The sequence below is a fragment of the Ceratotherium simum genome, chromosome 18 (genome assembly GCF_057802395.1).
Source record: "Ceratotherium simum simum isolate JZ-2026a chromosome 18, ASM5780239v1, whole genome shotgun sequence".
Classification (NCBI taxonomy): Eukaryota; Metazoa; Chordata; class Mammalia; order Perissodactyla; family Rhinocerotidae; genus Ceratotherium; species Ceratotherium simum.
The window spans coordinates 17,492,131-17,564,219 of record NC_141917.1 but is presented as its reverse complement, the minus strand read 5'-3'; positions in this window follow the sequence as shown (position 1 = coordinate 17,564,219).

The following is a 72,089-nucleotide window of genomic DNA, read 5'->3' as shown; positions in this document are numbered from 1 at the left end:
CTCCTGGAACGCTTTTGGACCCTGTTGAAAATCCGAATGCTGAACCATGGAACATTAAGAGACCACATAGCCAAAATTTCCCATCATGGGGTAATTATTATCAAACCACCAAAATTGGAAAGTGACTGTATTAATGACAACTAAATAGTGCCCCATCAGTGATGAGGAGAAATCCTTCTAGTACTCACAACTTAGTAATGTTTACTTGTTCATTCACAGTATGTGGAAAGGGAAGTTGTATGACTTAAAAATATATGTGAGTTCATGAGTGGCAAAGGGCATGGCTAGTTGGTTAGGTGCTTGAAAGTAGCAAGTCTGGAAATGTGATGAAAAGGAGTTCTGGAGGAGAGGCATGTGGGTGGTGTAATGGGAGAAGATACAAAATGTGAGAATTTTTGCATCATATATTAATGTCCATCAGTAATCATCATCTGTAGAAGAGGTAATAAACAACCCAGTGGGCAGGATGACTCAGCCAGGAGGTATCAGTCAGCCTCTATCTTCAGACACACCATTGCTTTCACAATGCACCATGCAGTAGTTAGAGATGGAGGCTATAGATGGACCAATGGCATGAATTACCTCTCAACAAGGATTGTCTAGCTACTGCTACTGCTGGATATCTGACCTATCTAGAAGAGAATAATATAGAATCCTTTAAAGAGTTCTGTAAGTCACTTAGCCACCACAAACCAAACCATCCAGAGGCTACTAGCTGGACAGAGTGTTAAGTACCTGACTTCGTAAATTAAAACTTTGTTCATTACTATGCATCCCAGAGAGCTGGATTGAAGAGGCAGGAAACCAAACATGGGGACAAGTCACAGAAAAATAAATCTCAAGCAAAATGAGCAGTAAGACAAATATTGCAAACAGCATTAGAAAATTCCATTGCATGAGAGACTAGTTAATTCAGTAACTATTCATCATTCATAATTCATATATACATAAAATAATCAGAGATAAAAGAAAGATTGTCATCTTTACAATAAGAGTAAAAATTCATTTACAAGAGGAGATGGCTATATAAAGGGGCAATTAAAGGGTTTGTTGTGAAAAATACATGTTTTCTGAGCCTAAGTCGACAAAAGAGAAAATCTACTGAAGAGGGAATTAGAAAAATTTTGGCTCAGAATTGAGATGATAATCTAGAATGGAATTCAAAGAAATAAAGAGGGAAAAACTAAAAAAGAGAAGTTAAGAACATACAAAATAACTTGAAAAAAGCCAATGTATTGTTTATAAGGAGTTCCAGAAGGCAGAAATAAATAAAATGAGAAATGCAAAATATTTTATAGGAAGAAAAATGAACCCAGAGGAAAGTAGCCAAAAAGCTATGGTAAGGGGAAAAAAAAGAAAAATTTAAATATGCTAAGTCTAAATGAATACTGATATAAAAATGAAACCATATAGTCTGTTTGAAAATAAAGAGGTGAAGAAAGATGCATATGAAATATTATAATAAAAATCAGATATAACATATCAAAATAAGGAACTTAATGTAGTAGAGATATTGATTAAAGGATAAAATGAACAAGAGCATGATAAGCTTGTAGACACCTAAAAATATAGGCCTCAGAATTATAAAGTAAAAAAATGATAAAATTACAAAGAAATCCACAATCAAATTGGAAGATTTTAACACACCTGAGTAACTTATAAATCAAGCGGTCAAAAAATTAAAATATTGATTTAACTATCATAAATAACAGTATAAATACAAAGTTTAAAAATTGACTAGGTGCTCTGCTACAAGAGAATTATCAAAATATCACAAGAAATATATGAAATACAGGCTAAATTGTCGAAATTCATTTAATAAAATTAGAAATTAACAATAAAAATGCACATACACAAACAGAAACGCATAAAACTTACCATTGGACATGAAACAACTTCTAATCAATGATGCAAATAAGAAATAATGAAAATCATGAATGAAGTAGATAATATCATGCAGAATTTCAAATAGTTATAATGACATTTGAAGTTATAAACTCGAAATTTAAACATTACATAAAAGTGACATGCACTGAATATATGGCAAGAAAAGAAACTGAGACACCAGAAAAAGAGATAGAAGAATGATCAAAGTCAGAGGAGACGAAAAAAGCATCAGGTGTCAAAAAAGTGTATAAAGGAGAGAATGATCAGCTAATGAAATGCTATTCATAGGATAAATGAATTGAGATCTTATGCTTAAATTTAATAAAGTAGAAGTCATTGATGATCTTGAAAAGAGAGATATGGGATTGGAGAGGAAGATTAACTGGAATGGATTTGAGAGGATGAGACAAGAATCAAGGACTATATTTTCTACCACTTTGAGTTTAGCTGAAAAAGGAAGAAAATAAATGAAAATGTAGCTAGAGGAAGAAATAGGATCTAATTAATGTTTTGCAGTTTTAACGTGGGAGAAATGTTAAGATGTGTGTATGCTGACAAGAAGGATCCTGTAGATGCATAAACTTTGGTAATATAAATGACAGATCAGAAAATGCTGATGCAATGTCCTTGGGTAAGAGAGAGGACATGGGATGCAGTACAAAAATGGGGAGTGTGACTTCAAAGGAGAAGGAATAGATTATTGAAATTAACCAGTTATATCCCTTAAATGTCTTTACTCCTTTGAAAAAATAAATTAAATATGCAACTTCATGAAAGTCATATATGTTGAGCCATATAAATCTATTTTGAGATAGGAATTTCAATATAAAATAATCTCAAAGTAGAAAATGTAAGCGTTATAGACAATTAGAAACATACATATTTTACTTGGAAAAGCAAAACTAAGCACTGGGCCTATGTTTTTAAAGTTGTTAAAATTAGTCAATCTATACAGATTTTCTTTATTCATTTAATTAACATGGTGAATTTTGAGGATCAATTTTTATTTGTAATTTAAATATTCAAAATCTCCTGAGCAGCTTAAAGGAAAAGCTCAATGTAAGCCCAAAATAATCTCAGTGAGCCTTATTAATTATGAAATAATCCCGTTCTCTTTAAAGTGTTCAATGCCAGGAGGTACTGGCTAATAAAGTACAGTAATTAATTTAAGCATTTAAAATAATGTTTCATTTTCAATAAAAATGGCAAAATTTGTTGTTTCATAACTCTATAAAATCTATGCTATCTGATATAGATAGGCCTAAGGATGTTTACTTTTCAGGCTATTAGGGGAATATTATTATTACACTATTTTGTCAAGATTAGTTCCAAGAACCCAAATAATTCATAACAAAACTCATGAACTTATTTTATACCCACTCACCAGACATTAAACCTAGGAACTTCCATTCAAAAATACACCCTCAAGGAAAAATAATGACAATCCAATAGCAATAATAGGATCACCAAATGATTGAAGTTCTCTTTGGAAGAATTCTTGTTAATAACTGCAAAAAAAAATAGACAGAGCATCACTAATTTATTTATCCAAAGGAAACAATGAAGCCAATAGTCATCAGTAGAAACTAAGGTCAATGAATAAAAGGTCCATGGGAGTTGGTGATGGAGGAATTAGATACCATGATCAGCATTACGAAAAAGAGAACAACCAGACATTAGTCACCTTATGCTTTCATTCAATAATAATTACAAAGCACCACCCACCAAGTGCTCTTGCCTAAACAAGTGATCAAAATCTCATCCAGCTTTTAAATTGAATTATCAGCTTATAGAATACAAAGGGATAGAGCAGTAGTGGCCAAAATGACTACCCGGTGCATTGTTTTGTGTAATCTGCAAGCTAAAAAGAGAATTTTACATTTTTAAATGGTTGAAAAAATTAAAAGAAAACTAACATTCTATGACGTGAAAATTATAGGAAATTCAAATGCTGGCGTTCATAAATACAGTTCATTAGAACACAACTCTACTCATTCAAGTACTATCTACATCTGTTTCATGCAACAAAGGCAGAGTCAGGCCTACAAAACCTAAAATGCTTATTAGCTGGCTATCTCACCTGAAAGAAACAATCAATGGAATGTAAAATGGGGGTATTCTACAAGACAAATGACTTGGTTTCTCAAAAGGAAATAAATGTATAGAAAAATGAAATGAAGTTTTGTTTTGCAAGAGACTTATAAGACAAAAAGCAATTGCAATGTGTGGCATATTTGGATCCTGATTTAAACCAATGGATTCTTTAAAAAAAAGACAATTTTGAGACAAACAAGCACATTTATTTTGGGTAGTGGACGACAAAGAAATATCGCAAATTTCTTGGGTGTGATAATGACAAGCTACAATTTAATACTAAAAAAACTGTAAAAAATAAAACAGAAATGTTTAGAGATCTATAATAAAATATTTCTGGTGGAAAAGGCATGATGTCTAGGATTTGCTTTAAATATCTAGTCCAAGATGAAAAATAAATGAATAAAAGTAGAAGAAGGGAGGAAGATGAAAAAATTTTGAAAAAAATTAGTTGAGTATTCTTGAGGCTGGCAGCTGAATCCATTAAGTTATTTACTCTCTTCTTTTGTATGTGCTTTCAGTTTTCCATAATAATAGTAAAATTTATATATACATGCCTTCGACTGAACTAACATGGGATTGAAAGAAATAGGATCTTTCCTTATCTTATAGTATCTAAAAATCTGTTTCAGTCACAACTTCACATTTTTACTATTTTTCTCTATTTGTTACTGGGGGTTTTTATGAATGATTTATTTTTCTTTCTAGGTACTTAAGAATAACAATGTCAATAGTAGATATCGACAAGGCAATTTCGTCCATCTGACAAAGATATGCGGATGCCTACTCTGTTCTATAAACTGCCAAAAGCCGGAAATTATAGTTTGTATAAAGTATAAACTCTTCATGGGTTTTATTTCTTTTGGTACTTCTACTTGTGAATGCCAGCAACAACCAACAAAATTGGATTGCTGGCACTTTTTGCTTTATTTATGATTCCTTAAATTCACTTCAAATTCCACTTCACGACCGCTCATATCTGATGTCTTGCCATTTACACACTGCATGATGATTTTAAATGCTACTCTCAAAATCTAGAGCCTTATACTGTTTCTCCAACACTAACCTTGAATTCTTCCAACCCAATAAAATTGATTTAACATAAAATCAACTAATCTTCTCGGTCCCTGGTACTTCTCACTAAGTTTGCTTAACTCCTGTGAACAGAAATCAGGAAGCCTTCCTATTCATAAATAATGGTTTAAATCTACATAGTTTTTCTGAGGAGAGAATCAACAAATGCAAATTCCTATAAAGCTTGAAAGCACCATTTGATATACATTTTATAATAGTATGACCATGTTATATCGCTTAATGAGTCCAGAAATCTGTTTTTAAGATGATGATCTACAACATAAGAAGTGAACTAATAATAATTACCAAAGAAATACTATTATGAAATTTGCAATATATAGAGAATAACATCATATGTGAAAAGGCTGAACTTCTCTTGGCAATGTAGGTACACTTTAGTTTATCTATGTCATAAAATAACAATCAAATTCTCAATTATTTTATCAGTTACAGATATCCATGCATAGGAACTCATACTGGCTCGTATAATTAAGTTATAGGTAAAATTCAATCACCTGCAAATTTATTTGGTTCGCTTCTGCCTCCAAGTTAGAAACGCAGCAAACATCACCTGCTTTGACATCAACAAAAGTTAGAAATGCAGAAAACATCACCTGCTTCGACATCAACAAACTCCATTAGCCTTTCCGTTACATGGTGGTGCCACTCAATACAAATCTGCTTGCTATGGCTCACCCATTCTGTGATTTATCATAAAAGTCAACCAGACTCCATAATTCCTTACTTGCCACTTGAGAAAGCTCTGTTTAAAATATTAGTAAACCTAATATTAAATACTAGTAGTTCTATTTATCTATATTGCATTCAGGTTTATGCCCAAACGCCAAATCCTGACAAAAGACTTCAGTGATGACTTGATCTAAAATAGCATATTTTTTGGTAAAATTATTAAACAATTACCCACTTTCTTTGATTTATGTTTCCACAAATCACTTGTATGACATCGTGTTATATAACCTAACATTTATTTGTTTATCACCTCTGTTCTCCACTAGAGAAAGGTCATTCATCAAGGGAAGGGGCTTTTTCAGCTTTTTGAACTGTTCTATCTCCTTTATCACAAAAGTGACTGGTGCATAGTAGGGCCTGTAAAAACATTTGTTGAATGAACAAATGAAGGAACCACTGAAGAGAGAGAAAATTCTGTCTGCTAACTTTGGCTGACTCTATGATATAAAAATCTGCTTTGATTTTGTTGATCACAGTTTAAGATCAGAGATTATCCTTGGGAAAATAAGAAGTACTCCCACAAAAGGAAAAGCATAAATTATATTGAGAAAGAGAGCAAAACCTGATCTTTAACTAAATATAGTAACAGAGAAAGAATTTGAAGAGTGGGAGGATACATAATATCATTGGCAGATATTCATACACATATAGAGAAGTGAAATAGAATAGGTAGCATATTCACAATTAAAAATGAAATTTCTTCTTATGAAGAATCCCTTCAAACATTATAATGCAAATAATCAATTAACCTTAATTATATTGAATATTAAAATGACAAAAACCAGAGGTATCACGTACCAGAAAGACAGATCTTGGCACTATCAGTGTATAGCTTGGTCAAGTGACGTAATTTTCTAAGTTTCACTTTATTTGTTAACAAATCAAGAATATAACATGACTGTAGAAATGATTAAATGGGAAAATTCACAGAAAACCGTTGTAAAAGAGACTGGTGGCTACTGTCCAAAATCAGTGGTCTCCACCCATTACTGGACACACAGTTAGCCTACATTCCCAACTTCTCTTATTTAGATGTGGCTGTGTGACTAGATCCTACCCAATAGAACATCAGCCCAAGTGAGGAGCTCCACTTCCGGATCTGGTTCATAAACTTCCCATGCACTCTCTTATTCTTCCATCTTGCTGGAGAGAAAATGACATGAGCCCTAGGGTAACTTTGGAAGCCATCTGTGGAAGATGGCAGGTCCTCTGTCAGCCTGGATCCCTGAATGGCCACATGGAGGAAGGCAGTCCTCAGACCTGTTCACTTACTCACTACTATAATGTGAACAAGGGGCCGGCCCCGTGGCTTAGCGGTTAAGTGCGCTCGCTCGGCTGCTGGCGGCCCCGGGTCGAATTTGGGCGCGCACCGACACAGCGCTTCTCGGGCCATGCTGAGGCCATGTCCCACATACAGCAACTAGAAGGATGTGCAACTATGACATACAACTATCTACTGGGGCTTTGGGGAAAAAAAAAAAAAAGGAGGAGGATTGGCAATGGATGTTAGCTCAGAGCCAGTTTCCTCAGCAAAAAGAGGAGGATTAGCATGGATGTTAGCTCAGGGCTGATCTTCCTCAAAAAATAAATAAATAAATAAATAATGTGAGCAAGAAATAAACTTAAAATGTTTTTAGTTCAACTTATCTTTGGGATTTTTTTTTAGCAGATAGTAAATCTTCTTAACATAAAACTTATAAAAATATGATGTATTGACTATAATAACTACTAGTCTGCTATTAGTGTTATTTTAGCACCTATTGTATGCCAGAACACATCACATTTTTTATTAAATTGTCTAAATAACTAGTCAGTCATGATTTATTTCGTGAGCAGAGATAACATCATGAAAATCTCTGCAAATAGCAATATCAATTTCCAGATACTGTCAAAACGTCTTGTTTTATATAACATTTTTTCCCACAATAAGTTTATGATGAAAATGAAAATTGCCATTGATATATGAATTTTCTATAATTAGCTAGAATTACGTAATTAGCTTTACTTGTTAGTTAACTGATTTATTATTAAACAACAACTTCAGGTTCCACGCCATTCGAGTTCCTGGCAGAGCAAAGATTCACTTAATTTAAAGCCATGGTAGAATAGATTTAAAATGAATGAAAAAGGTAAATTACTATTGTAGGCATCCATTATAAGTTAATAACCAGCTATACAAATGAACTATAAAGTTTTACACTAATTATTAGTTACATTCATGATGGGAGGAGACTAGCAGATACTAACTCTGTTTGCATTGTTTGTTTAAAACCACTTCGGTCGCTTATCCAACTGAGCCTTCACAATCTCATTTTCCTCCACATATATTTACAGATTGTAAGATATAAACTCATTTTATTTTTTATTCTAGAAAATATGAATGAAAATAATCTTTAAATAGAATAAAATAAAAAAGAGCGTGAACAGTCCTAAGACTTACATAAAAACCTATGGGCAGGAGGAAATGGGGATCAGACAGCACTGCAGCATTTACTTAATAAGTGAATTTTTGTTTTCTGAAAATAAGCTCAGTCTTCAATACCTAAGGAAATGGAAACACTGCAAGCAATTTATTTTATGCAAGAATACTGCACTAATTCAAGTAAAGTCACCCTCAGTCTTTTGCAAGATTGTCAGATGGTGTTGTGTCCTTGAAATAGCTGCAGAGGCTCAAAGTTGTAGGTTGATAACAAGTTTGTCAATCAGCATTAGCGATAGTAAATATATTTAGAGCAAAATGAAATTGTGGATATTCAATTATATAGCAATCAACGTTGTTGATTTGTTTTAATACTCGAAAGACAGCCCCCACTTTCACAGATTAACAACACACCATCTGTATCCAGGCTTGACACTAATTGCCAGTAGAACAAACATTAAAGCTCATTTTCCAAACCTGCAAACTGCAAGTTGTAATCAAATTCAAGGCGGTCATTTTCTTGAAACTTTTACACCATCCTATACGTAAGGTAAACTCAAGACATAATTTTTTCCTTGGAGTTTTCTGCCTTAGAATTTTGAACTGCAGTTGATTATAAACATTATATTGCATTTTTGTTTTGAATTGTCTCAATTTTTTGTGTATGTGTATGCATGTGCTAGCATTCTTCCAAATACATCAAGAAAGAACTCATACATGGTTCTCTCATTAATAGTTATTCCTAATTATCCCTTTATTTCCGTGAATAACCTTCAATTTCCACATGACTACTCAGGTGGCAAAATGAACTGTTTCCTTATATTTCTGTTGTGAGGAAGCTGCATTTCAACAGAATAGAAAAATATACGTTACCGTGTGCAACTGTTGAGGAAGAATGGGGATATTATTTTAAAAATCAAGCCTAAACAATGGACTAAGGGAGCCTAGGGGGACAGACTAAGTCTCATCACCTGAGTTTCCAGGCAGATTTGGGATAGTAGAAGCCATCTTTAGCCAGGGCTAGTGTTACCTATAGTAAGAGTAATAATCATCTTTTTGTTGTTGTTAACGTGGTGGATTCACTTCTGACTCCTAGCCACCCTGTGTTCAGCAGAGCAGAACCCTGCGCAGTCTTTTTGTGCCGTCCTCTCAGCTGCCAGCGCTGTCAATGCTCCACTGCTATTCATAGGGTTTTCATGGCCAATTTTTCAGGAGTGGGTGGCCAGATCCTTCTAATAATCATCTACTGAGTGCTAAATAAAGGCAAAGGATGACTCAAATCTTAGAAGAAGAGGAGGCGGAGTCAAGATGGCGGCGTAGGCAGACTCTGAACTCACCTCCTCCCGTGGACACAGCCAATTTACAACTACTCGTGGAAAAATTACCCCTGAGACAGAACTGAAAACTGGATGAGAGGAACTCCTGCAACAACGGACAATCCTAACTGGGGTGGAAGAGGCAGAGACTCCCATCTGGAGAGGAAAAACGCCGCCTTCACAAGCCGCCAGCTTCACGGCCGCCGGGAGCAGCTCACAGGTACGCAGCCTCCCTGGAGGCGCGGGGCCCTGAGCCGGGGAGCGCCCCCGCTGTGGGCATTTTGTGGACCCAGCACAATCGACACCAGTGGCATAATATCTGACCTTGCCTGCTACTAAAGCATTGAGGAGCACCCCCAGAAAACCCGGTTCACAAAGAAACTAAAACTGGCTCTTAAAGGGCCCGCACACAAACTCACCCGTGCCAGAAAGCATCCTAAAATCACCAGAAAGAAAGGTGCACACTGCTTTGGTGACAAGAGACTCACCTAATAGGCCCTGAGTGCATCTCGGTGAGGGGTGAGACCTCTCCAGGGACTGGGACATTGGCGGCGGCCATTGTTGTGGCCTGGTGTGAGCGTGCTGACACAGACGCCATTGGAGTTCTCCCTGAGGCCTGCTAGCCCAGGGTCTGCTCCACCCGCTAGAGCACCGATTTAATCCAGCTCAGCCAAGGCAGGCAGCCCACCCTAGAGACTGGCCCCACCTAACAACAAGCCCTCAGGCAACGTGTGGGCCTGCATAGATTGGTGACTGGATTTTCTGCAGCCTGGCAACTGAGCTGACTTGAGCGGGGCAGGGTGTGCACAAGGAGCGGGTGGAGAGTGTGGGGTGGTGGCGGAGTGTGTGGGGCTCCCGCCGTGGAGAGACTGGGTCCGCTTGGGGAGGTCGGGGCGCTCACACGGGGCAGGACTGTGTTGACTGTGTGTGTGGACCTCTGGGCGGCAGGGCTTGTCAGCTGCAGAAGACTTGTGCTTCTCAAAGACCCACATAGGAGGTTTGCCCCACCTTCCAAAGCCTGAAACAATTGGGTGCTCCTGTGCCTGAGGCCAGCCCCACCCAGCTGCAATCCTCAGAGAGCTGACAAGAGACCTAATAGGCTAGAGGTTTACAGCAATTCTAAGGCCCTGAGCCTAACAACCTGCCACACTGGGGGCCTACTCACTTAAAAGAAATACTACAACACAAATGTGGTATTAGAACTTACAGCCAACTCTGCTGGGGCTCCCCACACCTGATAAAGAGACTGAAGGGCCCACAACAACTACAAGCAGCTGAGCATTACAACAGCTGGCCAGGAGCATAACTCAGCCTCCCTGGGCGCCTATAGGGAGAGCTAACAGGCCACAATAGAAGGACACACGTAGCCCACATAGGGGCCACCCCTGGAACATTGAGAACTGAGGGAAGCACACTGGAAGCCTCCTAAGCCATCACTTACATAAGGTCACCTATCCAAGAGCAGGAGACGTAGCTGACCTACCTAATACGTAGACACAAGCACAGGGAAAGAGGCAAAATGAGGAGGCAAAAGAATACATTCCAAGTAAGGGAACAGGACAAAACCCCAGAAAAGGAACTAAGTGAAACAGAAATGAGCAACCTACCTGACAGAGAGTTCAAACTAAGAGTGTTAAGGATGCTCACTGATCTGGGGAGAAGAATAGATGAACTCAGTGAGAATGTCAACAAAGAAATAGAAGATATAAAAAAGAACCAATCAGAAATGAAGAATACAATACTGGAAATGAAAAACTCATTAGAGGGACTCAAAAGCAGAGTAGAGGATACAGAAGAACGGATCAGTGAGCTGGAAGAAAGACTAGAAGAAATTACCCAAGGTGAACAGGTAAAAGAGAAAAGAATTAAAGAGTGAGGACAGTCTAAGGGACCTCTGGGACAACATCAAACGCACTAACATCCGTGTTATAGGTGTCCCGGAAGGAGAAGAGCGAGACAAGGGGGCAGAGAATCTATTTCAAGAAATAATAGATGAAAACTTCCCTAACCTAAGGAAGGAAACAGACATCCAGGTACAGGAGGCACAGAGAGCCCCAAACAAGATAAACCCAAAGAGGCCCACACCAAGACACATCATAATCAAAATGTCCAGAATTAAAGATAAAGAGAGAATCCTAAAAGCCGCAAGAGAATGTCAAGTTACACACAAAGGAAACCCCATAAGGCTATCAGCTGACTTCTCAGCAGAAACCTTACAGGCTAGAAGAGAATGGCACGATATATTTAAAGTGCTAAAAGGAAAAAACTTACAGCCAAGAATACTCTACCCGGCAAGGTTATCGTTCAAAATGGAAGGAGAGATCAAAATTTTCCCAGATAAGCAAAAATTAAAGGAGTTTGTCACCAAGAAACCAGTGTTACAAGAAATGTTAAAGGGACTGATTTAAGGGGAAAGAGAAGACCACAAATAGGAAAAATTATCTATTTCCACGATTAGAACGTAATGGATACAAATGCACAAAAAGAGGTTAGATATGATATCAAAAACATAAAAGGAGGGAGGAGGGTAGTTAAAGAGTACAGCTTTCAGACAGAGGTCAAACTAAAGTGACCATCAATTCTGTATAGAAGAAGTAAGGAACAGAGAAGGACTACTTAAACACTGAGGAAAAAAAAATAAAAAAGTTAAAAAATGGCAGTAAGTACATACTTATCAATAGCTACTTTAAACGTCAATAGACTAAATGCCCCAATTAAAAGGCATAGGGTGGCTGACTGGATAAAAAAACAAGACCCATATATATGCTGCATACAAGAGACACACTTCAGACCTAAAGACACTCACAAACTGAAAGTGAAGGGATGGAAAAAGATACTGCATGCAAATGGCAATGAAAAGAAAGCTGGGGTAGCAGTACTCATATCAGACAAAATAGACTTTAAAACAAAAACTGTAAAAAGAGACAAAGAAGGGCATTACATAATGATCAAGGGAACAATCCAACAAGAGGATATAACACTTGTAAATATCTACGCACCCAATGTAGGTGCACCTAAATATATAAAGCAATTATTAACAGACATAAAAACAGAAATAGACAGTAACACAATAATAGTAGGGGACTTTAACACTCCACTTACACCAACAGATAGATCATCCAAACAGAAGATCAATAAGGAAACATTGGCCTTAAACGACACCTTAGAACAGATGGACCTAGTAGATATATACAGAGCATTCCATCCAAAAACCGAAGAATACACGTTCTTTTCAAATGCACATGGAACATTCTCCAAGATTGATCACATATTAGGCCACAAAACAAGTCTCCATAAATTTAAGAAGATTGAAATAATACCAAGCATCTTTTCTGACCACAACGGTATGAAACTAGAAATCAACTATAGGAAGAAAATCAGAAAAGCCACAAATACATGGAGATTAAACAAAATGCTACTGAACAACGACTGGGTTAACGAAGAAATCAAAGAAGAAATCAAAAAATACCTGGAGACAAATGAAAATGAAAATACGACATGCCAGAATTTATGGGATACAGCAAAAGCGGTTCTAAGAGGGAAGTTTATAGCAATACAGGCCTATCTCAACAAACAAGAAAAATCTCAAACAATCTAAAAATGCACCTAAAGGAACTGGAAAAAGAAGAACAAACAAAGCCCAAACTCAGTAGAACAAGGGAAATAATAAAAAACAGAGCAGAAATTAATGAACTAGAGACCAAAACACAATAGAAAAAATTAATAAAACCAAGAGCTGGTTCTTTGAAAAGATCAACAAAATAGACAAACCTTTAGCTAGACTCACCAAGAAAAAAGAGAGAAGGCACAAATAAGTAAAATCAGAAATGAAAGAGGAGAGGTTACAACAGACACCTCAGAAATACAAAAGATTATAAGAGAATACTATGAAAAACTATATGCCAACCAATTCGACAATCTGGAAGAAATGGATAAATTCTTAGAATCATACAACCTTCCAAAACTGGATCAAGAAGAAGTGGAGAATTTGAATAGACCAATCACCAGTAAGGAGATCGAAACAGTAATCAAAACCTCCCCAAAAATAAAAGTCCAGGACCAGACGGCTTCCTGGTGAATTCTACCAAACATTCAAAGAAGACTTAATACCTATCCTTCTCAAACTCTTCCAAAAATTGAGGAGGGGGAAGCTCCTAACTCATTCTACGAAGCTGACATTACCCTGATACCAAAACCAGACAAGGACAACACAAAAAAAGAAAATTACAGGCCAATATCACTGACGAACATCGATGCAAAAATCCTCAACAAAATACTAGCAAATCGCATACAACAATACGTTAAAAAGATTATACACCATGATCAAGTGGGATTTATTCCAGGGATGCAGGATGGTTTAACATTCGCAAATCAATCAACGTAATACACCACATTAATAAAATGAAGAACAAAAATCACATGATCATCTCAATAGATGCAGAGAAAGCATTTGACAAGATCCAGCATCCATTTATGATAAAAACTCTGAATAAAATGGGTATAGAAGGAAAGTACCTCAACATAATAAAGACCATATATGAGAAACCCACAGCTAATATCATCCTCAATGGTGAAAAACTGAAAGCTATCCCTCTAAGAACGGGAACCAGACAAGGATGCCCACTGTCACCACTCCTATTTAACATAGTATTGGAAGTCCTAGCCAGAGCAATCAGGCAAGAGAAAGAAATAAAAGGGATCCAAATTGGAAAGGAAGAAGTGAAACTGTCACTATTTGCAGATGACATGATTTTATATATAGAAAACCCTAAAGAATCCACCAGAAAACTTTTAGAAGTAATAAACGAATATGGTAAAGTTGCAGGATACAAAATCAACATACAAAAATCAGTCGCATTTCTGTACACTAACAACGAAGTAGCAGAAAGAGAAATTAAGAATACCATCCCATTTACAATTGCAACAAAAAGAATAAAATACCTAGGAATAAATTTAACCAAAGAGGTGAAAGATCTGTACACCGAAAACTATAAAACATTTCTGAAAGAAATTGAAGAAGACACACAGAAATGGAAAGATATTCTGTGCTCTTGGATTGGAAGAATTAACATAGTTAAGATGTCCATACTTCCTAAAGCCATCTATAGATTCAATGCAATCCCTATCAAAGTTCCAACAACATTTTTCACAGAAATAGAACAAAGAATCCTAAAATTCATATGGAACAACAAAAGACCCCGAATAGCTAAAGGAATCCTGAGAAAAAAGAACAAGGCTGGAGGTATCACACTCCTGATATCAAAATATACTACAAAGCTATAGTAACCAAAACAGCATGGTACTGGCACAAAAACAGACACACAGATCAATGGAATAGAATCGAAAGCCCAGAAATAAACCCACACATCTATGGACAGCTAATCTTTGACAAAGGAGCCAAGAACATACAATGGGGAAAAGAAAGTCTCTTCAACAAATGGTGTTGGGAAAACTGGATAGCCATATGCAAAAAAATGAAAGTAGATCCTTACCTTACACCATACACAAAAATTAACTCCAAATGGATTAAAGACTTGAATGTAAGACCTGAAACTGTGAAAGTTCTAGAAGAAAACATAGGCAGTACGCTCTTCGACATTGGTCTTAGCAACATCTTTTCTAACACCACATCTGACCGGGCAAGAGAAACAATAGAAAAAATAAACAAATGGGACTACATCAAACTAAAAAGCTTCTGCACAGCAAAGGAAACCATCAACAAAACGAAAAGACAACCTAACAATTGGGAGAAGATATTTGCAAACCATACATCTGATAAGGGCTTAATCTCCAAAATATATAAAGAACTCATGCATCTCAACAAAAAAACTACCAACCCAATTAAAAAATGGGCAAAAGACCTGAACAGACATTTCTCCAAAGAAGATATACAGATGGCCAACAGACACATGAAAAGATGTTCAAAATCACTAACTATTAGGGAAATGCAAATCAAAACTACAATGAGATATCACCTCACGCCTGTCAGAATGGCTATAATTAACAAGACAGGAAACAACATGTGTTGGAGAGGATGTGGAGAGAAGGAAACTCTCATACACTGCTGGTGGGAGTGCAAACTGGTGCAGCCACTATGGAAAACAGTATGGAGATTCCTCAAAAAATCAAGGATAGAACTACCATATGATCCAGCTATTCCACTGTTGGGTATTTATCCAAAGAACTTGAAAACACCAATTTGCAAAGGTACATGCACCCCTGTGTTCATTGCAGCCTTATTCACAATAGCCAAGACTTGGAAGCAACCTAAGTGCCCATCAAGGGACGAATGGATAAAGAAGATGTGGTATATATACACAATGGAATACTACTCAGCCATAAGAAACGACGAAATCCAGCCATTTGTGACAACATGGATGGACATTGAGGGTATAATGCGAAGTGAAATAAGTCAGAGGGAGAAGGCCAAATACCGTATGATTTCCTTCATTAAGTAGTAGATAATAACAACAATAAACAAACACATAGGGACAGAGATTGGATTGGTGGTTACCAGAGGGGAAGGGGGGAGGGGGGAGGGTGAAAGGGATAATTCGGTACATGTGTTTGGTGATGGGTTGTAATTAGTATTTTGGTGGTGAACATGATGTAGTCCATGCAGAAATAGAAGTACAATGATGTACACCTGAAATTTTTACAATGTTATAAACCAATGTTACTGCAATAAAAAAAAAAAAAAAAAATCTTAGAAGAAGAAAGAAATCTTGCAGGGAAAAGAAAAAGAGAGAATATTGAAGTTCTAGGCCATTGGAATAGAAAAGTCCCAAGTTATAAAACTAGAAATTACTGAGAAAGAAACCAAGTGCCCAAGATGGGATGGAAAGCTACTGTCATATTACTTTTTGACTCTCTGCTTTCCATTTTCTGGGATGATTGCAGTGTCTTGAATCTGGATTTGGAAGAACTCCAGGCAGAAACTAGTTTGCAGCATACTCCCTGGACTTTCTCATTTGATCAGAATGACTGATTATAGTTAAAGATTTATATCACTTACTCAACATTCATTTTAAAAATTTAAATGGGGAATGATAGTTAAAAGGGATTCACTTGCTGTAAATTAATTTGATCCACTTAAATTTCTACCAAGGCATAAATTAGAGATATAACGTGTATGGCCATTTAATTTAAAATAAAGAGAGAAGTGGTAAGGAGAGAAAGGTAATTTGGAAGTCTAAGACATTTCAAGGGAGAGAATAAGCTTAAAAGAGTCAGGACAGAGAATCTGGGGTAACATGGCTCATAGTATAGTTTTAGAGACTTCAATAAAGAAATAGAAGGACATTAAATACAAAGTCAATAAATACCCCAAAATGCATTTGTTCTCTTGAAATTTTGCCTAAAATGCAAATTGAAAAGTCTTACACTCCCAGAAATCAAGTCTTATCAATCTTCCTTTGACAAGTATAATATTAAAGAGAGAGTGATTCTGCATGTCCAGGGAGCTATGACCATCTTGCCACCTTGAGGAGCATTGGCAGTTGTGTGAGAAGGAAGCTAATGATCATTTGATGGTTTGGAACAGTCTTTACCCCAGCCTTCCATTTGGAGATTTCAGATGGTCTTGTATGTAATCTAAATTGAATATAAATTATGCTAAGTGTATATTAGGATGGAAGAATCTAGCATGAATCAAAACTGGGTCAATTCCTAAGATTTAGAATTGATCTAAACAGATTTGTGAACTGATTGAGTGGGGTTTGAAATTTCAATGTTGTTGAGAAACTGAAAATTTTCTTCAAGTAAAAGTCCTCCTAAAAAATAACTACATAAAGCATTGTAAGTTTGCCGAATAACAATTAGTTTTTGTGTGAACAGAGAGACATTTTGAGTAGGATATGTTGTTTGGCAACTCAGTCTGTCCCTAAATTCCTCCCATTGTCAGAGAAGGGCAGAGAAAAAGAGAGGCAGCACTATTGGTAAAAATACAAAGAGATTTTTTTTTACAAATTTTCTTTTATGCAGTGTTGCTTTGTTAGCTCTCTAAAAAAGATCTAATTTGAACAATGCTAATTCAAGATAGAAAAGCAGCATTCTATCCCAGTTTATTGTTTGCAGTTCAAACAATACTGCAATATCTTGGCATTTCTAGGGCCCCAGTTTCTTGGAAAACATGTAAGAGAACCTAGCAGAAGAAATTAGAGACAACAGAATTTGAAAGTGATGGAGCACCTGGAGGATACAAAGGTGTCCAGTGGAGGAAAGTTGGACAGGTAAGGTAGAAATGCTCACAGAATGTATATGGTAACTCACCAGACGTGTGAGTGAATCTATCTGAAATATTTGAGTATTTCTCAGAAATGCAATGAGATTTATGTCAGAAATACCAAGAGGACCAAGAAGCAGATTTCGTGGAGGGAATGTGCCACTCAGGACTTCACCAAGATGGTGGCATAGGAAACCCCAGCCTCTGTCCCCCGATGGAGATCAACAATTAGTTATCAATGAACAAAAACAGCTCTGAGAGAGCTCTGGCATCCACTTAAGAAACTTCAGTGACACAGTGAAACAAAACACCTGAGAATAACTGCAACAAAAGAGAAGGAAACCAGCTTCATTCTGCCTGCAATCATCTCATCTCCCAAGCCGCCATTGCTCAGTGCCAAGAGGGAGCTCCCCAGCTGGAAAGAGTTCCCCTCACTGGGAAAAGAAGAGCAGGGTGATTGACTACCTTCCCCAGCTTTTTGGGGCACAACACAGAGGTCACACTTTGATTTCACCCCCCCAGACCTGCATAGCTGAGATGGCTGGGAACAAGGAAGAAAAGCAGGACTCCACAAAGGGAATACAGTATACTTCCACTAGCTGGCCCCAAAGGAATGGAGATCCAGGAATTACCAGACAGAGAATTCAAATTAATTGTTCTAAAGATGCTCAGCAATTTCACTTCTGTGCATATATCCAAAGGACATGAAATCAGAATTTTGAAGAGATATGTGTACTCCCATGTTCATTGCAGCATTGTTCACAATAGACAAGATATGGAGATAAACTAAGTGCCCATCAATGGAATAGTATTCAGCCATGAGAAAGAAGGAAATCCTGCCATTTACAACAACACAGATAGACCTTGAGGGCATTATGCCAAGTGAATTCAGTCAGACAAGAAAGACAAATGCTGTATGATATCACTTATGTGTGGAATCTAAAAATGCCAGTCTTGTAGAAACGGAGAGTCGAATGGTGATATCCAGGGGCTGTGGGGTGGGGGAAAAGGGGAAACATCGGCCGAAGAGTACATATTTTAAACAAAAAACAACTACTGAATAGAAGCACTTCTTGGGTCACTGGGTCTCAGAAAAAGAACCAGGAAATACATATTATATGAAAGTCATGAGACTTAATCTCAAACTAATCCAAGGGACATTTTAAATGGTGAAATTATTCATTTATCAATAACAAGTGTGCAAACCTCTCTGTTGCAAATTTTTTGTGTCATGTGGAGTTGAAAATTTTTAGTTCCAATTCCGTTATCATTATGTTATCTTTGTTACATCTCTCAACCTCTGTGTTTTTTTATGACAAAAGTAAAGTGATTGAAGAAAATAACTTCTAATATCCATTACAATGTTTTATTATTTGTATTTATTACTTAGATCAATAAAAGCATTGAGATTCATTTTAAGAATGGGATTACTTTTTTGTCGATAATCTATTAATCAGATTCCAATTAATGATGATTTTCCTAGAATTAAAAGTTGTAGTAGAAGAAAATTGGGCTACATAATTACTTGTGTCAGAGGAATATCCCAGAAAATGTGTTTGTATGTGTGTTAATGAAACCTGATGTATATTTTCTTTTTTTTTTTACTAAATCATTATTTTATTTATTTATTTATTTTTTTAATTTTTTGTTTATTGCAGTAACATTGGTTTATAACATTGTAAAAATTTCAGGTGTACATCATTATACTTCTATTTCTGCGTAGATTACATCATGTTCACCACCAAAATAAGTCAGAGGGAGGTCAAATACTGTATGATTTCCTTCATTAAGTAGTAGATAATAACAACAATAAACAAACACATAGGGACAGAGATTGGATTGGTGGTTACCAGTGGGGAAGGGGGGAGGGAGGAGTGTGAAAGGGATAATCCGGTGCATGTGTGTGTTGATGTATATTTTCAATTGTCTGTCCAACAATACATTGATAAATGGTGGGTTAAACAACCTCATTGTCCAAAGACAAAAACAACATGGATAATTAAGCCAGTGAAGTAAGATCATGTGCTTAGCTGTTTGGAAATTTTATATGAAAGGGACAAAGGAAGATTCAATTTTATATAAAAAGGAAAAATCACCATCAACACACATTCCCTAGACTAAACAGAGTTTCCCTGACAAGAGAGAAATTTATAAACACAAGAGATTAAATTATTCTTTTGTATAATGATTCTGGAAAATGCAACTTGATTAATTAAACTCAATTAATCTTTGACGATGCATTTTATTCTCTAGTTCTCCAAATAGAATTCTCATAATGGCATGCATTTTCCTAAATAAAATTCAGAAACGAGTGAATATTTTTTCAACACTTACTTAAATCGACTTTTCACTAGAAATACCCCTTTCACCTCAAACATGTCATAAATTTCAAAAGTTTTTTTGAGGAATTTATGGATTTTCCTTAAAACGAATGACATATATAGGTATGCTTCAAAAATTTAGTTACATATGTGATTTCTATGACCAGGGCTTACCATATTTCTCTTATTCAGTCATTCTTTTATTTGGTACAGAAGATAATATATAAGCTATGTGCAAAGCCTAATTTCTTTGTAATTTTGGCCACAGAATTTCAGAGTAGACAAAGCTTGGCTCAATTATTGAAAATTTCAATGACTTCTGGTAGCTGCAGGTTTCAAGGACATGTATGTTCAGGAAGATATCACATTTAATAAAACACAGACTCATCATTTCAGGATCAGCTAGTCTGGCATTCGTGTTGGCAATTGCGTCACTAAACATCTGTGATGACATCTCACCAGAGTAACTATTGACTGTGATGGCCTACCATCATCATGATTGTCTCTGTCAGTCAAGGTGTTGACCTTTACAGGGCAGAGCTTGGTAACCACTTAGCACCACCAGGTTACAAACCAGTCAGTGAGGTCACACATGGGTTTATGCAAGCTACACATGATTTATTGCAAAAATCACACACTGAAATGCCTTGCAGAGGCAAGTTAGGTAACATAAAAGAGGGAAAGTGGCTAGCAGTGGCATCACAATATGCCATAACTTAGTAAGTTGGTGTAATAACATAGAAATATTCTTCTGTTAAACTAAAATATAATACTCTTTTATTTTTTCCTTAAAAAGCATGGCTCTCTTGTTTACTCTTACTTTTTTATTTTTAACAGTGAATGACAACAGACAAGAAATATTTCCCTTTCCTTTTAATGCTACTCAGATGCTGCTGTTTTATCACATAGTGAGTAATTCAAACTCAGCGTTTAAATGAACATCTGACTTATGTGAAATCTCAGAGTTTTTAAATGTTGGTAAATAATTCACTTTTTAACACTGCACTAATTCTCTGAGCAAAACAAAATATAATTTTGTGGCCCCTACTTTAAGACTTTTGTTCTACTAAATTTGCTGATTTTTAAGATAAAACTAACCAAACAAAAATAATGTAATTTAGTCCCATCAATCTTACCATTTATCCATTATGTTATATGCCAGTTTATTCCTTTGTGACAAATGTTGACAAATTTTGCAGAGTCATTAGTTCGTTAATGTCAAAACTTGGAATTCTTTTAAAATTCTTAAACAGTTTTCTGAAAAAAAATTCTTAAAAATGGTTTTCGGAATTCTTTAAAAGTTTAAGTATATACAAAGCAATAGTAATCAAAACAGCATGGTACTGGTACAAAAACAGACACATAGATCAATGGAACAGAATTGAAGGCCCAGAAATAAAACCACACATATACGGACAGCTAATTTTTGACAAAGGAGCTAAGAACATACAGTGGAGAAAGGAAAGTCTCTTCAATAAATGGTGCTGGGAAAACTGGACAGCCACATGCAAAAGAATGAAAGTTGACCATCTGCTATCGCTATTCACTAAAATTAACTCAAAATGGATCAAAGACTTGAAAGTGAGACCTGAAACTAGAAAACTCATAGAAGAAAATATAGGCAACACACTATTGGACATTGGTCATAAAGGAATCTTTTTGGATGCCATGCCTACTCAGACTAGGGAAACTAAAGAAAAAATAAGAAAGTGGGACTTTATCAGATTAAAGAGCTTCTACAAGACAAACGAAACCAGAATCAAAATGAACAGACAACCCACCAGCTGGGAGAAAATATTTGCAAAGCATATATCTGACAAGGAGTTAATCTCCATAATATATAAAGAACTCACACAACTGAACGACAAAAAAACAAACAACCCGGTCAAAAAATGGGCAGAAGAAATGAACAGACACTTCTCCAAGGAAGATATACAGATGGCCAATAGGCACATGAAAAGATGTTCAACATCACTAATCATCAGGGAAATCAAATCCACACTAAGATATCACCTCATGCCCGTTAGAATGGCTATAATCACCAAGACAAAAAACAACAAATGTTGGAGAGGATGTGGAGAAATAGATCCCTCATACACAGCTGGTGGGAATGCAAACTGGTGCAGTCTCTATGGAAAATGGTATGGAGATTCCTCAAAGAATTCAAAATAGAAATACCCTATGATCCAGCTATCCCACTACTGGGAATCTATCCAATGAACCTGAAATCAATAATCCAAAGAGGCTTATGCACCCCTATGTTCATTGCAGCCTTATTCACTATAGCCAAGAAGTGGAAGCAACCCAAGTGTCCCTTGACTGATGATTCGATCATGAGGATGTGGTATATATATACAATGGAATACTACTCAGCCATAAAAAAGACAAAATCATCCCATTTGAAACAACATGAATGGACCTGGAGGGTATTATGTTAAGTGAAATAAGCCAGAAAGAGAAAGACAAACACCATATGATCTCACTCATATGTGGAATATAAACCAACACATGGACAGAGAAAACTGTATTGTGGTTACCAGGGGCAATGGGGGTAGAGGGTGGGCACAAGGGGTGAAGGGAGACATGTATATGGCAATGGACAAACAAAAATGTACAACCAAAAATTTCACAATGTTGTAAACTATTAAAACATCAATTAAAAAAAAAAGATCCTAACAGCACACACACACAAAAAAGTTTAAGTACATAAAAAATGTAATGATTATTTTGTAGTATCCTTACAAATAACTCAGAAGTAAATCTAGACTTTTAAAGGCTGACTTGAAAATATGAGTGGAAAGATTGTTCCCGACAGTGAAACTTTTAGATAAACCCATCATGGAGCTGAGAGTAGCTAAGCAACCACCTCAAGAGCAGAGGGCTCCCAGGCCAGCGGTACTTGCCATTAACCTGATTAAAACTATTAACACATCTAAAAAAAGAGTGTTACTCGGAAGGAGGCTTAGCGAAATACAGAAATACAAAATAGAGAGGATTGCAGTATTAAGTATCATATCAATCTATTTCACCTTTTTCCAGGAAAGTAGGTGCTTAGATACTGATCAATGAGTATATTATTACCAGTCACAATTTTAAGGCTATACCTAGTGTGATTAAAATGTATTACAGGGCAAAATTGACATGTCTGCTCATTTGATGTAACATGGCTGATCTCCATTTGGTGAGTTGGTGAAACTCAATCTCTGGCATTTTCTTGGGATCTGCTGCTGACATATGAGCTCCTATAACACAAATGTTGTTCTTCCTTAGTTTGTCGAAGGCCCAGTGGTCCCCGTGTTCTTTACCTACACCTGATACCCAACAGTGATAATCTAGCTCTCCCCGGCTGGTTGACCATCCTCCAGATTTCAACTAAAGGACCATAGGGACCGCCCTCTACTTCTCTCACCTCTGCAAACCTTGTCAGCTTGCTTCCAGCATCAGGTACCTCCCACCTCTCCCCACGGGGCAGGAAAGGACCGCGGAGTCCTTTTATAGCACATGTGCTGAGAGTGGCTGAGAAGTGCTAACCTCAACTTCCTTCTGCTGCCCCAGGTTGTTTCTGGAACACCCTACAAGGTTGTCCTCTCCCATGACCCCATGACAGAAACTGAGAGAAATGACCCTTTTCCATCTGTATTCACCTATTATATTTTCACACTAAAAAAGACTTGGTTTTCTGGTCTTCCCTACATCTGCCCACCATTTTCTTCCAGAAATCTTTCAGCCTGGTTGGAGTGGATGTCCCACTACCTTTAGATCATAAAATAATAAAAAACACTACGGTCTAGGCCACCAAGTGTGGCTCTTGATACACAAAATAAGAGCTGATAGAGTCTAAAAAAATTATTTCATCTCTGGAAAAATCTTGGATTCTAAATCCTGAATAACGTTTTGTTTTTCTGTTTATTCCTACTAAAAGAGCTCTTATTTACTACTCTTCAATCACTAGGGAGATGATCAGATTTATAAAAGTGCATAAGAAGAGAACACATTACATATTTAAAAAGTAGTACTTCCATTTCATCATTTTTGATGACTTTTGTGCTATGTACTTACTATCTACGCATGTTATTTTAAAACTCTATTTGACAATAAGTAACATTATTACGTGCTTACTGTGTGCAACTATCTGTGCAAAGCAGTACACATATTAGTTCATTTAATCTTCACTTCTATGATCCCAAGTTTACAGACTAAGAGACTATGGCTTATATGAATCACCTTGCCCTAGAATGAAGAGCTTCTAAGTGTGAAGCTGGTATTTAACGCCAATGAGTCTGACTCCAGAGCCAGCCCGTGCTGTTAACCATTATTTTATATATAACATTTATATTCACAATGATCCAACACGTATCCACTAAGTATTTCCTATGGAAAAATGCTTTGCTAGATATGTGTGCTGCAATATCTCTAAAGTTAATTTAACAGGCCTTCAAAGAGCTGTTAGTCTAAGCAGTGGTGATGAAACATATAAATAAATACATTTTTAGGCAACCCATGAATAGTCCCCAAAGAGCTATAGATACATCACAATATACATTTCTTTCCTTCTTCTTTTGATTTATGTGTTCTTCCTTCTTCCACTTCCTAATATGTTTTACATATGTGACCTGTGGAAAATTCATGACCCTTTTTCTCTTCTCTTATCAGCAGTGGGAGAGCCAGAATGTGCTGATGCAAATGTGTCCACACAATTGCAGATATCAAGATGTTCTTCTTCTGGGTATGAACAGGGGACACCATTGATATGTCCTGGACCCACATTGTCTCAAGAAAATGAACATTCAGCACCCTCTGGTCTTCTTTTCCTTTCGTTGATACTCAACCTGGGGATTGTTAGAACTGGAAGGCAGGATTTACACAGGACTATAGTGATAGGTATAGGGGCTACTGCAATAGGGTAGCAGGGCAGAGAGATTAACCTTAACTATGAATACAACAAGAAAAGTGGAAATTTATAGCCAAGGACCAGGGTGGGGGTGGGGGTGTTGGTGGATAGTAAATTACTAAGAGGAAACATCAGGGGTAAGGGGATGTTCTGGCTAAACTGAACTAACAGCATTCTTGCTGAAGGTAGAACAAGGTGATCAGACATCGACGGGGGATGATGGGGGATGAGGAATTTGGTCAGATATCAAGCGTGAGCAGATATCAAGAATGGGGGCTGTTCTGGCTAAACTGATTTAGAATTTTTGCTAAAATTGGGATCTTGAAGACATACGCAAGAATGGGGCTTAGCTGAAAAAGAGCTCAGGGAAGGCTGACTAGAGTTTAGTCAAGGAGAGAATCTTTGTTAGGATCAAAGGTCAATATGTTGGAGTGAATGAAACCTTGCTCGAGATCATTCTGGTTTGGTGATTAACAGCACATGTCTTCCCAGTTTCAAATCCTGACTGCCCCTTACCAACCTGTCACTGTGGGAAAGCTACCCAACCTCTCTATGCCAATTTCTTAATCTGTGAATAGAGATGATACCAATACTCTCTGATTAGGTCAAAAAGATGAAGATAAATCATTTATATACTGTATGCACAGTGCCTAAAATGCAGTAGGCATGTTAGTGTTATTTTGTTATTATTAGAACTAAGCAATAATAAATACCTATTTTTTGTGATGGATCCTACTATGACACATTTGTAAATGAACTGAAAAGCTATTCATATTCAGGTAAGAAAGCTTATTTAAAAAATAAACAAAGTTCCAGGGCTGGTCCTGTGGTGTAGTGGTTAAGTTTGGTGCACTCTGTTTCAGCGGCCTGGGTTCACGGGTCTGCAGATTCAGGACCCCGGGCATGGACATCCACCACTCATGAGCCATGCTGTGGCAGCGACCCACATATGAAGCAGAGGAAGATTGGCACCAGTGTTAGCTCTGGGCTAATCTTCCTCAAGCCAAAAGAGGAGGATTGGCAACAGATATTAGCTCAGGAAGAATCTTCCTTGGCAAAGCAAAAGAAAAATAAAGTTCCAATTTTGAATTAACAATTGCTAAATGATATTTTTTTCTCTGTTGTATATCATCAGCTTGCTAAACACAGATACATCAGTGCAAATTTTTCCTCCATGAAATGTTTCAAGAGATATCTAAAATATTCTTTCTTCTTGGCAACCAAAATTTGAATCAACAAAGAGTAAAAAATGTAGGTAATTGCCCTAACATGAGCTATCAAGCGGGTTGAAAATTCAATTAGCAAATGCCATTTTTAAATGTCCACAGAGGTCAGAACTAAAGTAGAAGAAAAAATAATAAACACAGAGGAGAATTGAACTGTAAGACATTTTACAAGCCTAAAATTTTCAGAGAAGTGCAGTCCTTCTAGTCCTCATTGTTTATTTTTAATAATAAGTGCCGAATCTAGCTCCTAAGATGCTACCTTTAATAAAGCAATAAAATTATAAAATACTTTCAAAATTATTCATGATGTATACCTAAGTGTTAAAACATCATCATATCATATTTGCTAGCCTATATAATTTCCAATTAATGATAAAAGCATAAGTAGACAAAAATGTTAAGGATTAATTATTCAGAAAAAATTGATTTTTGTTGAGTGAAATAAATTGTCATATGGCTTTTGCCACTTCCCAGAGTTGTTTTTCCCATGTAAATAGAAATTTGAGTGACCTTGACCTTTTGTAATCAGGGGCAAATTATGCCAGACACGCAACTGTTCCATCTGCTTCCACATTCGGTTTTAATCAGAGCTCCATTTAAATTTTTGTGTCTCGGCAATCATTGCATTGCAAGGCAAAGAAACAGCAGAAATAAATGAGATGTTGCTTTGCCCTGGCCGATTAAATCGTGATTCAAAGTAACATTCAGGTGACATTACAAGTTGTCAGAACAGCAGTGTGCCATTCGTTAGGAAAAGAAAAAAATGTGTGAAGGATGTTTATTTCCCCATCCAATATAAGTGACAAGGTTGAAATGAGAACGCTGGTGTGTCTATGAAAATATATCACCATTTAAGGAATCCTATTATTAGGCACAGGGGAAGCTCTATCTTGGAGAAGCTTCCCATACTGTGGGTAATTATCACAATCCAGCATGCTAATTGCTTTTCGATCTGCAGGCTGTGCATTCAGTGAGTCTTGTTGAGCACTGCCGGACTGCAGCTCGACTGATACTTAATGAGAGCAGCCCTTATCAAGGACAGCATTATCTCTGACTATTGAACCAATAGGAAAGCATTATCCCAGGCTTAAAGTTTGGAAACATTCTGGTCAATAGACTTTTGCTCAAATACTGTATATTTCAGAATCATTCCTAGAAGCCACCACATTCCCCAAGTCTATGAATAATCAGCATATGGAACACACGGGAAAGCGATAAGCAAGGGTCAGCCAGGGTCTTCTTTCTGTTGGAAGTTAAGGTAAATGCAGTTATGCACTACATTCTCTTTGGAACTTCACGTGTAATGAGATTTTTTCCCATGAAAGAGTGACATTTCAGACAACTGGGCCTGGATATTAAGATGTTATGAATTTAATTACTTATGTGTGTACAAGTGTGCATATGTATGTATTTCATATTTATTGTGTGTGAAACTTTGTGTTTTGTACCATGTGTGAGTCATATTTAATACAGCAATCCTACAAGTGTGGGATTCTTTCATATTTTTAGAATAAGCAAACTGATATCAAAAAAATAAAAGAAAAACAAATTTCTAAGGTCAAATAATAAGTGAAATGTCAAGGTTCAAATTAAGGCCTGTATGGTTTCAGCACTCATACCTAGTACAAATTTAAAAATTACTGTATGAACACATATACATATATGTTAAGACATCCAACAGATAGAGAATTATATAAAAGCTCAAATTTACCAGACTCACTGTACCCATTTAATAATAAATTCTTTCAATTTTCCCTTTAACATGCCAAAATTTAAAGAGAATAATCTGACTTTACAATTAATTAATAAAAGCAATTTAATGCTGCCATTGAAATACAAGGACAAATTAAAACATATTGTATAGCAATATCTATTTTAATATATAAAATTTCAGACACAGGGAGGCAGGAGCCATAATGAGGTAAATATATACCACAGAGAATGAGCATGAGTACAGCAACTTAAATGGATAATAAATTTAGGTAAAGTTTGAATAAACAAAGTACAATCTTACCTTGATTTGTCAGGTGGTTGTATTCCTAAAAACCGTTCAGTCTATTTGAAAAGCACATGTTTTCAAATTTCACATGTTCGTATGAAACACATTGTGTTTTTACATTTTAAAGAATCAGATTTCAAGATTAGATATAAATAGTAGGTTGTTTACCTACATGAACATAGAGAAGGACATTCTGCTGTTTGTGTAGTGCTTGAACATTCTTTTGTGGGTGAGACTGCTCAGTCACCACTGGGCATCTAATGACCCAACCTGCTAAAAGCCTGTAGTAACTCCCATTCATTAGGAAAAAGTTCTTCCGTTTCCAAAGCACTTCATAAACAGTAGTGTATTATTTAATTTACATACATACATATGTATGTATATGCGTGTATTTTATGTATGTGCGTATACAAGTTACAATGCAGATGGAGTCATTATATTCGAATTGCTTTGTGAAAAACTTCTCACCTAATATATTTTAAAGAGCTTTCCCATGCTGTAATACCTATAAATCAGCCTCACTATTTTTAACATCTTGATAGTAGTCTATGGACTGTATTGCATATTTATTTAACCATTCCCCCATTGGCACTTATACTATTTCCATCTTTCTAAAATCCTATGGTCTGACCCTCAATTTAGGGTTGTTTCTCAGAGTCCATATATCTAACTTACTCAGATTATTGTCAAATTAATGCAGTACCTGAATTTTTATATTCCAAACATTAGTAGTTGCACCATTAGTGGCAGTGAGACAGGGTTCAACAACAATGTCTAATGTTGGCATTCACACAACATAATTATTTGTGAAATTGGCTATGTTTGTGGGATTGTTGAGGACAATTCTCTCTGGATCCCCTGTATTCCTGAAAAGTCCAATTCTCTGAGCACAGGTGTTTACAGCCAATTTAGAAAGGTTTGTATATTGAGATGTTCTGTGACAGGGAATTTTAGAAATATCTCACTGTTTGGAGCTGCTCTAGGGTAATAAAGATAAACACATCTCTCTGCCCTCCCTGGAGAAAATTTGCTTGTGTCCCAAGGTAAAGAAAACGATACTCTGTCTTTGTCTTTCTTTCTCTGCCTCTCTCACAGGAGAGGATAGTGGACAGGTCACCAGCAGCCCAATATAAGATCCAAGTTTTCCACTTGGGGTTACTCTCCTTTATTGCACCCCACTCCATGTGTGGGTACCATCTGCGCTTCACTGCATCACCCTGTGGAGACTGGGGCTCAGGGAACTGACACAAGATGTTTCCCCGGCTTCTGCTTTTTCTGAGAGTGATAAACTGTCTTTGTTTCTGACACCGAAGTCTCATGTGTTTGTCAGTGTGTGTGGGTACACACACGCACACAGGGTATATACATATATACATATATACATATATACATATATACATATGTATATACATATATACATATATACATATGGTATATACCATATATATATATATATATATATATATATATATATATATATATATATATATATATATGCTGTGACGTATGGTATGTATGTACTATGACTGACTAATTTGTTGGCATGTAAATAGGATAACATCTCAGCCTCTTCATGGTTTCTGACCTAGCAGAGAATGGATTTGGTTATGTCGCAATAACAATACAACAAAAATCAAAACCTCAGTGGTTATGACAAAATAGGATATAGCATATGCAAGAAATAAGCTTTTGTTGTTATAAGCTCGTGAGATATGTATGCATGTGTTATAGCAATGTAACCTAGTCCCTAGAATGGGAAGAGCAAATAAATGCAAAATGTTGCATTTAATACAGAAAAAGTGTTTTTTTTTTGTGACTTTGGGCAAGTCAAAGAATTAGCTATGCTTTAGTTTTTGCATTTATAAAATAAGAAAAAAATATATAACATTTAACCCCCTTGTAGCCAATAAATGTTCTAAAGTTTTATGAAGATATTTATATGCAAGAAAATATTTCCTTCAAAACTAATTATGCACTGGCTATCCTGAAGCAGCTAGATCTCTTCCAGGCTGCTTGCTACAAGGACAGAGAATAGAGGAGATATTTAATTATACACTGCCACTTTGGTGAAATTTAGTCATTTCACCACACCTGTCTTCAAAGGCAATATAAGTGCAATCCTACCTTATGTCTGGAAGTATGAGAACTAATATTATGAAGTCACATACTATATCTCTAAGCGATGATCTTGCTATGGGTCCAAGAAGTAAAATTACATTATTACAGAAAATATATCATCTTGACATTTTAATACAATAAATTCACAAATGAAAAAAGAGTTAAAGGTACAAGGAGTTTCTGATTAATACCTTGTTTATTATTAAGCTAAAGCAGAACAGAATATTTAACAGTGACAAAAAAATGTCATTTCATCCAATATTGTATGTCCACTCAACAAGCCAGAACTCCTTTTTTTATTTTTAGGGGAAATGTCCTAATTTGATTGTGTAGGATGACTTTTGAGAACTATGACCAAGCAATGGCTCAGCCTATGAGTAAGAATCCTCTTAACTTTTTTATTACTTAAAAAATAATCAGATCTCTAGAATCTGATAATACGAAGCCAATTAAATTGTCACATGCATTTGCAGAGTATTTTACTCTCTGTATTTGCATTATCTTGCTAAAAGCAAAGTTCTATGAGTAATTAACTCCTAAAAAGTTAAGTAAATGATCTTCAGTGAGATGATAATTGTTGAAGTTTTAAAGCTAAATAGGTTGTGTTAAATACGGCGTTTATCGAGCAATAGTTACTTTAATAATTTTTGAAATTTGCTTCATTAAAATTATTGCATAGCAGATTGGTTAGGCCTTCCCTGTTTTCCTTGCTTTAGCCCTTCCCAGATCCTCATCTAGCGGGCCAGGCCTTCAGAATCCATTCTGGCCCAGTTCCTGAGCAATTCCTAACTCGGTAAAAACTTGACTCACATTCTCAGCTCCACCTTCCATGAGCTTACTGTGTCTCTTTCATTTGTACTAATTAATGTAGGTACATTAATGTAGAAATAATTAAATCTATACTATTTATTAAAGTCTCTCTAAAATTTTGTGAGCAACTGCAATAATATTTTAAATATCCTACAATGCTCTGTTATATCATTAACATCAACCTTATAATAGTATTTGTATTTTAATTTTTATATAGGATTTATATTTATAGGTGAAATTATGTAAGTAAAAATATATAATAAAATGTGTCATACACATAATATTTCATAAGCGACCAATGTGAGTATTAAAATGGTATAGGATTTTTTATATAAATTTTATTTCTGGAATTCACTTTTCTTACATTAAAGCTTATTTTTAAATCTTCTCTTCCTGTGTAGGAAAATCACATTTTCTCTAGAACTGGGTTTGTACTTTTTTCTTGATGTACTAAATGTAGCACACCTGGGTATTATGCATATGGGAAGAATTATCTCAGAGTTACATCTAAATCAAATGTAATAGGTTGTTTTTATGCTTCTGTTGCTTGGTATATACTGTTTGTTCATTCTGGAACACTTTTGCAAGCTTGCTTTCCTGGAAATCCCACTCTGAGATGGAGATTGATATCCAAGAAATTTATTAGGAAGTGCTCCTGGGATCAGTATTTGTTGGGGAGAGAAGGAATCAGGAGCGACGGGGCAGATGTTGGGGCATCGTGTAGTCTCCAGGAAGCTTCCGCTGATCCTGTGGGGAGCTCTGAAGCTGGGCTACTCTACACTGTGGAGCATAGTGAGAGGGCTGGTGTAGACTAAAAGAAATCTAAATCTCATTTGAATAAGGAAATTGCAAATTATTAACAGAAATGAAATGTCTGGCAATCTAGATGATACAAATGTCAGACCATGAACTCTGCCTCTTTGGTAGAGATTTCAAGGATTTTTTTTCCCCCCAAGATCTAGATGAAATGAATGATTAAATGAAAGCAGTTATACTACTGAGTCTAGTGTCAGACCATGGTTGATTCTCAATAAAACTAGCATTTATTATTGTTCAGAGGTGATATCATGGTTTGTAGCTTGCATTGATTTATTATTATTAAAATTATCATGATCATCATTTTTGTGTTCTAAATAATATCATCTAATATTTTAGCTTTCATGAAAATTACAGGTACCTTAAATTCATTGGAAAATAGGCACACTGACAGAGAAAGGAGTGAATTACGTTGCAGCTGCATATGTGTGGATTTAGCTGTGTATAGAACATAGCTATTAATCATACATATAAAGCAGTTGTTTACCTACAGGACAGCATTAAAAATGAATATTAACTGAAATTAGTTGTTCATCACTTAAAATCATTTCATAATACAACATTGGAATGGAAAAACAAAACAAAAACACTGCACTTAACAAAAACTGCTTGCAACACCAGGAAATGAAATTAAAGGAAGTAAAAACTGTCAAATCGCTGTGAACGGATCATAAAAATTAGGTTAACTGACTTCTAAAAATACTGCTCCCCTCATTCTTCTGTTATTTTATTTCAAATTTTTCTTGGACAGAAGGAAGGATTTCTAGAGCTTTACACTCTATTTCCCCGTTTTTTAAAAATCTGTACACTTTACTAAATTTTTGAGAAAAATCTCTATGTTCAGTCTTGAAGCTCACTGTTTTCCTCCTAAACTGTATTACTTTTGCTGTTCAGCCCGTCTACAGCTTTTTTTAATTGAAGTCATGAAATTTTTAAATTCCAAGCCCTCTAGAAGATTTCTTTATAAAGCTAATATCCCCTCAAAATTCTCTTTTTTATTGTAATTAACATTCATTTACAATATTAATTCTGCTTACTCACTTTTTTCTTCTGGTTATTGAGGTTCATTCTCTCTATTTAACGGTGGTGGATTTTCTGATCTTTCATTTATTTACTTATTAAATTCAAGAAGATCTGATCCTTTGATATTGATAGGGGAGGGGCATTGAGGGTTGTGCTGGTGGTCTATCTTCAAGATGTGAGGCTTTCCTGTCCCCCTGGCACTGGTTGACAGTTTGGGGACAGCTGAAGCTCCTCCAGAGCCTGGCAGTGGCCTGTCCTCTCTTGGCCATTGTGATATCCTGCGTGCTGCGTGTTGCAAGCAGGAGAGAAAGCTGGACTGACTGACACGTCGACCAGATATATTTCCACCATTAATCTCCCTGAAACTGTGCAGGGAGCCCGCCCCTGCTTTATAGAACTGTTGCCATCAACTTGAGACAGGAACCAGCCTAGCGAGATATGGTCATCTGCAAGGCCCCTGGCCTAACAAGATAAGGCCCCTAACCAATCAGCAAGCTAGGAGAATCAGACAGAGACCACCAAGATCCACATGCCACAGCTTCAGGACTTTCCTGGGCTTACGCATGCACTCTAGCACCCAGGAATTGACTGAAGGTGGCTTTAGCCCCATTACCGTAGGAAAAATCACACCCAGGGGTGGAGAGCTAGCAAGCTAATGATACATGCAACGCACGTGGTGGCATGTCAAACAACTGCACAAGTGCAAGAAAAACTCCACCTCTACAAGCCACGACGAGGCACTCCTCCCCAGCCTTTGCCTAATAAAAGCCCCACAATTTTGCTCCCTGGCAAGCTGGTCACCTGTCCCTTTCCATTCTGCACCGGATCCCTTGTGCCTACCTTGTGCACAAGCTAATAAACTTTTACGTTTTTACTCCCGTTTGTTGTCTCTCTTGATTTCTATCCTGAGGAGCAACAAGAACCCATCACATCGGTAGCTTAGAGCTCTTCTGAGTGACGTTGACTTCCACAATAGTCTACACTTCCACCTTGGTTGGGGTGTAATTCCCTTTGTTTTGTCATTGTTTTGTTTTGTTTTTCCTTTTGCCTAGATCTGTAACATTTTTTTCCTATTCTTCATAAACTCTTCAAACTCTAAGGAGGACTATTTCTGTCTCTTTTTTTGTCTTTTTTTCCAAAGATCTAATGGATTTAGATTTTTAAAACTGTTTGTGATTTCATGAAATTTATATAAATATGTTTTACCTCCCATCACTGAATAACCACTTAGTCTTTATTTGAGGCAACTAATAATAAAATCAAATCCTACTATATAAACTGATTTGGAACCTTCTGTTTCCTTTAAGATGACAGTGTACTTTAAAACATTTTAATAGCATAATGTCCCATTTTAAGAGTATAGCATTATTTATTCATTCAAATTCATATGCATTTAATGTAAATGAATAACACCAGCTCAATTGAGAAGTACTTGAATAGGATTAGATTTTGTAATGGTTTGTTATGCATGTAGATTAAAGTTGCATATGGGAAGATCATTACTCAATAGTTAATACCAATCTATCTTCCTGATCTAAAGCATTTTGCTTTCAAAACAATGGTTTATTTAATTGCAAACACCAGGAATAAAACATGCACGAAAAGGAGGAGGCACATAGGTGATCAATAGCCTAATAATCTAAGACTAGTAGCTATTGTGCTCCTTGAGGACAGAAACAAATTATTTATAGTCTCACGGAGACTAGATTTTGCCATAAATCATAATACTACTCAATATTTGCTTTTATTTTAAATCACTATATTTGCACCTGTCTTTTAGATATTCTTCTTAAAATAGTTCAAGAAAAATCTTAGAAAGAAATTTAACATATCTCTTTGAGAATGATATTTGATGTAATTTTTACTGTCCAATGTGGGGCCTTCTGCTCATTGCAGGACATGACAATAGTCAAGAGGCAAGGTGGTAGGAGAAAAAGGACTTTTTATTACAGCTTGCTAGCAAGAGGGAAGATGGTCGACTCATGTCCAAAAGAACCATCTTAAGGGGGCATGGAATCTTACAGCAGTTATTTATTTATTTTTTTTTTTGTGGGTGTAATTTTTCTCTTTACATTTTACTAATTTATTTTTATTGATGTCACGTTGGTTTGTAACATTATATAAATTTCAGGTGTACATCATTATATTTCGACTTCTGTATAGAGTCCATCGTGTTACAGCAGTTATATAGGCCTTGGAGTTATTGGGGATGGGGTTAGGAATGCTGACCTTCTGGTGTTACAGACTGGGAGTGCCACGCCAGATCTTTCAGTTTTCACTGATGATGGCTATTAGCGTAGATTCTCTGTTCAGGGGTCATGGCATTCCTAAGGAACTCAAAAAAACAAAGTTATTATCTTATTGCACCTGGGAGGTACATGCACAGAGGTGGTAAAATCTACAGAGCAGTTAGACCTCCTGGAGGGTGCATATCCAGCTGGGTTAGCTTGTCAGAGGTCATTCAAAGTTACAATAGAGTTTTTCTTTTCTACAATATGGCTTCCCTTATGTCAACCTTGTCTTGAGCTGGTATCATAATTAGAGCAATTTCCCTGATACGTGCATTTTGGCAGAGAAAAATTAAATACCGTATTCTTGGTATCATAGGAAACATGGAAAAAAATACATGTTACTCAAATGTTAAGTTTGTTAATATCTGCTTCTCTAAATGCATGCTTTAATATACAATTTATAGTATATTTAATAGTGTATTCAAGTATTTGTTCCAATATATTTAACTCTTCTACGGCAGAAAATTAATCTCCAAATTATGCTTGTTAATCACTTTCTCTCATATCCTATGATCTTCAGAGTCTTCAGAATATGAAATCATATAATTCTTAGTACAATCTTATCCAGTTTGTGAGTTGTCTTAGTTATCACTAGCTTGGAGGGTTGTATTTTTGTAAAATTAACTCCTTAGTCCTATTATAATTACTACTGGGGCCTACAATAAGATTTACCCATTACAGGTCTGAAAGCAGGAATCTAGCAAGTAACATATCAGTTTTTTCAGTATACTACTGTTTCAAGATCGTCTCCTCAGGGAAATGGTAGTGATACTATTAGCAACACTGAATCCAATTTACTTTCAATGCTTTTTCCCCCTGATTTTCTCAGACCTAAACTTTGTTGTTAGTTTTGATTTTCACTGTGCCTTGGACATAAATGAAAACAATACGTTTAGTCACCAATCTGTTGGTTGAATTATATTTGAGGGAAAAAATAATGTAGAATATGATATATTCAAGCTTTAGAAATTCTTATTTGTAAATACTCTCTGATATACTGGCATCATTAAATTAATCTCTGTGTTATATATAAATATTCCTTGAATACGTAGTCAGACAAGTGTTTATTTCTCGGGAAAATATAATTTGAAACATTAACTGAAGGTAATTATTTTTTACATTCTGGTACTATGGAAATACTTACTTTTACTAGGGTTATTTTGGAAATTGCTACTGTGGTCAGTCACAACAACAATATAATTTTTGAAATAATTTTTTAGTGTCCCAACTTCCAAAGTATCTCATTTGTCATCTTTCCATAGCAACCCCATCCTTCCTAGCTTGCTTACAAATCCAACCACTAAGATCTGTTCTTGGTTTAAAAAACTTAATTATAATCAAACTCTTGCTTCCACATAATACTTCTCTGTAGTTCTTCTTGTCTTAAGTTTCCTCAGGTTAATTTCATTTCATTAAATATATTTTGGAAAATATCACCAGAGATATCCTTATTATCAAATCCAATGGACACATTTGGTCCTTATCTGTCTATGTCTTTATGAAATATTTAACATGGTTAATCAATGAGGCAGCAATCTACCAACAAGGATGCTGAGAAAGCCTTCTTCTAGAAGATAGTGGTTCATCAAAAGGAGAGGCCCCCAAAAGGCCATCAGATGTAATTAGGTGTTACAGCCTTTCCTATTTTTTAACTTTGCTTAGCACCAATTCTTCTGCAATAAGGGTGGGGTAATCCAACAGTAAAATATATTTTTAGAACTTCTCTAAATGTTATGAGTTCTGTCTGCTAGAGAAAACTCAGTAAGACTGATTTCTGATTTCAAAAATGGCCATATCTGTTTTTGGCAAATCTTCTGGTAATACAGCTGTGAGCTCCAGGCTTCCTGTGAATTATTTAATACCTAGAATGCCTTTGTGTTTTGTGAAAGATAAACTGAATAGAATATGTTTGTACTCATGAGAAGAGTAACAGAACACTTAGAAAAATAATTAAAATAGGACAAGTCTTATGAATGTTTTTGGAACACAGAGAGTAATATAAATGTTAATTTTCTGCTTGCATTTATGATTTCCATTTGCTGTTTTTTTTTCTAATTCCTGCTTGCCATGACTTTTTAAAAATGTTGGTTCAACAGATTACATAGACCATGTGTATATACATGTTAGATGTTGTATCTTAGGATATTAAAAATTTTGTGGTATGTTTTACTTTTTTTTTCTGAAACTTTATAAGGTAGGTACAAAAGATACAAAGGATTATGCTAATGGACAGATATTTGCAGAGAAAATATAATAGTTTATCATAATGCTCAGTGCTATTCCCAAGAATCGTTCTTGACTGATGTGGAGTGAAAGCTATTTAGAGTTCTTTGTGAGATTTCCTTCATGGCAGAGCTTAATGAGTTGAAAGGTATTCAGGGAAGTTCTCCATAAATGAGTAGTAAATAGCATATTCTTAATCTAGAAGAAATCTCATTAATGTTATTTTTTTCAGAAAATGGAAAGGATTATGGTCACTTGGTTATATCTAAGAATTGTATGGAGAGATTTAAGTTGGAGGACATAGAGAAAATAGAGAGATTCATGTTGACATGTATTGAACGTATGTATGTGTGATGGATGGTTTTCACTCACATGTCGATTCTTCAGAGAGCCCCAGATGATCCATCTTATCTAAATGTATATTAATCTTATCTTATTTTTCTTCATTGCACTTCTCACTATCTGAAAAAAATACTCATTTTGTTTATTTGTTCATTGTATATCTCGCTATTCTAATGCATACACAAAGACATGAGGAACTTAGACTCATTTACTGCTCCATCACCAGCACTTATAATAATGTGTGGTACATAGAAAATAATCAACATTTATTGAATGAAGGAGTGAATTGAAGTAGTGACAGACTTGGATAGAACTTGCAAGTTTTCGTTGGTCTTGGGATTTGCAGAAGAAGTCAAATTATCTCTTGGCCTTTAAAACAGATATAAGTAAGCACAGGGATTAAAGAAAATTAATGTCTCAATCTAAAGTGAAAGCCTAATTGGAACTTTATGTATCCAAGGGGCCGACCCCATGGCCTCCTGGTTAAGTTCGGCACGCTTTGCTTTGGTGGCCCAAAACTTTATGTATCCAAGAAGATCAAGAGAACAGCACAGATAACAACTGGATTTGAAGGGTCCTTTGTCAGATCAGGAATAATTCCAAAACAACTTGAGTGAACAGATTCAAGGAACAAAAGGTAAATAGTCATAAATCCCAACTTACAAGAATGTCAACTGTTGATGAAATGAGCCCAATGTGTTGGCATTTCTTAAGTGTTCTGTTCCTTATACACAATACTGCTTGTCTAAATGTGCTCTGAATAACCATAAGTTAGTCCATAGAAGTCGAAGTTTGACATATACTAGACTAATCACGGAGCATTGAAGATTTAGTGACAGGGCTCAGAAAACAACACTACAGATATAGACAGGGTCCAAAAGCCAAATGTTAAGTAGCTTTCCTTCCTGTAAGGGCAATGGGAAGCCAGTAAGAGTTTTAACTGAAGAAGGAATCAGGTATGATTTATATTTAAAAAATTTATATTTAAAATAACATTTTGCCTTTTGATTGCAGTGGAGAAAATGGATTAGATGTAGGCAGGCAAACAGATTAAAGGGTCCTTGAAGTCATTCAGTTTAGTGGTAATAACTGTCTGACCTGGAATTATGACAGTTGGGATAGAATGTAAAATATAGAATCCAAAGATATCTAAGAGGTGCAGTTGACTGGAATGGGTAAGTGAATGGATGTTGGAAGAGATGAAGATTCTTAGGATAGCTGCTGTTGCCATGTCATAAAGTGAAAACCTCGATAAATAAATAGATTTAATGAAGAAATGTGATGAATTTTATTTTGAACCATTGAGCTTTACTTGCTTGTATGATAACCATTTGGAGCTGGCCCAGGAAAAGGAGAAAGAGAAACAGAAGAAAGAAGAAAAGCAAGCCAACATTTAGGGTAAATACAGAAGAATTTATGACCAGTGATCGTTAAGCAATCAAAAGCTGAGATATTGTGACTAGATGAATTAGAGCCTTAAGATAGAAAATATGGTTAAAAAAGTTGGAATATAGTCATTTATCATTTCAAATTCATTGGTCCTGGGAGTTGACAAAGTCAACCTTAACCTGCATTATGAAAGAGGTGACATAAGTGTAGGAGAGAAGTATGGGTTTAGGTAGGCTGGTTTGTGAAAAGTGAGAGAGAAATTTAAGTAAATAAAGGAGAGAAGAATTCCTCTCCATGCCATAATGAAATAACAAAGAATAGACTTAGCTTCTGACTTTAAACAACAGGAAAACTGGGCAAAATAAATGAAACTATTATTTGTAAAACACTGATAACAAGTAAACACCAGACTATACTCGCCAGGAGAAGGGAAATAAACAATATTAGCTCTACAATCACCCAAACTTCCTGCCTGTAACACTTTTCAGAAGCAGGAGAACGTGAGAAGAGCCCTGTGGCCTTGCTAAATTGAGGAGGAGATTGCCGCTCAAGAGGCTGAGACAGTAAGAAACTGTGGGACAGAATTCTCAACTGAAAGGGTAAGTAAATTACTGCATAAATGCTGGAACTTGGTCTGAACCCTGTCTGTCTGGCTCCAGGGCCTGTGTTCTAACTACTCTGCTATGCTCTCTCTCATATAGATTTCGCTATACAGACTAATCTATAATTTGTCAGTTATTTCATTTTAGAAGGTGATACTTACTTCTTTTTGGTCCGTTGCTCACTGCCCAAATCCAGCCCCTCGTTATATCCAAATATTTACAATTATGCAGATCTTAAAACAAACCCATTCTGGATCAAGAGGTCTGCTCTTTTACTAAGCTCACACTTCAATGATATCAAAGATTAACATCTCCAGAAGCATCCAGCTGCATGCTGCTACTAATTTACTGAAAAAAAGACTTAAGCGTTTGTAGGAGAAAGAAGATTTAAGGAAACACAATATATACCATAGTCCCCATTATTCCTGAACGGAAAGATTCCCGTTGAAGAGTTGCTTATGTATATTTTGGATTTGCTGCCAATGATAAGCAGTTTGGGAGGGTAAGGAAGGATATTGAAACTTACTTGTTATTGAGTAAGGGTTAAAATAAATTTAGGATTTTAATTTCATGAGTTTCATTATATATTTTATAAACTTATGGTGTGAGAAGTAAAGGAACAACATATATTCAACTGTGTGAGCAGAATACAATGCCTTTAATACAGAAACCATGAATAACTTATTTCTAATATTTTTTATTAAAGTAGACAGGACAGAGAAGTTTCATTTCATAGATCATTTCCTCATATTTTACTGAACTTAAAATTGAATTAGAACAGTTCATTCTGCTCCAGATTCACCTTGAAGACCATTCAAAGCCATTCACTTGTCAAGTAATGCAGGGACATGTTCATATGATTTGAGGAGAGCCAGTAATTCAAATCCTTTCATACTGTTCAACTCGACTGGTCTCCATTAATTCCCACCATCGATACTAATGGGAGATGGACAAGACTGAACCACAGACAGAACTGAAGTCTGGTCCTGCCAAGGAATGCTCCTGGAAAATGGACGTTTATATCACCCACTTTCATAGTAAATTCTCAGAAATATGCAGATATTTGGTTCCTTTGTATTATTATTGTTACTTTTATCTTATGTAAGTAAGTACAAAACCAGAGTCTCCAGAATAGTGAGGCAGGGGTAAGTGGGGATAGAAAACTCTCCTGATCAAGGGAAAGAGGCTTTTCCTCTTCAGTGAAATCCTTACTCAGGCTGGATGGGGTCACCCACAGGTGCGAGTTACAGAAAGGATCATATGCCTTGCTATTTCCTTATTTATGTAGTGTTCTCAGTAAATTTGCATATCATTTTGAACAAAAGAAAATGTGCGTGTTATCTTTTGGTATCATTTCATTGTCCCATTTTGGTAAACATGCATTTTGAAAAATACTAATTGTTTCTGTAAGGCAACATATGCACTTATGTTCTGCTACCAAAAATTAAATTTAATGTTTTAGTTCATTGTTATGTCTTAAATGCACATGTTCATTGGAAATTTGTCACATAGTTTATTTATTCCAGATAAATTAAGAAATCTTATCCGTGTTTTCTAGATGTGAATATTGCATGGTAGAAAACTATCTTCAAATTGAAAGGCTCTGGGAGATTTAAAAATTTTAATGCTCTAAAATTAAGATTGAGCACACTTAATTCAGTTAAGTGCCTTCATGAAATTACTTTTTTAAAATTAAGGTAAATTAGATTGCTATTAACATATAAAAATAACAGAGACATCATAATTTTAACAAGTGCACTAAGTTGTGAAAACTGTACTATCTGTCAACATACTTAGTTAGCTAAACAACACAAAGTATACTACATCACTAAAGACTTTTTAAACTATTTTAAGAAGGATAGAATGACTTTGTAACTTTTAAAGACAATACAGCTAATTGCTTATTTAACAGTCTTATGAAAAATCCTGTCTTATGAAAACAGTGTCTCATGATAACTAAAAACATAAGCATTAGGATTGGACTCATTTATGTGAATACCAGTGACAAAAATAAGCAGCCTTGTTAATTTTAGTGAATGACTTTAAATATTTGTAATTCATTGTATCCATCAATAAAAATGGGATAATATTAGCATAATAAAATATGTCAATGCAAGTAAGATGTTTCACATGGTGACTAAAATACTAATAATATAATTATTTAAAACTAGTAAAACTAAAACTAAAAACTAGTAATACAAATAGCATAATTATTAGTAACACTGTTATTATAGAAATAGCTAACATGTTTGTACAGCTTTCTGGATGCTAGTCATTATTTTTGTACTTTTCATATATTAATTCATTTTCTTACTGTTACCTTTATTTTTCTTCTTATAATTTCCTGAAATTTAACGGTATATTAGCAGCTTTGAAAATTACCATAAATCCAAGAAGGGAAACTCTTAAAATCCTAGAAAAATAACAGTCAATAAATAATTTTCCTAATTATGTGAAAACAGAAGTTATACAACTATGTCAAATTACACCATATTTTTAAAGATACTGCATCATATCATTCTAAAAATAAGTTAATCTAAATAGTTGTCTTTGAGCTTGATAAATCCATTTTCCCAGTAATCTTTTCTTCTTAATGTTTTATAACATTTTAAAAGACAAAGTTCATGAAAGATGCTGCATATTCATTCCCTAAAGCTATAAAACTTAGATTCACTTTCAACTCTTGCGAAATGGGCAATTTAGACTTTTATTTTTATACATATTATTTTCTTCCAGATGTTTTTCAATTTGTCTCTTTTCTTGAAATTAACATAACTTTTTTTCTAGTTTTATTATTTTAGAAAATTTGAAATAAAGAAAATCATAATAATGAAAATTAAAATTACCCCACATATCAATCCACAACCCAAGGTTAACACTGTCAACTTGGTGGCATTATTCCCTCCAGTCTTTCTTTCTATGTATCTTTACATGTATTTACATTTGTTTATATGATACATTTGCTCTATGTTACATTAATTAGTAACTGGAACTTTGCTACAGGTAAATTAAGAAATCCTGTCCGTGTTTCCCCCATGTGTATACTGTGTGACAGAAAGAGACCTGCAAACTGAATGACTCTGGGAGAAAGATATAGGTTGTCTATCTTTATATCTGAATTATAATACTACTAAAATGAAGTTGATATTATCTAACATACGATAAAGTCAAGGGTACAGCCAGACTGCCTGTGTTTGAATCCTGGGACCCCCCCACTTGCTAATGTGGGATTTGGACAAGTTACTCATAATCCTCATTTTCATCAGGGTTAAAATGGGTATAATAACTTCATAAGCCTCTCAGGTTGATGTGAGAAGTGAAATGATCTACGTGAAAGTACTTGGCACATTTCCTGGCATAGAATTAGTGTTCACTAAAGGTTGTCTGTTATTTTTGTTGCTATCATTTATAACCTAAATTGAATCAGGTTTTTCTTTTTTGCTTTAAATCGTATGTAGGCATATTTCCATAACAGTGACACTGGTCTAATTTATACCGATCAACACATACAATTCCCTCTGCCCAGACCAAAGGAGTGCCTTATCTGCTCTGCTGCCCACTACTGGGAAGCTCACAATTCCTGCTTCCCCACTCCACGCCTCTCCTCCTAAGTCTACAGAAGAGCTTCAGACGGTCCCTGTAAATTTTCCACACCTTTGGACAGTGTTAGAGATTCGAGACGCCTCCTCGCCTGTTTCAGATTGCCTTTCAATCCAGGCTGAGCATCTATTAATTCCTTCCTGGCAGATCTTCAGACTCAGTGATAATTACTTGAAGTAACCCAAGCTTTATTTACTTTCTTGAAGCCTGAAAGACGCTGAGATGTATTTCAAACATGGATGCACAAAATGCCTTTCATGTTTTCCCTATTGTCAGATAGTATATTAGGGACTGTCCAATTTTTCATTAATATAATAGATATGTCATAAACGTGGTCACTAAAAGTCTATTTCAAAACAGATTCCTGTAAGTGAAATAAACGCAAAGCTCTTACTGATATACTGTAAAATCAAGTTCCAAAATTTTGTTGTAAAAATGAATATCCACAGCAGCAGTGTATTATAAAATCTCTGTGTTGCCTCAAAGACAAGAAATATTACTTTTTTTTTTCACATGTCATTATGAAGGGAAACATCATGTCTCATTTTAGCCAACTTTTTTCTCCTCATGGGAAGTAAAACAATATGTGCACTTATATTTACAATAAAAATGAGAAAAATAATCAAATATTTATTAGTCTGATCTTGGGAAATAATGTCAGCATTTGAGTATGTAACTTTCTGGACTTTGTTTACACAATTTTTTTTCTTTTTGTTTTTATTGTTGACAATATTGCTATAGTAGTAAAATATTGTTAAATAACCTGAATTTTATTTTCACTTCATAATTTGATTTCGTTATTTTTCCATACCAGTACTCTTCTATTGAATTAGTTAATAAAAAGTAACATTTCTTTCATTTTTGTAAAAATTTTTTATTGTCCTTGTTGAGCATTTAGAGTGTTTTCAACTTGTTTAAACACCATCATGATGGCCATTCTTGATGCAATTTTTTTCATGCTGGAATGTACTCGAAGAAAAAAATTAAAATATAATCAAAAAGTTTAATGGACATACATAGTTATATAAAACTACAAATTGCCTTCAGAAAAAAATTGCACCAATTTACTCCCTCAAGACTAACTAAGCGTTCAATTTTCGTTTCCATTCCAACAGTGGCATAATGACTTATTTTTTGTAATTTCCCTTTTTGGGTTAAAAATATGTGTTTTGTGCTGGATTAATATTTATGCATTTAATTAGTGAGGTAGAACTTCAAAAACATTCTAATGAAAATCTAAATTTTTTCAATTCATTTTCTATTCCTGCATTTTATTGTTTGTTATCATTCTCCTACGCATTCCACCCTCTGCTGGAGGAATAGAGATTTTTAATTGATTTTTACATGTTCTTTAGATGTTAAGAACATTAATCTTTCTTCTATCATTTTTGTTACATATATTCACAGTTTGTAATTTGCCTTTTAATTTCATTTTTGTACTTGACATACTTAAAAAACAATTTTTCGGTAGCCAAATCTAGTTTTATATATGTTTATGTATGTATGTATAAAATTTGTGATGATATATTCATTTTTATATATACATTTGAGTTACTTAATGCATAGCAAGATCTTATGTATTCAATTGTCAGTTAAATATTTGCTATATATTTTTCTATCAAAAGTTTATTGAATTGATCAAGGTTAATGTCACTAGTATAAATCATTTTGATATCATTTATCCTTAATATATTGTGATATGCTATGGTATTCTTCACAAAAAAATATAAACTCAGTGTAACCATGAGAAAAGATCAGACAGATTAAAATGAAGAGATAGTCTACAAAATATCTGAGTGGTGCTCTTCAAAATTGTCAAGATCATGAAAAACAAGGGAATACTGTCACAGGTCCTAGGAGACCAAGGAGACACGGTGACTGAATAAAACATGGCATCTTGAAAGGATCCTGGACAGAAAAAGGAAATTAGTGGAAAAACTGCCAAAATTCAAATATAGTTCATGGGTTACTCAAGAATACTGTATCAACGTTAATTTCTTAGTTTTGACAAATGTACAATGGTTATGTAAGATGTTAGCATTAGGAAAAGTTGAGAGAAGGATGTATGGGAACTCTCTGTACTACTTTTGCATTTTTTCTGTAAATCTAAAATTATTTCAAAGTACATTTATTAAAAAATTATAATTTTGTATCTATAAAGTCACACATCTGAAATTTGTTTTATTTAAATGTAAGAATAATGCATGTTTTTTTCCCTTAATGGTCACTATTCCCAATGACAAATATATTCCTATTAACTTATGAGAGGATTTATTTATTTATTATTATTTTTTTGTGTGTGAGGAAGATTAGCCCAGAGCTAACATCCGATGCCAAGCCTCCTCTTTTTTTTTTGCTGAGGAAGATTGGCTCTGGGCTGACATCCATGCCCATCTTCCTCTACTTCATATGGGATGCAGCCGCAGCATGACTTGACAGGCAGTGCATGGGTGGGCGCCCAGGATCCGAACCTGTGAACCCCAGGCCACCGAAGCAGAGCGCATGGACTTAACTGCTATGCAACCAGGCCGGCCCCTGAGAGGATTTATTTTTAATTTTAAACATTTTGTGTTACATTATTATTCATTTCAGCAAGGGTCTTTTTTGCTCATCGGAGTTATATCTGCCTGCTTTCTATGTATGATTCCCCTCTCTTGTTTCATAGATTCCGTGCCACATTTCCTCTCTCTGAGTATTTTCTTACTTTTTTTCACCTCAGATCAAAATCATTTTCAGAAATATGATCACGTATACGTTCAATTTAATTCTTATCCTTAAGCAGCCATCCATTCTTCATTCAACTTTGTTTGATTTTGTATGTATTACTTGTTTATTCATCCTTGAATTGTGAGCATAAAATCAAGGCTCAAATTGTAACTTCCCCCTCTTGTATCAAGTATGAAGACAGGGCAATGCATATTTCCCCTAGGTGAATTTTGAGGTTCTCATATTCAACTTTACATAGGAATGGTCTGCTCTTCTGAACTTGACCTATCTTTTCTCACTGGAAAGTATCCTAATACCTTTCATTACACGTCTATGCTGCATGCTTGATCATATTGACCTGCTCCTTGTACTAGAACTAACCCTGTGCTGATCTCCTGTGCATATGGAGACAAAGATTAATTTCCATAAGAAAGTAAATATCTTAAGAAAGACTCCTGTCACTTTATGGATCCCAAGATATAGTCTGATGTAGAAAGAGATCAGTTTACGAGTGAGGCATGTATGTATTGAGCTTTGGGTGACTCAGAAATTTCCTCTCAAATAGATGGATAATTCCCTACTTTCTGGTCAATGGAACAAATAGGTCTAGAATTTAGGGATAGAGAATGGAAATAAATCTAAGTCTTTTTCAACTTTTTGAAAATATATTTGTTTAGGTTTCATTGAATTTGCCTTAGAGCAGAGTATGTAGTGGATAATATAAAGTCCGAGAATATACTTTCTAATCTTTCCCACTGACATTGATTTAAATAAAATCTCTTCCTTTCTGCAATAACCAATTTCTAGATCTTGTCCTCTCTCCTCTATAAATTAAAAGACATAGGCCATGTTCTATCTTTTCGTCGTATCTTCATAAGCAATTAAAGGAAAACTTTTAGCAGATTTCTCAGGCGCTGGTAGTTGGATGTCTAAAATCATAAAGTACAATTTATATCTTAGTAGAATTTGTTTCCATTAAATATTTGCTATTTTTATCAAATGACATTAGCTACATTATATTCATAATAAAAGAAAAATCTCTCTCTGTATTACATCATCCTTTTTTTATCAAGTGGGAATGAGACACAAATAAACTTTATTTAGCAAATTTTAGCTAGCCACCCCCAAATAATAATAAATAAATGAAATATGGATAAGACTTCCTGAAAACTTCAGGGAAAATGCACTTTCTTCAATTTCCAAGGGGGTTCTATTTTACTTAATTTTCCCCTCCCAATTATGTTAGCATTTGATTTAATTAACTTAAAGAATATGTTAAGAATTTGTTGCCAAAGACAGCTGGCTCTTATGGGTGATTAGGAAAAAAAAAATCCTCTAATTCAATAATAAAGTACCCTGATATAATTAGGGAACAACCTGTTCTATAAACCAAGGTAATTTGATTAGTGAAAATTGTACTTAACTTGGAGAGGTAAATGGACTGTAAAGGACAGAAGTAAAATTACAAGCTATTTCCCAACTCTTTAACAATAGCATACTTTATTAAAATATAAACATACATAAGAGTCTGAGTTTGTGTTAAAAATAGTTAACTGTCATAATTTCTTTCCTTTGCTAGGATTTTTTTTCATATTGCTCCAACATTCACAATACATATTTTCTTAAAACTTTAAGATTATTGTTGATTTTCTCCTTAACATGTACACATAAATACAAATAAAATTGTCTCAACTATGTCCCACAGCACCATATTGAAGATAAGTTAAAATTGGGGATGGTCCAATTAAAATCTTCTAATTCAGACCAAATCAACAGATCTTGACAATTTCAGGTTAATTGTTGCTAGAAAAATAACCTGGCTAGATAATACAGAATAAGTTTTACATCAATCCTTTCCTTAATTATTGGGTTTTGCGCAAAATCTAATTTGGTTTATTATAAATTGTTTTATTGTTTTTACATATTTTGAATGCTGAAAATCCTTTATATAATGATCATATGGTAAAGAGCTGAATATTTTAGTCCATTTGTTTTAACAGGAGTCATTGCTAAATATAATTAATGTATATATGGAGATTTCAGGCTTGAATGACATTCTGAAAGGAGATAGGCTGAGTACACTTGTAAAGAAAAACACAAGTGCAAATCCTGTCGTATGAGCTCAAGTATAAAGAACAGCATCCCACCTCATAATGCTGTCACAAAGACAAGTATATTACAATGGAAATATGCTGATCCACTTTTGGAAAAGCCCTCCTGTTCCATTTATAGTATATTATAAATTGAGACAATTTGACTTTCATCTTTTAAGATACGGCCATGTTATACTGCCTATACTACCCCTAATCATAACCCCAAGGTAGTTATCTTTGTGTTTAATTGACTCATTAATAATAATAATATTAATGATAACAATAAAAATATTGTCAACAACTAATATTTTTATAATTCTACTAAATATTGAATATGATTTAAGAAGTGAACAAGATAGAATTAAAGATTAGTAACAACAGTATTAACAATAATAATTAAGAAAAAACTATCACAGTGTGACTGTGACTAATAAAAGAGCACAATAAGAGAGGATGGAGAAAGAAATGATCTATATAAATACTGCTACAGTAACTGATGAGTACATGTTCTTCTAATCAACTTCCTCCATTGGTTCATTGCCATAATTCACAGTCAATTTCCTCCCAGTTAAATGTTCCCACTGGCCAACTCTCCACCTTGTGAATTTATTCTTGAATGTTCCATTTCCCCACCAGCAAAAAGCACTCAGGAATCGAGACTTGAGTTCATTTCTGTTTTTCCAGCTATCTTTAAGTACCACAGACATCAGTACAATTAGCTGGCCTACAGACCTACTAAGATGTGCCTTGCTTGCTTCTCCTTTTCTTTTTTCCATTACTAGAGGTTAAAGTGAAGCAAATATCCTACACTAATTTAAACTGAGAAAAAAGGAAAAAAAGAGAGAGTTGAATTTTTTCTTCCATGGCAAACAATTTCGCCATTGATTTTAAATGTCAGAAGATTTAGCCTAGATCTTGACAATGCTACCTGAGTTTTTGTAACTACTCTACCATATCACATCACTTCTTTCCCCACACCCAAATTCTCTCTTGAAAATTATTGATTTTATCATTGCCTCTCTTGGAATTTCATATGTAACTGAAATCCTTTTGAGAAAAGGCACTCTTCCAAACAAATAGGCTATGAAAATGCCTTGTTTCCTTTATTTGTTTGCACTGAGAAACAAGATAAATAGACTATTATTTATTGTACTCTTTCAGTGCTGAAAATTCAAGTCTATTGTAAATGTCCTTTCACCAGATAGGTTAGTTCTTAAACTACCTTTTATCTTAAGAAAATTGGTGAAAGGAGACAAGTTTTATCTTCTGCTATCACATTTTTTTTAAGTACGTAGAGCAAAAGAACCATACTGAAGAGATATCTAATGTTTTCCCTGCATAAACTATTTTCTTTCAGTATTCTATTTACCTTAAGGAAGATAAAGTATTAATGTGGGCTGTAATAAATAAAAATCTTCATAAAGGAAGGAAGACAGAATGGAAAAATATTTTGACTACCTCAAGTCTGTATTCAAAATGATCCAACCAAAAATCACTTAATGAGCCTTTTTGAAGAAGAGTGTGGGCTAAAAGAACATTACTGAAAAAGTCAGGCCAGTTACAAAGTAAATTTTCTAAATCCTTAATTCCTAATAAAGACGTTTTCTACATTCCTAAAGAGAATATCTGGCGACTGCAGTACTCTGAATAATGGATTCCCAAAGATGTCCATGTTCGAATCCCTGGAACCTGTGAAGATATTAACTTGTAAGGTAAGAGGGACTTTGCAGATATTATTGAGTTAAGGATCTTGAGAAGGGAAGATTATCCTGGATTATCCAGGTGGGCTTGATATAATCACAAGGGTCCTTATGAGAGGGAGGTAGGAGATCAGAGGGAAATAAAAAAAGAGAGGTGGCAACTGAACCAGAGGTTGGAATGATGCAGTATGAGCCAAGGAATGTAGGCAGCCTCTGAAAGCCAGAAAAGGCAAGGAAATGGATTACTCCCTAAGCCTTCAGAAGGAATCCAGCCCTGCTAACATCTTGATTTTTGAATTCTGACCTCCAGAATTGTAAGAGAATAAATTTGTATTGTTTTAAGCCATTATGTTTGTGCTAATTTGTGATCCCAGCATTAGGAAATTAAAACAAGGACAGAGATCACATCTGACTTGTTCCCTATGGTTTTCTCAGCAGCAAGAACATTACCTAGAATATAATAGGGGATCAATACATATTTGGTGAATGAGTGCATTTGTGAACGAATAGTTGCTAACTAAATAAATGACCATTGTATAACGTGGGGTATAGACTAGTACAGGAACAAAGCTCTATGTTTCCCAAAACCTCTGGCAGCAGGAGGCAGGCTATGAAAGCTTCAATCTTATTCACACCACTATATTTGAGATCTCAAAATTCAATGGTTCCAATAAGATAAACACTTGTTTCTCACTCCTAAAGTTCAAGAAGGAAAGTAATCCAACATAATAGGCACCTTTGCTTCACAAGGTCATCCAGGGTTCAGATTCCTTTCTTTCTTATTCCAACATTGTCGTGTGAGGGACGTGAGTTGTCTGAGGGTTTGTTCATTTACATTTCTGGCAATTGGTACAAAGTCTCCTCTGAGAACTCGGCTAGGGTTGTTGAAAAGAACAGCAATACATGGTCTCTCCATGTGGCCTAAACTTCCTCACAGTGTGGTTGCTAGATTCCCAAGTTGAACATGAAGACACAGAAAGAAAGCCAAATAGAAGCAATTTCTTTCTTTCTTTTTTTTTTTTTTTTTGCTGAGGAAGATTGGCCCTGAAGTACCATCTGTTGCCAATCTTCCTCTTTTTGCTTGAGGAAGATTTGCCCTGAGCTAACACCTGTCTCAATCTTCCTCTATTTTGTATGTGAGTCACCACCACAACATGGCCACCAACAAGCAGTGTAGATCCATGTCTGGGAACTGAACCCAGGCCACTGAAGTGGATCGTGCCAAACTTAACTACTAGGCCATGGGGCCAGCCCCAGCAATTTCTCTTTTTATGAACTAGACTCAGAATTCATATTCCATTGTTTCCACCTTACTCCACTGGTCAGGATAATCACAAGTCTCAAATCAGATTCACAGGGAGGGAGCAGAGAATCCAGCAAACACTTGGAGGGTTGCCAATCAAATTGTGAGAAGAACATGAGAGATGGGACATATATCTATCTGCCATACATGAAAAATGCAATCTAACATCCAACAGAAAGGGGAGAAAAGAATATGAAGAGCAAGTAGCTTTGTTTTGAAAAGACGTGGTGTGGAGTTTGCATATATCACTTCTGTGCACATCCTTTTGACTGGAATTTAGTAAAATATCCACACCTAGCTGACATGTGCCAATGAAAACCCTAAGGAAGGGGTAGTATTAGTAAATGGAGGGTAGGTAGCAATGTCTATCAAAAGCTGCCACCCAAGTATCCATGCATATCCCTCTTTCTAATGTTAGGAGACATCATATTCTTTACAAGGAAGACAACCTATGGTCCCATTCAGTCATTACAATCAGATCAGATCCTATGATATTCGGGTGTAGTCTTCTCCATAAAATAAATTGTCTGCCTATCATTCATACCAACTATATAAATTACTTAGAGTAAGAATATTAAAATTATAATAAAATCTTCCATTTGGAAAAGGGAAGAATTCAGGCATTCACTAGTCAGAACAATAATATTTTGCTAGACAAGAATTGTGGCAACTCCCTCTCCTATCAGTGGAGTAAGTTTCTTGCTTAGAACTTATTTCGGCTTATTGGAAATAATTTCCTGTTCTCTGTTCTTTGTTGCCGCTGGCTTTCCTTTTGAAAAATTTGTTCTTGTTGTATATCCTCTCTGGCCACATCTGCATGGATATTAAAGAGATTGCTTTTCTCAAGAGCACATCAGTTTTTACAGCCTGCTTCTGCTCCCACTGATTTGGGAGCTAGGGATTTTTTGAAGGCTAAATGTGATTTTCTTGATAAAACAGTCCCTTAAAAAACTCAATGACCTGCCTGTCTAATTGCTTCCAGCTCTTTCCATGTGCTTGAAATCACATCCAAGGCTCTTTTTAGGAAATAGTTATTAAACCTGTTCTTATGGACGAGTGTTCTTATTTAGCCAGTGTCATGCTCTGTCATTTTAATGACGGCTCCATTGAACACATAAAACCATATAAAACAACAGGTTTTTTGGGAAAGCAACACCCTAATCTGGTCATTGGCACAGATCATCAATAGATTCATTTGTTGGGTTGAGAATTCTTAATGGCACTGCTCAGAAAGACTCTGAGCAGCAGGGTTATCTCCGACTGCTGGAGTGATACAGCAATTGGCTTTTCCAACCCTATTGGATCCCACATGTCTGAACTCCTTCTATTCTCTTCAGTCTCTGCTTGAAGATTGTCTAGTTCTTGCTTGAGCTCATTATTTCTTGAAGTAAGCTAGCTAAACGCAGCAATAAACAGCTAACACATGTAAAGTTCTGGCTCTTTCCAATAGCTTCTCTTAGAGCTGCAGGCTCTTTAGGCAAGTGCTTTGCACTTCCAGTTGCACAGGTGACATTTTAAATAAATAGGCTACCTTCACCCTGACCCTAATGTTAATTCCACATTTTTTAGGTTTTTATGGCAAGCAGCAAGCCTCCCAATACACCAGTTCTTTATTGGCTAGAGTAAAGGCTAAAATGCTAAAGCTAATAAACCCCACCATTTCTGTGTATAACACAATACAAGTATATCCGCCATTCACATTATGAGCATTATGAGGAATTCTATGCCCCGGGAAGCAGTTCAAGGACCCAACAAATTGGCTTTACCATCCACAATACACAGGTATGAATGCAGTGCTGGTCATTACCATTTCCATTTGGGAGCAAGGTAAAGAAAAAGTGAGCCATGGGCAATCATATTTAAGAAGATGTATTTGATGTTGTTATGTCCCATTAGTAAGAATTTAGTCACATGGCACACCTTGCCACAAGGAAGATTGAGAAATACAGTCTCTAGCTTGATGGCCATGAACATAACTGATTTAGATGAGAGCCAGTAGGCTGCTACTGGTGTGTATGCAACATACTATATCTAATCTTTGCCATTGAGCTGTCTCACATTACCTGAGAACATTTAATGGGAGGTTCTTGAAAAGAGCACAAAATGATAATTGTTTCTTCTATTATTTGGAGTACAGTAATAGGTGAGTTTTCCAACATTACAAGACCTCACGTTACTGAAAACTCAGGCAATATATATTACAGGCTATAGACAGAGTTTTGTTATCAGAGCTATGTTCCCTTCCATCTCTGTTTGCAAACTGGTTATTTCCAACCAATATTGTAATCCTTTTACACATTTCTACTGAAGGAATTGAGAAACAAGCACAACACCCGTATTCCGATGTTTTAAAATCACTTTCCCTAAAGCCACTGGTTTTGTATACCAAATTGCCTACTTGCCAAATGTTTTTGCAATGGCAGAAAATAGTCAATATCTTTCCAGCCTACATTATCTCCCTAACTCTGTCCAATGAAATTAAGTAGAAATCTCCTGGTTTTATTTTTCTGATGAAAACAACTTGGCTTACAGAACCATTTTGTCTCATATACAGCTTTTTCACCTGGAATAAAGTCTTGATACATGGAGATAAATCAGCCTTATGGCAATCATTAGACAGTGTGAGTGAAGATGAAAGTCAATCTGCTAAGAATTAGAGAATAGAAAGACAGAAGGAAACTTGGTCTATGATATTATCATTAAGACTCTACACCAAACCTATACTATCTCCCTCTGGAATTTTCTTGTTATATAAGGTAAACTCCTTTTATTTTAAGTACTGTTACTTAATTTTTAGTGGATCACATTCTTTCCTAATACAACGTGGCTGCAGTGTATTATATGTCAAGTTCCCACTACTGGTGAACATTGGAGTATGCCTGTCTGTTGCCTGCGATTTTCACCTAAATTAACCATGTGTCCTGGTGTTTGTGCTTTGTTTAGTTTCTTCTGCCTGCGTGTGGGCTGGCCCCAGGACTTGTGTTAACCAACGCAATGTGATGGAAATGGTTTGGGGCCAGCTCCTGGACTAAGCCTTACAAAGGCCTGGCAGCTTCTGTGTTTGTGCTTTTGGAAAATCAGAACCACCATGTAAGAGGTCCTCCAACTCTGATGGAGGATCCCCATGGAGAAATCAATTAGGGCGCTCGTGTGGAAAGGGAGAGGACCTGAGAGTACATGGAAAGAGACAGCCTAATCCCTGCCAAGTGGCAGGAGAATTGCAACCATACAAGTGGCCACTGGCAAGATGGGAAGAATAACTGCCCAGTTGAGGCCAGCCAGTGTTGCACAACTGTGAAAAATTATAAAGTGATTGTTGTTTTAAGTGACATAATTTTGGTATGGTGTGTTTTATTACAAGAGATAATCGCAATGGAAATTGATACCTGGAAGGGAGCTACTTCTGTAACAAAAATCTAAAATTAAGTGGCATTGGTTTTCAAACTAGGGTAGTGGACAGAGATCTGCAGGGCCTCATGGAAACTGCTAATAAATTCTGAAAGGACAATGAGAAGTTTTTTATTGCAGACCTTAATTAAGTGGACATGAGTTAAGTGCAGAATAATCAGCAAAACTATTGTCTGCTCTAACGTGCAAGATAGAAAGTCTTCATATTGTGCTAGCTGATATGGCAGTAAAATTTCCAGACAGATTGTTGCAAGCACCAGTTGGCTTCTTTTAGCTTCCTAGAATAAAATACTGAAGGAGGGAGATGAGCTAAAGAAGGAATTGTTCATTTTTAAAACATAATTTAGAGGAAATATGAGGGAGCCAGGGGTTACTGGGTTCAAAAATAAACTCTTCTCATCCTCACTCTCTCTTGGAAAAAGAGTCTCAAAGTAAGAAATGTTTTTAAGATAAATATTAAATCCAGGGCCCTGCTACTAATAGTGGCCTTGAGTCAGGGTGTGGTTCTTAGAGTCTTGGTTAATACTCGGAAAATGTCAAGTGGATGCCTCATAGACACTCTCAACAAAAAAAAATGGCTTATCAACATCTTAAAGTTTTTCCTCCTAGAACCTCCCTGCTAGATAATAGTTATCCTAAGAATCTTGGTGATGTTGTACTACAGCACCCTGATGCTCAGTGGAAAGTAAACCGGCATGACTTGAAAAGAGATGTTATATGGTGCTGCTTTTGTGTAATTGAGTGGATTATTATTTAAGACAAGAAATACTCACTTTTGTATAGTAATTATATAAGCTTAAGAAATAACAACAGAAAAAATCACAAATTAATAGAGGCTTCAATGTCCTCAAATTTCTCAGGCAAGAAACAGCATGAAAAAGAAACTTAGCTGAAAAAGAGGAACACTTTTTATGGAAAGGGAAAGATGACTCAGAGAGTGCTCAAGAAACATGGAGCAGAACTGGACCCTAATCAAGTAACTGGCAAAGTGAACCTGATTGGATTTCAGAATTATAAGGGAGCAGTTCCTGCTCTGTGCCTCTCATGTTCTCCCTTTGTGAAAGTGAGTGCCTGTTTTGGGTTTTCGTCCTAGTCTCAACATTCCGTACTGGGTATGTGCACTTAGTTTAAAGGACTTTGGATGGAGTACCATGGCAGCTGAAGATCCTTATGCACAGTAGGACCTGATGCTATCCCAAATCTCAAGCCTGACCCTGATTCCACGATGGAATGAGACATCCGGTGGTGTTGGGGTGGGTTGGGGAAGGTGAGCATATTTTAAGTGGGGGAGAAATGTGAATCATTAGGTGCCAGATGACATGCTACGATTATTTGTTAAATGATGGCCCTAAATGAGCTATGCTTTCAGGCGTCTGATTTCTGTATAGTCTTCTCCTTTTGAATCTGGGATGGGCCTGGCAGTTCCTTTGAGGAACAGAAAGTGGCAGAAGTGACATCAAACGGAAAACCTTCGAGGGCCTGGCAGTTACTGCATTTGGGCTCTCGGAAAACCTCAGTGACCACGTAAAAATTTTTCCTACTGGTCAGAAGAGATAAAATTGTTGGGTCACATGGATAGAAAGAGAGAGAGAGAGATCGAAAGAGAGAGAGATCATCCAGTGAGACTTCAGATGATCCTGCAGCTTTCAAGATCAGCAGATTCTTTCAGATGAGTACATACTGTAGCATCCTGAGAAATAGCCATTCTTTTTTTATAATAATAACATAATATAATAATAATAATAATAAATAATCCATCTTAAGCTATTGAATTTGAGGTAATTGGTTATGCAGCAGTAGATAACCACAACATCTTGTACCTTTGACCCATCTCTTTCTGGAGCTTGGACATAATAGATGGTGATACAACAGCCCTATGGTACCCAGTGGGCAGCATTAGTGGGGATGAGAGCCGACATGCTGAGGATTAGAGGGGAAAGACAGAGAGAACTTGGTTCCATGATGTCATCATAGAGTCTCTACGCAGTTCTACACTGTCTTTCTCTGGACTTCTCTTGTTATATGAGAGAAACTCCTTTCTGTTGAAGCCATGTAAAGTCAATTTTCAGTAGATCACATTCCTTCCTAATAAAATGTGCCTATACAATGTTATATTTAAAGTTCTTGCAATTGATGAACATTAAGTTATACCTTGCTTCTGCCCGTGAATATAACCCACATAACCTATTTCAGAAACATAGATTCCAGGAGCAGGAGAGTAAAACAGCAATCATGGCATTGATTTAACAAGTCTATTTTTGAAACATTAGCCAGTAGAGCAAAAGAGCATAAAAATTCCTTTTGGTCCCTAGGCGTATTTGGTGGACAACCATATCAAAATATCACATTAGGCCTAGTAGAAGCTTTGGAGAGTAATCATTTGGGATTAGATGGAAATTAAGCCAAACAATATTGTTTTTCCTTTTGTTTCTTTTTTTTAACCTTCTATCGTCACTGTCCTGCATATACCAGTAGTGTATATCAAAGAGAATTTTAAAAGTTAATGCAGGGCCGGCCCTGTGGCTTGGTGGTTAAGTGCGCGCGCTGCGATGCTGGCGGCCCGGGTTCGGATCCCAGATGCGCATCGAGGCACCACTTCTCCGTTCATCCTGAGGCCGAGTCCCACATACAGCAACTAGAAGGATGTGCAGCTACGACACACAACTATCCACTGGGGCTTTGGGGGGAAAAATAAAATAAATAAAATCTTAAAAAAAAAAAAAAAAGTTAATGCAGCAGTACCAAATGAGTTCCAGCTAAATGTGAAAAACATAACGACATGGCCATATTACATAGGGAAAACAACAACAACAAATTTAATTCTCAAAATCTAGCAATTTTCCTCATTATAGCTTTGCTTAATAGCAGAAAATAAAATATTGCGAGCAAATATTTGATTTTGAAAATCTAGGAAATTAGCACATAACCCAAAAAGCACTGGTTTGTTATATAGATACTATGGGTCAAGATATTTTATATTACTTAATTATAAAATATTTTGCTTGTAAGTAGAGTGATAAAGTTTGTGCAATCTAAAACAGTTTATTAAAATCAGAGCATCCAAATCACAATGGCAGTTAACATTCATGAGCAGCCGAGAAAAATGTCATATCCATTATAGTCACATTCATAAAAGGAATTTCTTATGATTAGGCTTTGTGATCTTCAATGGAAAATTTCAGGGCCATTGAAAATTCACATACTCTTTTTTTCTGTGTCATTCTAAATTCTTCAGAGAGTAAATAAGGAAAGTGAATGGCTCTGTTAGACATTTCTCAATCATCTTTAAATGGGTCATAGTTTTAAATAGGATGTGTCAAATTGGAAGGATGTGAACCAAATTATACCTAAGTTTCACTGTACCATCTGCTTAGTGAATTCTTTGCAGGAGGTCAGTGAGTCATCAAACACTAATTGCGATTCATCTTTGAAAGATTAAAAATCAATGTATATTTTTTACTAAAGTGAAAGTCAAAAACTACCTCAAGAAATACTGAAAAAGAGATAACCGAGCAATAGACATAGATATTCAGTGTCTATAGCAAACAAAAAATCCAGTTATTAATGCTTGATACATAATTTATTGCTAAATGCAGCTCCTTTTTGATTTAGTTTCATGAACCTGGACTTAGACCTAGAATACGTGGTTAAAAAATCAAGCCATTGAGACATCCTTGAACTTTCAAATGTTGCATGACTAATGCTTTTATATTTCTTTCTAATGTTTTCATATTTACATAAAATCTGTGTTTCATACAGCTATATTATTACAGAGTTGAACTTCTTTTCTTATTTTGATAAAGTTTTAACTTATTTTTGGTTTTCCACTTCCCTTTTACTCTTTAATGGTTTGAAATTGCACATTCCATTTTAAATATTCAGTTTCATGTGTAAAATTTTAACATGTATATTTGAACGAACAAATTCCATACTGATAAATCTCTACTCTCCTTGTGAGCAATATAAAATATTATTAATATTTCACATGTCAGCCACCTGTCTTCTAACATGGCATTCTGTCCTGTATTTTAATTCCATCTTTTCTCCCCACAAAATACCCAGTATCAAATATTTGTTTATTGTTAACACTTGTTTACACTCACCACCATTTTGACCAATTTCTGATCTCATCAATACTTCTGATATATCACAGTAGGATCTATTCCTACTTTATGATAGGTACCATATAAAAAATCCTTCACTAAATGTCTGTTAGTGTTACACTTTCTGCTCTTGTTTGTTTAATAATATTTTTATTTGTCCCTCGAGCTTGATTTATGTTTATTAGGCTAAGATGGTTAGTTCTAGGCTGAGAATTATTTTCTTCCAGTATTCTTTCTACGAAATTGTCTAGCTTCTCTTTTTGTTGTTGAAAATTGTGTTGTCATTTAATTGCCATTTCTTAGCAGGCAATCTGAATGAGTGTTAGAATTTAAAGTCTTTTCTTTATATTTGATGCTTCATAGTCTCACCATAATGTATTAGATGTATGCATCAAATGTTTATTGAGTGTCTGCTAAGTGACTGTCACTATTCTAGAACCCTTGTATAAAGCAATTTTGGGATCATTATGCTGCCTCAAATCTGAGGACTGACATCGTCCATTAATTCTGGAAAAGTCTCAGCTGATATTTCTTAATTATTATCCCTTCTTTCACACTCTATGATTTTCTAAACCTCTTGTTAGATATATTTGGACATTTTCATTCTACATGCATATCTTTCAAACTCTCATATGCTTCGATTCTTAACTCTCTGTCGTAAATCCTTGGATATGTCTTTATTTCTGTTACAGATTTTCTCTCTGGCTGAGCCTAAATATTCTTTTGGGATATTTATTCTAGATATTTCTTCTTTTTTCATACAGGTCCTTACATCTATAATTTTCTTTTTTTTTTTTTAAAGATTTTATTTATTTATTTTTCCCCCAAAGCCCCAGTAGATAGTTGTCTGTCATAGCTGCACATCCTTCCAGTTGCTGCATGTGGGACACGGCCTCAGCATGGCCGGAGGAGCGGTGCGTCGGCACGCACCCGGGATCCGAACCCGGGCCGCTGGCAGCAGAGCGCGCGCACTCAACCCCTAAGCCACGGGGCCGGCCCTACATCTATAATTTTCAATCTGAGAACTGCTTTAGTTGCATCTTATAAGTTTTGCTGTGATGTATTTTCATTTTCATTCATCTCAAAACATTTTCAAATTTCCATTGTAGTTTCTCATTTGATCCACTGGTTGTTTAAGAGTGTGTTGTTTAACTTTCATATATTTGCAAATTTCTTTCTGATAATGATTTCTAATTTTATTGAGGTTGGAGAATATACTTTGTATGAATTCAATGCTTTTGATTTTATTAAGACTTTCTTTATGGCCTAGCATATGGCTTATCATGGAGAATGTTCCATGTGTACTGAAAAAAATATATAGTCTGCTTTTGCTGAAAAAAATGTGAGGTCTGCTTTTGCTGAGGAGAGTGTTCTATAGATGTCTGTTAGGTTTAGTTGGTTTATAGTGTAGTTAAAGTCTTTTATTTTCTTGTTGATCTTCTGCTTAGTCATTCTATTCTTATTGAAAGAGGAGTATTAAAAAATCAAACTATTATTGTTGAATTGTCTATTTTTCCTTAAATAATGTCAGTTTTTCTCTAATGTATTTTGAGACTCTGTTGTTAAAGGCTTATATATTTAAATACTTTATATAGTGCTGATCGATTGACTCTTAATATTATATACTGTCTCTCATTATCGCCAGTAATTTTTTTGTTTTAAAGATAATTTTTTCTGATAGTAATAAAGCCACTTCATCTCTCATGATTGGTCTTTACATAGTATATCTTTTTCCAGCCTTTTGCTGTAGTATGTTTTTGTCTAAAGCGTCTCCTTTGTAAATAGCATATAGTTGGATCTTGACTTTCTTTATCAAATCTCACAATCTTAGACTTTTGATTGTATTATACAATCCATCCATGTTTAATGTTATTATTGATGTGGTCGGATTTATATCCACCATTTTTTATTTTGTTTCTATATGGCTTATATGTTTCTGTACCTCTGTTCCTCTTTTACTGTCTTCTTTTGTGTTAAATGAACATATTCCAGTGTAATATTTTAATTCCTTTAGTGATGTTTAATTTATTGTTTAGTTATTTTTTAGTGGTTGTTCTAGGACTTAAAATAAGACTATTAACTTCTTCAAAACCTACTTCACTTGGATCCAGAGAAATACAGAAACTTTATTCCTATACAGCTCCATTCCCGCCTTCCCTTTGTGTGCTATCATTCGTAGACATATTAGGTCTATGTGTATTACAAACCCACCAACACACTGTTATAACCAGCACTTTATATAATCTATGTCTTTTACAGAAGCTGAGAGGAAAGGAGAGCAAATATATATATGTCAAGTTTATTACTTAAACCTTCCTCTTTACCATTTCTGTTCCTCTTCATTTCTTTATGGACTCCAGCTACCATCTGATTTCCCTATTCCAATACAGGTTTTTAAAATTTTTATTTCTTTGTAATAATTGCATTTATTTCCCTTTTTGGTAAAAATAGTTTGTTCTTAACTCCCCAAATATACATTTATAAATAAAGAACATTGTAAATGTTTGGAAGAACAAATGGCAGAGTTGGAGCTATTAGGCCATTTTTAGAAACACAGCTGTTTTTTCTGGTGGGGGGGTATGGAGAAGCACTGAAGTTACCTACAATGTTTTTCAGCCAATTCTTCCCTCATAGCTTCCACGGAAATAGATTCTTGCTAAACAAAGAAAGGTGCTGTGAGTGGGTGGGAGTGGAGGTAGAGAGGGCTGCTCTGACTACCCCAGGTCACAAGGAAACAGACCACTTGCTCCATAGTCTCCAGCAGAGCGCCCATTTATTTCCAAAGTCAGCTTCTAGTAACCAGCATCTCTGGTTGATGCCGTTGTTGTTCTTTATTTGGTTGTTTATTTGTTTTTGTAGTGGCTTTGTTGAATTATCTCTGTGAAGTCTATTTCCCTTGTTTTATGCTGCCTCTGATGTCCCTGTTCAGATAATTTTTTTTTCCTGCTTTTATCTTTTCAACTGGCTACATAGGGAGTCACCACTGGGTTAGCATATGCCACTCATTGGTCAAAGATTGTGCTTAAGCCCTTTAGTCAGTTAAATACTTACTCTTGAGCATTGCTTGTGTGACTTAGAGGTTGTCACCTCTGTACAGGGAATATATATTTTTGCCTCGTGTTCAGACAATGACTAGTCGCTTGGAGGTTTGCTCTTTGATCACTCGTGAGGAGGTGAAACCTTGAACACGCACAGTCTCACAGACTGCCAGGGATGTATGCAATTTTATTTTTAAGTCTGGCTTCCCAAGAGTTGCCCCTGGGTAAGAGAAGTTTATTGTTCAGCCGGTGTTTCATGAGAGGTTGTGCTTAAGGCTCTTGTGCCAGCAATTCTTCTTCCCTACATTGATGGATCCAGATGTTACTTGGGAAATTCTTCCAAGTCTACTTTTGTCTTTCTCTGCTTCCTGCTAAGTGAGTCACCCTCTCCCATGCACACAGTTTTCTCAAACCCCAGGGATCTGGGACTCCTTTGACCCCAGCATTATTTTTCTTGGCTGTCTTGGTTCTATCTTTTGAACTTCTGGCTGCTGTGTCCTTTCACTTGCTGCCACCAGTATCATGAAGCTACCAGGATCCTCACAGTTGTTCTCCACCAAGCTCTTCATTGTTTTTGACAATGTCTTTAGGTATAGCATTCTTCATGCTCTGTTCTACACCAAGTCCCCTTGGCAGAGCTGTGGACTTCTTTGTCCTACTGAACTGCCTCTCCCCCTGTAAAGAAACTCAGCACCAAGGCACAGGAGCTGGGGTGTGGACGGCAGCTCACTGGTGGAGTAGAAAAGAGTAGACCCTCATCTTCTCAGCTTGCCCTTCTCAGTGTCAAACCTCCTCCCTGTGGTAGAGACGATCAGGGATCCAGGACTCTTGGCTTTCTGTGCATGGGAATGAAGCTTCTCTACTAATATGGGCTAAGTTAGAAAGGGAGCCTTGATCTTTTAGCTGAGCCCCACCCAGGGTAGACTTTCTGCAACAAGGCGCTGGAGTGGAGGGGTGACATGAGATGAGTTTAAGAAATGCCAGCAGTCTGTTACCCCTGTGGTAAAACTCTAGTCTTAGACTGGAAACTAAAGGGAGAGAGCCCCCTTCTCCTTGGCCATTCCTACTAGGTTTAAACATCTGGTGGAGATGTTTGATAACATAGGGAGGTGGAGAGGGAATGGGTCGTGGCTGACTGCCTGTATTTACCAAGATTTAGTAGATTTTCTTAAATGAATGTTTCTCCATGTGCTGTATGCCCTTAGGTCAATTTCCAAATGTTAAATCGTTGTATTTTTATATATATATAATTTTTATCAGTTAAATGGTTGTTTTTCTGGGGAGAAGGTCCTTTGGTCTCCTTGCTCTATCATTCTGGTAATCCTGCCTTGATATCTATCGAGTTTTAATGTAAATTTTTCACCTTGGGAACACCAGGTCCTTGTAGGACAATATATTTCTCTATGAGCCTTTGTGAGTGATTTTAAATCCTGAAGCACTGAAAATAAAGTACTCATACTTTTTTAGTATCTTCCTTATTTATTAGGTCTATGTTCTATTTTACCTTTGTGATGACTTCTCAAGGGTCTCATCTTCACGTGCGAATCTCAGTTCCAATTTGTCTCACTTTGCATGAACTCAGTATTCTCATGCTCATGCAATTACAAATATTATATTTCTTGATTTCTGGGAGATCACTCTGTTGCAAACAAAGCATCAAGCCTTCACACAACCCTCATTTTCAGTCTTTTTCTTTACTTTCCTGAAATCCTAGATATTTATTTTAAAAGGATGTTTATTACATTTCACCTACCAGTTTATGTTTTGTTGTTTGAGAATTTTCTGATTACCCAATGCTCCAATCAGATTATATAATCTTCCACTTATCAGCACAACGAAGCAGTTAAAAATATTGTTAAAATACGTCGTATGTGGTAAGTCAGTATATGATTATATATTGTACCTAAAAATGTGAAAAAAATATTCACCCAGTTTTTCTTTTTTCAAACATGATTACTCTTTAATATTTTATTTTATTAAATAAGTAAAGCTATAAACAATCTGTAATATTTACTTAATTCATAAAATTATTAGAGAATTATAATTATTTTCCATTTTATATTTAAAGAACATTTAAACAACATAAACATAAATTTTATGGTTTATGAGTTTCGTGTGTACAAAAATGCAATTTTAGTTTTCTTTTATCAAATTTATTTCATCCCATGTTTTATAGTAGCAAAAAACTCAATTTCCCCATGTCTAAGTAAATACACAATTCTGGTTTGAAATTAGTAAACCCTTAATGAAACTCAACTCCCGACCCAGTCCCTTTTTTGCCTCTTCCTCTTGGGAGGGCTCCATATTCCAGGACCTTAGGTGTTATTTTACGGCATTCAGAGAAGGTCAGCTGGCCCTGTTTACCCGTTTTCTCTCCTCACTGTTGGTGTCTGTAAAGTCGTGCTGGGATATAAAGTGATCGCAGGGGCTGAGATGGGTGATCTGTCTTCCAGCTGCTGCAGGCTCACTGCTGATGTTTTCCCTCTGGGACTCAGCCCGCACCTGCATCTGGCTTGGGCTTTCCACACTGGAGAATTAGGTGTGGGTTTCAACCACTTTATGCTGTAATTACCCTCTTGGAAAGCGAAACAGGCACCTCTCCATTCTCAGTACCTTCCAAATTCCAGTTCAGTGTGTAGGAATACAATGATTCCGCTGCAGGTCTCATAGTAGAAAGAAAGGAACATTACAGGTGTAGGAGAGGCAGGGATTTCAAGTCTTTTTTAGCCTCAGCCTAGACCTGCTTAACACGTCGTTTCACTCAAGGCTGGCTTCATGAATGTGCAGCCTTTGCAGTTGCACAGGGTCCCACGCTCTGAAGAGCCTCACACTTGGTTTAGCGCTCTGCTGTCACCATCTTGAAATTCTTAATAATTTTTCACCAAAGAGAATTGCATTTTTATGTTGACTGAGCCTCGCAAAGTACATAGCTGGTGCTGATTCTACTTGCAGCTGGGCTATGTCATTGAAGGGCCTCAGTAAGTCTACCTTCTTCTAGAGATCAAGATACAAAGTAATGACAAGCCCCATGTTCTTGGTCCCCAAAATTTTGCCCAGGGGCTCTATCACTACTCCTCAGGACTTGGCCCAACCTGATTTGAAATTATCATCTCCCATGCCTGCAGCCTCCTCTGTTCTTCTCTGTAGTTGCCTTCAAGCCTCCAAAAGGATTTATCACATCTTTCAGTCACTGGGGAAGTGCTTTCCATCCTCTCAGTTGGTGACATTTACTGCTTTTGGCTGTAGTCATACTGCCTGAACACCCCCTCAGAAAAAAACCATATACACATATAAACGTGTTTTTATACAGTCATGGAATTCCCTGACTCATCGAAATTTAAGGCAACAACAAAAACCCTAGAAAAACCAAAAGCATCAGTTTTTATGGCTATCATGTTTTCTTTTTTAAAAAATTGAAATAATATGCCTGCTTTTGATCTCCTACATTAAATACCATCAGAATTATTTAATTGAGAATGTGCTTTAGAAAAAAATTCAACAATTCAAGTTCTTAGGACTTGATCAATATGTTAAGTCTCCTAGTGTTGCTCTCCTAAGGAAGAAACCTTAATCTACCTCATAGTGCTAAAATCTCACTGTTCTTTGATGTTAAAAGCTGCCACATCTTTCTAAAGAAGAAAATTATCCCAATGATATGGCAAGATTTTCCCACTTTGTCGGATTCAGTACTGCTTAAAAGATTAGATGTCAAGAAGATCGTGCCACAGATATTTCCCCATGCTGCTCCTCTACCCCTGCACACGCAACTCTCCATATCATGCTGTGCCCGGGGAGAGCTCCCTTGTAACAGTGCTGTATTAATTTTCTATTGCTGCTGTAAGAAATTACGACAAACTGTGGTTTAAAACAATATAAATTTATTACCTTACAGTTCTGGAGATCGAAAGTCCAAAATTAGTCTTAGCTCACTAAAACCAGACTATCTGCAGAGCTCCATTCATTTTTGGAGGCTCTGGGGGAGAATTTGTTTTCTTGCCTTTTCCAGCTTCTAGAGGCTGTCCAGATTATATGGGCCATGCTACCCCTTCATCTGGAAAGCCAGCAACGGCCAGTCAAGTCTTTCTCACATTGCATTACTCTGATATTGACTCTCTTGCCTCCCTCTTCCAACTTTTGAAAACCCCTGTGATTACATTGTGCCCACCCAGATAATGCAGGCTACTGTCCCTATTTTAAGGCCAGTTGATTAGCAAACTTAATTTCATCTGCAACCTTAATCTTCCTGTGGCATGTGACATAACATATTTGTAGGTTCCAGGGATTAAGGGGTGGATATCTTTGGGGGAGGGGCATTATTCTGCCTACCACAGTACTTTTGACTTTTTTTCCACATTTTTTCCTGAATATAAACATTGGTATTGAACTAAATTTGGGAATAGGTTAGTACTAGTTTTCATACTACCTCAAGCTAGGGTCCTATTAAAGAAACTCGGTACTTTAACAATGAAGAGCAGACAGCCAATTGGTACAAAATAGCAGCTTTAGAAATTGACCTCAGTATTCATGTGTGTTTCAGAATTGCAATATTCAGGAATTCAAATAATTCTAGTCTTGATCAATATTTCCTAGATTGATATTTTTATGTTAGAGAATATCAATTTTATTTTATAATATTTTGATTTAATCAGTCATCTATAATCTTAAGAAATTTTCATAAATTACATTTTTCAGAATAGAAAGCAAAATATAAATATTAGAAAAGAAATGTGCAAAAAAAGATGACATGGAAATTTGACACAATGCATTTGGATGGGAAAATGACAGTTAGTCATATTTATTTATATGATACCCTCTTTCCTCTCAAACATATGTTTTTAGGTTATGTCATATAGAAAGAAGAATGAGTGAGCATGTGGTTCCTACTTCTCACATTGGGAAATTTTATTGTTTATTGAATCCTCATATCCACCCAATTTTTACTAAAGCCAGTAATTTTACAAACGTTTGAAACAATCTCAGGCAGAGGTCGTTAAGATCAAGAATTCCTTCCATATCTCCTTTAGTGATTATTTGTGTTCTGATAAATATCTGATAAATGCTTTAGGTAGGCTTTGGAGATGCCTATTGTTTATATATATATATGTGTGTGTGTAAGATAGGCAGATTCAGGAGGTGATTTTAAAATTTCATGTCATTTTATATTTTAATATTAACGTCTTGTCCAAAGAAACAAATGTCAGGCAACTTCTACAATTTCAGAGTCTTACTTGCTGTTTGTTTTTTAGCAAATAGATTTGCATTTGTGAAGATGTGCACAGGCAGAATGAGGAAGATAATTTTGTACCTAAAAGCAGAGACAAGGCATGAAAAGTTAATTGTTAAATGCTATTGTTTATTACTATATTAATCAACCTGCATAGGAAAAAAACTCAAAACTGTCAATGGTGTACAGCAATAGTAATTTGTTTTCCACAAGTTTGCTGCTCAGCTGGCGTAGCTCTTCTGCCTCCATTTTGACCAGTGTCACTCTGCTCTTTGTGTGTATTTTTTCCTCCTCCCATGAACTGGGGCTAGTTGGAGTGCACATGCTTTTTTTTATGTAAGGCCAATGGTAGAGGCTGAAGTGGGCACGCCCAGCTTCACAAGCACATTTCAAGACTCTACTGGAATGAGATGCTAAATTTTTATTGGCCAAAGCGAGTCATATGGCTGACCCAAAGATCAAGGGAAAGGAAGTTCACTTGACCTAAAGGAATTGCAAAATTTCGGGACAAAGAACATGAATAGAAAAAAGGGTAAAAAATTGGAGCTAATACTTTATTATAACCCAATTTCATTTCTTCTCTTTAATTTCAAGGATACAGAGTTTAGTGGTGATTGAATTATCACTATATGGTCAAAGACAAAACTTATTTCATTGAGAGATACTTCTATTGATGACAGCTACCTGTCAAACTTATTATTCCCTAAAAAGGTACATCTGCTTTTCACAATAATTTTTGTGATGACAATAATAATAACCACAGAAAATTGTTGAGCAGTTTTTGAATAGCAAGTAATTTATTAAGTGCTTCAGATTGGTGATATAATTTAATCACTTCAATGACCTTATGTTTCTTCCATATAGATATACATTCTGAGGCTTATATAATATATTTACTTGCCCAGTGATACCCATTTATTATGTATTAGTGCTGAAATTGATGGCTGAATATTTAAAATGATATTTTAAAATATTTTACCTAAAATATTTCTATTATATATGATTTCTGCATTGTGAACTATTTAATTTTTTGAGGTTCTCGTGATCTCTCTCTTGGCTGTTTAGAGAGAAAGGGAAGCAAAAGTAGAATATAATGGAGTATCTTGTGATAATTCCCCTCCCAAATATTCCTGACAATCAGACCAGCGAGAAATAGACAGAGATTATTGCTTGAAAAATTAACTCTGGAAATGTGCAGGCAAGCCTTTTGTTTAATGTGAGAGCTATCTGACAGGTCTCCATGTGGAATGTAATAATTCAAAAACATATTTTTTGTTTAAAAGTGTCTTGCTCTTTAGGAATATTACACAGGTCAAATATATTTCAAGAAAAATTAGAGGTTTTATTGTTTGTTTTATATGTTCATTTTTTCATTTTCCACACCAGTTATCCACATTTAATATTAATTATATACTATTTTTATTCCTAAATAATATTTATTTATCGAGTGTTTAATGTGTGCCAGATGCTCTTCTAAGAGCATTATGTATGTTAGCTTTTGTATGCCTCACAGCAAATGTACGACATATTAAGGCAAAAACTAAATTAAGTAATTTTCTCAGGTTTCCCCGCCAGAAAGTGGCATAGCATGGTTTCACATGCGGGTAGTTGCATTCTACAGTCCAAGATATTAACTATTGTACAATATAAGCTTTCTAGAAAACAAAACTTTGCAGAAATGATAGGATCCTCAACTCCATCACATTCTACCAGTTGCTGGACAAAAACACGTGACATTATATAAATTCTTGATACTAACATTTTTTTGAATACTTAGTAATATTGTATCCAATATATCAAAAGTTTTAAATGGTAGAAATTCCTGACATATATTGGGTGGATATTTTCAAGCTACTCAGCTGGTAACAATGGATGTTGAAACTGCATTTCTGAAATGTGAAAAAAATCTGAATTATTAAAAGAAGGACAATAAGACTCTAGGTAGGAAATAAGTTTGGATGGCCACTTAAATGGGTTCAGTATTAATTGTTATTCTCGCTGAGATTTAAGAAATGCTCAGATATTACATAATACTCCTGTCAAGGATGACATAAATTACCTCCCAGAAGCTGAAGGCAAAGACCAGACCCCTCTTTGAGCAAAGGTCAAATTTTTACTACACACATAGGAACACTGGAAACACTTCCATTTGTTTTTGTTGCCATACTTTCTCCTTTCCCCATCTGGGTAGTGATTTTATGCTACATACCTTATTATACTACATATTTTATTCTACATAATATTTATAAAGTTGCAGTCACAACAATTTGGGTCATGTTTACCTTTAATGAAAATTTTGAATTTTTGCAAGAATTAAGATATACCATTACTGTAGTCTCTTTTCTGTTTTTGTGGTAAGCACAAGATTACATGATGAAAACAATGTGGTATTTTAAGTAATTTAATCTTAGAAAAACACATTCTACCATACCAAGCAGAAAATTACCATAAAGCAAAATACTAAAATGTTGTTTCTATAGCTCACATTTTTTTTATATAAGAACACCAAAATCCTCCAAATCTGCAATCATATATGTGTATATATATATGCATGCACATACATACATACATATACATATTTCCCACATATATATGAAATAAAATAAGATATTAACAAATATGTAAGGTTGTAATTTAATTCTTTGCATCTCAGCTCAGAAATTGGGACCACGGAAATTTTTTAAACGTTGGTCCTTTTTCCTCATCAATTTTTTTTTCTCAGAAAAATCTGTTTTAAATACCCAACCCCTGATCTGTATTCTTGGCATGTTTTCAATGATTATGTTGTTGTACTGCCAATTTCTAGGACAGTAGAACAAACACACCTTTTTTTCTCTTTTGTTTTAAGTGCTAGAAAATTAAAATTACTGGTTTAAAATATTAATCACATTTTGGCTTTGTCAAATTAATGAGCAGCTTCAAATGGATAAATGCCACAACTTTTGACTTTTTTCATACCAAACACGTCTCTTTCTGCCTATAAGTTTATTCTTAAAACATTTGTTTTTGAAAGAAAATCTTCAGAAAATCAAGTGTGTATGTGTGATGTGTGTATAGATGTGTGTGTTTAAAAATTTTTCCAAAGGAAGGCTTATGTCTCAATTAAATGTTTTTGATTTTGTGCTTGAAACATGGGAATGCAATTTTTGCAATCAGCTGTCTAGTTCTAAAACTCTGAAAAGCCCATGCGTTTTTGGGAGTTATTTTTTGCCCAAATCAGTTTATTACACCTTTGATCACACCACATTGCTAAAGGTCAAAGCACTTTTACAGAAGTATGGGCACTTTAAGGTCAAGCCAGAAAAAGGCACTCTCCCACATTAAAAAAGCATTGCTAACAAATAAAATAACTCCCACACAGACATTGAAACATTGTTCTTCTGATCAGTGATCTTTTTAGTAATTAGTTTATTTTTGAATACTTCAATACAGAGATGACCAGATCCCTGGACAGTCGGTGAAATTTTTAGATTTATTTTTATCTATCATCACATCCAAAAACACTGAGAGGATTTTTCTCTGTGATTTTAAGCAGTCTTCATTTTTAAGGCAAATTGAGGAGAACTCCTTCAATTAGTTTTTGCTCTAAGTAATCTGACCTGTTTTGGGAAAGATGTGAGAAATTCCTCAGTAAACTGCCATAGTCTCTTGAATTTTTTTTTAACTGTTTTATTGAGGTCTTATTGGCTTATAACATTGTGGAAATTTCAGGTGTACATTATTATATTTCAGTTTCCGTGTAGACTGCTTCGTGTTCACCACCAATAGTCTAGTTTTTATGCATCACTGTACATATGTACTCAGTTACCCCTTTCACCCACCCCCCCGCTCTGGCAACCACCAATCTATTCTCTTTATCTATGTTTGTTTATTTACCTTCCACATATGAATGAATCATACGGCATTTGTCTTTCTCTGTCTGACTTATTTTGCTTAGCATAACACCCTCAAGTCCATCCATGTTGTTGCAAATGGGACAATCTTGTCTTTTTTCATGGCTGAGTAGTATTCCATTGTGTCTATGAGCCACGGCACCTTCTATTTCTACTCCACTCAGTGACCACTTGAAGGCACATCTGCCGGCATAAGGATCTGTGTCCTGGATGGCTGCTGTCAGTGGGGGAGGGGAGGGGGCTGCTCCACTGCCTCCCAGGGGTCCAGTTTACCCACCTGCAGATGTACAGATGCCTGGATCTCTAATGCATCCTTCGTGCTGTATAGGGAATCCTCTGTTGGTCAATGGATGGACGTCTGATTGGTTGTAACTTAGAGGAGAGAGACAAAGGGAACGACTCACTCTGCCATGATGCTGACCTCACTCTCCAGTCTCTTGAATTTTAAATGTAGGTCTGCTCTGCCTGTAAGCCACCATCAGGTTGCCACTCTCCATTACAAGGCAAGGAGATGGAGGAGAAGGACTCAAAGCTCTCTGTCTCACCAGCTGACCTTTCTGGCTCTAAGAGGTGATGGAGTCGGGGAGGAGTGGGCAAGCAGGCAAGCATGACCAAGTTTCTCTACCTGTAGGTCATTTTGAAACCCCAGAAGCAGGAACTCAACTATCTTCATCAGCAGAATGAAGTAGATGATAGTTTGATTTACTATAGGAAGATTACTAAGTATCTCTTTCACTACATGTTTTACCTACCACCTCCCCAGCTCCAGCCAGCTCTCAAGAAGATGACCCCATGCTCCATGCACGTGAGCTGCTGGAGTTTTATCATCTTTCTCCATTTACTTCTCCATTACTTCCTATATTTATCAACAAGGTATATTAGGTACCCACCAAAAGCACAAGTAACTCCTATTTTTTTTGTTCTTTCAAAATAATTGACAAGTACACACTTTAAGTAACCAAGAGAACAAAAAACAAATTATTTAAATGCATATTCTGTATTAAAATAATTACATTGTATTAATTATAACGCTGACTACAGCCTCATTTTTTGGTGAGACTTTCTTTTTTTACAACTGTGAGGAATTTTGGATACCCCACCTTTGGAGGGCAGGTGACCCCTGGTTTTGCCCACGACCTGCAGTCTGCTGTAAAAGTGCAGTATGTTGTCTGCACATTTCTAACCATTCATGGGTCAAAAATCACG